The sequence below is a fragment of the Labrus bergylta genome, chromosome 1 (assembly GCF_963930695.1).
Source record: "Labrus bergylta chromosome 1, fLabBer1.1, whole genome shotgun sequence".
NCBI lineage: Eukaryota > Metazoa > Chordata > Actinopteri > Labriformes > Labridae > Labrus > Labrus bergylta.
Window position 1 is genome coordinate 12956148 of NC_089195.1, and position 70811 is coordinate 13026958.

At 43.8% G+C, this 70811-nt stretch overlaps 3 protein-coding genes across 6 annotated transcripts; 1 reads left to right on the forward strand and 2 right to left on the reverse strand.

The window, feature by feature from the left end:
• Positions 1-1161: 1161 nt before the first annotated feature.
• LOC110005350 (sialic acid synthase-like) lies at positions 1162-4979 on the forward strand. The gene is made up of 6 exons (XM_020652790.3): positions 1162-1405; positions 2288-2503; positions 2584-2683; positions 2870-3024; positions 3596-3862; positions 4172-4979. Exons 1-6 carry the CDS (start codon positions 1274-1276, stop codon positions 4379-4381), a joined length of 1080 nt encoding a protein of 359 aa, XP_020508446.2. The 5' UTR covers positions 1162-1273; the 3' UTR covers positions 4382-4979.
• A 302-nt stretch (positions 4980-5281) lies between these two features.
• spink4 (serine peptidase inhibitor, Kazal type 4) lies at positions 5282-7614 on the reverse strand. Its single transcript, XM_020652775.3, has 4 exons — positions 7424-7614; positions 6090-6121; positions 5845-5957; positions 5282-5448 (listed from the first exon to the last, which is right to left on the reverse strand). The coding sequence occupies exons 1-4, from the start codon at positions 7473-7475 to the stop codon at positions 5403-5405; spliced, it is 243 nt and encodes an 80-aa protein (XP_020508431.1). The 5' UTR covers positions 7476-7614; the 3' UTR covers positions 5282-5402.
• An 828-nt stretch (positions 7615-8442) lies between these two features.
• LOC109998063 (phospholipid-transporting ATPase ABCA1-like) lies at positions 8443-54301 on the reverse strand. Of its 4 annotated transcripts, none has more exons than XM_065954431.1 (49): positions 54151-54301; positions 49720-49831; positions 47820-47913; positions 45800-45941; positions 45524-45642; positions 39077-39198; positions 37205-37396; positions 34627-34716; positions 28406-28649; positions 28169-28308; positions 27968-28084; positions 26423-26617; positions 24134-24342; positions 23868-24044; positions 22971-23193; positions 22514-22735; positions 22210-22414; positions 21819-21932; positions 21494-21668; positions 21010-21141; positions 20754-20893; positions 20522-20659; positions 19913-20142; positions 19750-19822; positions 19439-19641; positions 19299-19350; positions 18452-18556; positions 18127-18275; positions 17896-18020; positions 17447-17545; positions 16664-16853; positions 15869-15963; positions 15740-15772; positions 15534-15639; positions 15291-15365; positions 15005-15174; positions 14607-14784; positions 14386-14501; positions 14149-14293; positions 13939-14062; positions 13697-13826; positions 13053-13236; positions 12850-12956; positions 12482-12623; positions 12172-12306; positions 11927-12030; positions 11714-11806; positions 11337-11580; positions 8443-10786 (listed from the first exon to the last, which is right to left on the reverse strand). In XM_065954431.1, exons 2-49 carry the CDS (start codon positions 49783-49785, stop codon positions 10643-10645), a joined length of 6807 nt encoding a protein of 2268 aa, XP_065810503.1. In that variant the 5' UTR covers positions 49786-49831; positions 54151-54301; the 3' UTR covers positions 8443-10642. The 4 variants fall into 4 exon arrangements, with proteins under 4 accessions (XP_065810503.1, XP_020508451.2, XP_065810502.1 ...); XM_020652795.2 differs by having other exon boundaries at positions 18443-18556; XM_065954430.1 differs by having other exon boundaries at positions 18443-18556; positions 54147-54287.
• Between the last annotated feature and the right edge of the window lie 16510 nt (positions 54302-70811).

Consider the following 70811-nt stretch of genomic DNA (forward strand, 5'->3'; position numbering starts at 1 on the left):
GGAATCTGGATTCAAATGTTCATTCAGCTGTCCAAACTGAGGTGTAGGCATCTCTCTGTGAACACAGGATACTAGAATGTATAAAACACGACGTATCGTCTCAGTGTTGTCATGCACTTGTGTCTGAGGTGTAGTTTAGAAGGCTAATGATGGCAGTTGCTTTATTGGAAATGATGTCTCCAAAGAGCTTTCGGACAAAAGAAACAGACTAAGAGGTGGAGAGGAGGCGGGACTTTTCACGTTTTTCACTGTTCACGTAAAGGGATTTCTAACATGCAGAAAACTCCTGAAAAATTCCTGATATTTGCAGGAGGAGCTGCATGTGTAAACGTAAACAGCCACATTTTTGATCAGACTTCACCCGGAGTTTCTCCTCCAGCCTCCTCATATTTATTCTGCAGAAAGTCAGAGTGAGCTGACGTGAGAACGCAGCAGGATATAATCAGGAGAATTCACCTGGAGGAAATCCTCAGGGCAAGTCAGGATGTGGGAGAGTTGAGGTGTGTGTGTGTGTGTGTGTGTGTGTGTGTGTGTGTGTGTGTGTGTGTGTGTGTGTGTGTGTGTGTGTGTGTGTGTGTGTGTGTGTGTGTGTGTGTGTGTATGTGTCAGCTCCCGCCTGCAACATGTAAACAGATGAGGAGCAGCAGCGAGAAGCTGCAGGTACACCAAACGCGCGTAAAACACCTCATATACTGTATTTTATAAAAACACTTGGTTTAAAAACGTAGGGTTTTTTAATAAATCACACCCACATTGAGGCAAATCCCACGCTATTCTGTTCACAGTTAATTATATTTTCATTGTAAAACTCCGTGATTCCGTCCGTGTACATGGGACCTAAAATAACATTATATTTGTATTTAATATTATATTATTATATTATATTATATTTAAAATAAGTATTTTCGAGTCATTAGGCTCAAGTCCAAGTCGAGTTGCAAGTCTTCATGATTTTGTCAAGTCGAGCCCAAAGTCATCAAATCTGTGACTCGACTCCGACTCCAGTCCAAGTCATGTGACTCGAGTCCACACCTCTGGTACTTAACAATTCTGATATAGCCCGGGTGGAAGAGACGTGTGCATCACATTTACTGATATAGCCTATAGACAGTTTAAGGGCCCACTATTGGTCCCTGCCCCCTCTGGAATGAGCCTTAGGCTCCGCTCCTGCTGATCCCCGGTCTGCTTTCGAAGGCGCAACTCTCCACCCGTCCACCTCTCAGCTTCATTGCCACCTTATCTGGTTGTTACCTGTCCGTATTTAGTGATCGAAATGCCGCTAAAGTTTGAGCTGTGCCCCGGTAGGATGATCGGAGGAAACCATCCGTGCTTCATCATCGCTGAAATCGGACAAAACCACCAGGGAGACATTGAGATTGCCAAGAAAATGATAAAAATGGCAAAGGTAATAAAAGTGCACACCTTTCGGCTTATTTTAAATGTGGATTTAAGTGATTTTTCTGCCTCTTTAACGCCAGACAACACGACGGGGGAAATATAAATATGATAGACATATTCAATTTACAGTCTGTGGATATAAAAGTGTAACAAAAATCATAATGTTAATAAAATAATGTAGAAAAAAGTTCTGAATAAACAGAAATCATTGACAGATGATTGACAGAGTGCTTGAGTGATATGAGAGACAATAATTTGAGTCATTAAATCGTTGTTTAATGCTTGAATCTAAAATTAATTATTATTTTTTGCACTATAAAGTGATTATAAAACAAATAAAACCTGAAGGAGAATTGCAGTTATTAAATACGGTTTCCTCCAGTTTGTATTTAAATGCATACCCCTCCTCAGGAACCTGCCTGTAAGAGTAGAGCTTTACTGGGGTGCCTGTGGACTAGTGGTTGGTGTGTGCGCCCCATGTGCAGAGGCTGTCGTCGGACCTGGTCTGTTTGCATCCGACCTCTGGCTCCTTTCAGACTCTGTCCGCTGTCCTGTCACTAAATAGAGGCATCAAAAAGCCCCATAAATAAACAGATTTACTGGGACACCTGTGGCCTAGTGGTTTGTGCGTGTGCCTCATGCAGATGCTGTCATCCTCCACCCAGGTTCAATTCCGACCTGTGGCTTCCTTCCCGCGTGTCGTTCGCTGGTTTCAGACTCTGTCCACTGTCCTGTCTCTAAATAGAGGCACACAAACGCTTTACATTTGTTGCTTTCTATAATGTGAAAGGAATCTACAGGAACTCTAAAATAAATAATCATTAGTTGTCAGTAATACTTTACGAGCCCGCCTCGTTTATTCATCCCTAACTGATATCCACCTTCACAGGACTGTGGAGCCGATTGTGCCAAGTTCCAGAAAAGTGAATTAGAACATAAATTCAACAAGAAAGCCCTGGAGCGCAAATATGAAACCAAAAACTCCTGGGGGAAAACTTACGGTGAACACAAGCGCCACCTGGAGTTCAGCCATGAGCAGTACAGGGAGCTGCAGAGCTACGCGGAGGAGGTGGGGATCTTCTTCACCGCCTCAGGGATGGATGAGGTAAGAACAAGACTCTATGTGAATGTTTCTTGACAGTTTGTGAAAGGTGTTTAGTTTACCTGGGATTATTCCCTCTTTAGATGGCAGTGGAGTTCCTGCATGAGCTCGATGTGCCTTTCTTCAAAGTGGGCTCTGGAGACACCAACAACTTCCCGTATCTGGAGAAAACAGCCAAGAAAGGTGAGGCCCATCATCTGCAGGTGAATGTGTAGGATCGAGCCATGAGGGGTAATTTAACGTTGAGTTAAGTAGTGATAAAAATGTCTCGGTTTCCTGTCAGAGTATGTAAAAAAAGAAAGAAAGGTGTCTTAAATGTTGTTCTTGTAAGTGCGGGCTGTCACAGCTCTGTGGGACATGACGTTTCAGGACGGCCCATGGTGGTGTCCAGCGGGATGCAGTCGATGGAGACGATGCGTCAGGTCTACAAAACGGTGAAGAAACACAACCTGAACTTTGCCATCCTGCAGTGCACCAGCGCCTACCCTCTGGAAGCCGAAGACGTCAACCTCCGAGTGATAATGGTGAGATGACGCCAGCAGCTGATTTTCATATGTTTAATAATGAGCATTTAAAAAATAAAAGAAACAATCAGCTGTGATGACATCAGGTGGGTTCAGTAAATAACATTTGATCATCTGGTTAGAAATGGTTCCTGTCAGTAGGGGGGTATATGTTAGGCAGGAAGTGAACTTTTTGTCCTCACATTGAGGTGTTGGAAGCAGGAATAAAAGAACCAGACTAAAAGTGTGAGTGACTTTGACTGTGATGGTTAGATGACTGGGTGAGAGCCTCCCAACTCTGCTGCTCTTTGGGGCGTTCCCAGTCTGCTGTGGTCAGTACTGAACCTATGAAATGTGGCCCAAGGAGGGGAAGTAGTGAACAGTGACAAGACATGTGGGCAGCCAAGACCAGTCTCTGATGCTAAGCTAAGCTAAGCTAACTCACAGCTGGCTGTGAGATAAACCAAGAAGTTTATCAGTCCCATAAATCTAATCGTCTAAATTCTTCAAGACAGCAAATAAGTAAATCACGCAGAATGTCAGATTAACGCAGAGGATAGAAAAACTCATCCTGGCCACTTGTGTCTTGTAGGAATACCAGAAGGAATTTCCAGACATTCCCATTGGATATTCCGGCCACGAGTCCGGGATCGCTATATCAATCGCGGCTGTAGCTCTGGGGGCGAAGGTCATCGAACGTCACGTGACCTTGGACAAGACATGGAGAGGAAGTGACCACAAAGCTTCTCTGACACCCGATGAGCTGACAGAGCTGGTTCAGGGAATCCGGCTGGTGGAGAGGTCGATGGGGAGCGGCCTGAAGCAGATGTTACCGTGCGAGAAGCCGTGCCATGACAAGGTGGGAAATCGTCTCTCTGCAGGGAAACACAGAAAAACCAGTTTGATGCTTTTTTTCACACGCCGCTCTTCTCTGACTGTTATTTAATGTCTGTTTAGAATATCTTCTTTTTAAACACTGCGGTACATATATAAACAACACAAGAGAAGGTCAACACTTTTTTTCGGTTTTGTGGTTAATTTGTAACAAATGTTTCATGTCATGTACGTCTTTGTAACCTGCAACTGGATGCTTTGAATTTCCCTCGGGATCAATACAGTATCTATCTATCTATCTATCTATCTATCTATCTATCTATCTATCTTCCAGCTGGGTAAATCAGTGGTGGCCAAGGTCCAAATCCCCAAAGGAGCGACGCTGACTCTGGACATGTTGACGGTGAAGGTGGCCGAGCCGATGGGCGTCCGAGCCGAGGACATCTACGAGCTGGTGGGAAAGAAGGTGACGGAGAGTGTGGAGGAGGACCAGAGCGTCACACCGGAAGTCGTTGATAAATACGGCAAGAAGGCCAAGTGCTGAGGGAGGCCAAGAGTTTTTGTATTTGAAGAGGATAATAACGCCGTAATCGAATCTTTTGAGATTTCCTCGTTTGTTCTCCTTTGCCAAAGAATTTAAAATGTTCCAAAAGTCGCCTTAATATAATTTAATTTGACTCCGCTAACGGGCTCTTCGTTAAACTCTGTGTTGCCTCACATCAGGTGGTAGTGTGATCTGGTTTTGAAACATTAAATGAATATTGAGCCTCTCATGACGCAGCAGTGACATCACAGGGCGTGAGGGTCAAACAGTCAGTGTCTCAGAGCGATACACAGACACCTCCAGTCCTTTAAATATGAGTGATCCGGCTGGGTTTGTACTCGTAGAGCGTCTTTGAGAGCAGCCACCATGACACCAGTTAGATTCAACTCTGAGAGGAAATGTGCACACGCTCGTCTGCAGAGATTTTTTAGAAGTCGTGTGTTTGCACATTTCCTCGGTCATCTGCAGACTCCCTAAAGCAGCTTGTCTCCTAATCAGGTTGTTCACACACATTTATCAATCTTATCATTTGGGAATATCACGGGAATCTAATGAAGGGTGAGAAGATGAAACGTCTCAATAAAATATTTCACCTGTTTCCTCTTGTTTGTTTCCTTCTTTGTGCAACTGGTCAGCCAGCTCCCTGCCTCCACCGCCTGATCTTTCTGTTTAATAAACTGTTTTACGATCAACCTACCCGGGCCAGTCTCTGCTTAGGGTTTCAGATTCTCCACGAGAGTAACATTTAACTTAGATTTCAATACAAAAACAAACTTACACATGTACCCTCTTCGTCCACAAGGGGGAGCCAAAAAACGACAAGCAAAAAGTTCCTTGCAGCAGATACAAGTTTGAGCTTTGGTTTTAGATGCAATTGATTCAAAACACAAAACTAGAAGGTCGTCAGCTGATTGAAGTTTATTAATCATTGCCATGACAGAAGAGATCTCATCATTTTAAAGATCAATGTCGGTTATAGATCCTGATTGGTCAGCTTAGCAGAGAAATCCTTGGTCCCTGGTCAGCAGCTCTCGTCTTTGGCGATCAAAATGTCCACCTTGGTCATTCTGGAGGGAGAACCAGATCACATAGTTAGTTAGTGGTGACCTTTTTTATGCTGAGTCATTGTCGGCAAACTCAAACAAAACGCCTGACTGTGTGAGTGAGGTTGAGACACAGAGATTAAACAGAACTTTATGTGGTCATCAGAGCTCTCCGTAATTTTCCAGTCATGACAAGTGACCGCCCTGCAGAGACCAACTGAAGCATGACAGACTGAACTGGAAAAAAAGCTGCCAGTCATTTGAATCAGCTGCTCCTCTAAGCCAATCAGAGTTCAGTATTGTGCTGCACGCTTTGAATTCATCCGCCACCAGAGGGCGCCTGTGACACATTATCGTCCTTTTTTATGTATGACGTGTGGATGGATGCTTTGTGAATTAAGCAGCTGTGTGTGTACTCACTGTCTCTCGGCACACAGGGTACACTCGTTAGCGTACGTGTTTCCATCGCTGCCACACACAGGAGCCAGGTTCAAAGGGCACGCCACGATCTCCCCCATGTCAGAACAGGACGGCTGCAAGGGACGCAAAGGGCCAAACACACCGGATTCAATAAGACAAACCTTTTTTCTCTTTCACCTCAGGAGGACGTGAATTCATACATACTGTCATAATCTTCTTAAAGTTATTCTTCTGTCAAAACCCACCTTTCTCAAAAGCTCAGAGTTCTCCCCAGCAGCTGTAAAGAGAGCAGAGCACTTGTAAAACGTAAAAATGTGAAAATTACTCACTTAATTATTCACTCCCCTCACCTCTCGAAAGAGAGATATCATACAATGAAAATCCGGACTAAGCAGTGTCTTCCTCAGAGCTGTAGCCGCCACCCCGACCCCCCCACACATACACGCCTTCAACACCTGACCTGCTGCAGTATGGTGACTTTGTGCAATAATGTTTATTCATTTATCTTTTGTCTTTATTATTAGTATAAACACACTTTGTACAAGACATTTAATCAGGAGGCAAAAAGATACATATTCTGTAAAATCGACTTCACCATGTTCCTCTAACTCTAATATGTGTCTCTAGTCTGTCTACAAACCCCCCAATGATGAGAAAAGGCCATCCTCTCTTTTGCCTGCTCCACTTTTCAGAAAACATGTGCTCAAACAGGCCGTTTGGCGATTTTCCCTTCATGACATCACAAAGGGCAGTAGCCCCTCCCACAGCTAGGTGTTTGTTCTGCCCTCTGAGTCTGCCTTTTCACCGTAAACAATAGGTCATGGAGTGTGAAAGACAGAGTACACTCAAGCCCTTCCAGAGAGGGGGCGTGGTCAGACACAGCTCATTTACATATTTAAAGGTACAGACACAGAAACAGCCTGTTTTGAGCAGGGCTGAAATAGAGGGGTTTATAGTTCATGATCAAATACAGGATCAGAGTGGATTTAGAACAAGAAACTTCACACACATGTTTTGAGGAGCAATGCGACTTATTTAAACTGGTTGAATAGGAGGAGGATATGTCACCTTTAACACAATGCCTCATTTTATACATAAAGAAAGTCTGTATTTTACAATCCTGTGTCATTTTTCTTTACATTTGTTCTGCACTTTAATCAGCACCTTGGCAAAGGACTAAAGCAGAAAGAGTAAGACACTTTAGAACACTTAATGCTTTTCCATCTTTTCTGTCTTGTAAAGCTGACTCGAGGACCAACACTCATAAATTCAAACGTACCTATAACTGTTCTTTACCTGTGCAAATGGCAATAACATCTATTCTATTCTCTAACTAGTATGTTGAGTCGTATATTTGTCTCTATGTCACTGTTTCAAATTCAAGATCAACGTGTCGTATTTCATAAAAGCTTAAAGGAAGAATTAAAACACAAGGAGGGAAAACATTTAGGGAGTAGCCAATCCCTATGACTGATTCTTTGGTTTTAAATCTAAAGGTTTTAAACATGACAACAGTCTGACGTACAACAACAACAACAACAACAACAACAACAGGTGAGTGTTTAATTCTGCGTGTTACCTGCAGCCACACAGACGAACAGCAGTCCCAGAAAAACAAGTCGTCCGTTCATGTTGTCGGTGGATGTCGGTGGATGAATAACTCGGAGTGACAGAAACGTCTGAGTTTATCTGTTTTTGCAGCCAGTATAATCCAGTGTGTTGTGTGTGTGTGTGTGTACAGAGGGTGTGTGTATGTGTGAGACAGAGGGTGTGTGTGTATGTGTGACTGTGGGAGTGCAGCAGGTGGAAAACAGACACACAATCACATGCTCACTCTAGAACTTATGGTCATCGACACACATTAACAGTGAACACTCCCTTTAGCTCAGTCATCAACCACAAGCGCACACACACACACACACACACACACACACACACACACACACACACACACACACACACACACACACACACACACACACACACACACTACGGCAAGAGAAAAGCAAAACAATAATCAAATCAGGACTCTTGTTTTTTTTTTCAAAATGTATGAATGTCTTTATTTATTAATGCAAAGAATAACTATACACAATGAGTAACAGACTCAAACAGCTGTTCAATACTTAGAAATGTAAACAAATAATAATATTGAGCACGAGAAGAGAAAAGTCACCACCTTTGAACTGTCCCGTTTCTCTCGTTATCTCTCATCCACATGAACGCCTTCAGCGTCTTTTCATCATGTGTCCAACACACGCTGCACTCTGAAGGTGTAGCTTCATTTTGTGTGAATTAAAATCCGAGAGTTGTTTCTCTAAATGTCTAAAGTCTGAAATCTTTTCTTCTAAGTCTTCGACGCAATCGTCTCTGAAGTCTATAAAGTGCTCATGTTACGCCGAGAGGACGTGTGACTCCTCTCCGCAAAGATTAGATACCCAAGATCACAGAAATCACCTCGGAATATATTTAACGTGACACAGAGCACCTGTAATGACTACCTGTCATTATATGAAACCCTGGGTTAGTTTGTTTTTTGGACTATAAAGCATTACAAGCACATCTCCTAATAAACGTGGTCCCTGTTTGGTGTTTGTCCGGCCTCTGGACTAACGCTGGAAACATTTTGTGCGAAGTGTCCGACTTCTCTTCTAGACTCCGAGTTACTGACACGACAGTAAACTTGAGAGTGGCAGCTTTGACTGAAGATTAGAATTTTGGCAACTCCACCAGAAGATATTGGAAAATAAATTAAAATGAGTGCGCACGGATTGGACTTAAAATGTGCTTTTTTGTTTTCGAAAGGAGGATGGTAAAAAAAAAAAAAAGCAGAACTTAAAGCTCCTGTGAGGAGTTTTCAGCTGGTTATCAAACAGACTGAAATTAATACTGATGCATCAATATTTTTCAGTAAAACACTACTTGGGCATGAAAAGGACGAGAGCAGACAGGGGATAAGATGCACCGCTCCGTCCTTAGGGGGGCGCCAAACTCAATACAAACGGAAAGTTTCTCACAGGAGCTTTCAACAGTTTCCTCCTCCACATGATGCTGGTTGATCAAAGATACATGTTCAGCTCCTTTTGGCACAGATAATGTTTGTATTTTTCTGACTCAACATCACAAAACTGCTACTGTACATAATATCCACATTGGAGCTGGCTCAGGTTTTTATAAAACTCTCTCCATGGTGGAGCCCTCGCACAGAAAAAGGAAAAGGTTCTCGCCGCTTAAAAGATCGCCACACGAGGAGGAGGAGATGTGACAGTGTCCTCTCACGTGTGGAAGCGACACAGAAACGTTTTCTTTCTCATTTATCTCGCCCTAAAAAAATCACATTTTCATTTTCATACAGATTTTTTTTTTTTTACAAGAAAACTTTGATTTAGACTCCACGTTTCTGTATGCGACAGTAATGCGACAACAATGAAGCACATTTCAGTTGACTCCGCTCCGTTACAAGCTGATCTTACGGCATGCTCCTGCACACACACACGCACCTGCACACACACACACACACACACACACAGAGGTGCTGATAGTCTAGGTGTGTGCGGCCCAGAGTGGAAAGCATGCGGTATATATTTCCATCTTACAAAAGCCCCCTGCCACAAATACATCTTCAGCTTTCTCGTTACAGTCACACCTGCCAGGTCGTGATTGGTCATCGTGGCTCTGTTCCGGTCGTCCTTCAGTTCCAGGGCGAGTAAAAAACCGGCCAGTGTAGCAGACTGCGCCGTCATGTACAGACATCGAGCAACCACAAGATTTTTTTTTTGTTTGTTTTTGACAATGAAACGACACAATAAAATAAAAAATAAAAAGAAACAGTCGAGTTCATCATCTTCACAAAAAGCTCACTTTTTGTTGTGCTTGGATGCATGATGGTATCGCTCGTATACATTCCTTAGCAGCCCACATACTTCAATGGAGTGCTCAGATTTCTCTCTCCACCATGATACAGTATAGGCACGGTGCTGGACGATGTCGATGACAAGAGGACGACGAGAAAAAAAGACGACGGCCTCGTCATCAGTCTTACTTGTTGTTGACAGAAAACACTCTGTAGAGGTTTCATCTGTTAGAATTAAATAATGCGAAACAAATCGAATTAGTAGAAATGAATATTTGCATGATTTCTGTCTGTGAGTGAAATCAGAGGGACTGTAAAAGTTTCTTTATGCCCGTTACAAAACAACTGCGCTTGGTAACGAAGAAAGAGCAAGAATAAAAAAATAGTCTGTCCTTCTGGCAGTGAATGATCAAAGCTTTTGGTGAGAGTAGCACACACACAGTCTCACTATCGATCGCTGATTACTTTGAGGAGCACAGGTCGAGATGTTTCCTTCAGTCGTCCCCGACGTCGTGTTCGCTGAGCGAGCAGCAGGGCTACAAGAAGAGTTCCAGTCGAGTGCAGGATTTGAATCCCGCTGACCCTTCAAGTGTTCGGAGTCTCTTTCTTAGTGAAGGAGGGAGCACCTGTCTCCACCCCTCACAGGAATATCTTCTCATCTTTAAATATATGTTTTTATATATTTCTTGCATTGATTTGCATTGAGTTTTCATCGCTCCAGTGTCTGCAGTCTCTGCCTTCTTCAGGAGGCTGTGCGCTGAAGTGCAGGTCCACTGAGAAATGATAACAATTAAAAAAGACTACAAAATAGAATTAAAAATAAAAGAACATAGTCTGTCCCCCCCACAAAGGTTAGTGGTCCATGTTTTTCTGGGTGAGGGGGGAGGGGGAGATGGTGGATGGGTAAGGGCGTCTCAGCTCCTCAGCTGATGGTGAGCGGTGGAGTCAGACGCAGCTCTCCCTGGTCTTGTCGTCCGTTAGGAAAGAGTTCAGCTGGGAAATGTCCACGACCACAGCGTCCCTCTTGTTCAGGTGGACGTCTTTCAAATGGTCCTCGTCGCTTTGGTCCTTGGCAAAGTTTACAAACACCTGCAGGAGAGAAAAGAGGAGGAGCCGGGAATCAATCACGCTGAATAGACACGGCTATGTCACAGCTAGAGCCGTCTGTAGAATCAGAATCAGAATCAGGGTTTATTGCCAAGTACATTTACACATACAAGAAATTTGACTTGGTGTATTGGTGCTAAACAATTAACAGGGAAATAACGCAGAACTAGCAACAACTTAAATAATACAGTTTAAGAAGCTATTACAATATATAAAATAGAATTTAAAAATGTTAATTATAAAATATAAAAAATAAAAAACACAAAATGTACAAAAGGTGCAATGTAGGAGCTGTGTAGTGGACTATGAGAAAAAATCTTAATGTATGTAACTACTCACAGAGCGCATGTAAGGAAGATACATTTTTAAAGTGACAGATCGGACTTTTAGTCGTAGTAGTAAGTGTAATAACCACAGGAGGTCATGGTCAGCTCAGCCGCTTTGTTACAAAACTGGCTGGCGTTCAGGCATGGAGGCGTTACGCTAAAGAAGGGGGTGTACCTCTACACATACGTCTTTAAAGCATGCTTACTTGGTCTAGGGTGGTCTGGGAGACGGAGTAGTCCTCTATGCTGAGCGCCTCCTTGTTGGTAGAGAGCAGGGAGAAGATGCGGGCGAGCGAGGTAAGGGAGGATGGCAGCTGGTACTGCAGCATGTTGCGGTGTTTCTCCTTCAGCGTGCTGCCAGGAAGCTCCCGCTCGATGAACCCCATCACCGGCCGGAGGTCTGGGTCCGGGCCCGCCACCCTCAGGATGATGGTGTATCCATCGCCGAACCTGAGGAGAACAGGACGAGAGCGCGTTTCAGTCAGCTGCATCGTTTGTGGGCACGGGTAAGAAAACCGATCCTCTCTCTCTCTCTCTCTCTCTCTGGTGGTGCGTTTGAGCTTCTGGGAAAGCCTGTGCTCACCTGTTTTTGAGATGCTGCACGCTGCCCAAACAGCGGAACCTGCCGTTGACCATGATGGCCATTCTGGTGCAGAGCGCTTCACACTCCTCCATGCTGCAGAAACACACACGTTAGAGGCGAGGCGTGTCGGTGTAAATACCATAAAAGAAGATGATTAACGGCATGTTGATTCATAGTTACACAGTTCAGTGTTATTCAGACGTGTAGTCTAACCTGTGTGAGGTGAGGACTACGGATCGGCCCTCTTTGATGATGCTCAGGATGGCGTTCCACAGAGCGCGGCGTGCTTTAGGGTCCATGCCTGTGGTTGGCTCGTCCTGTGAACAGAGGACAACAGACGCTCAGCTGGGGCTTATATTCACTGTTAAACACATTCCTCTGTCTTCAGGAACATGAACCTGCTGTCGTGTTTCAGTGATTTTTTTTCTTTTTATACGATTAAAAAATGATCCACTGACCAGAAAGACCACCGGAGGTCCTCCAATGAGGGCGATGGCGGTGGACAGTTTCCTCATGTTTCCTCCACTGTAGCTGCCCGCTGATTTGTCCACATATTTCACCAAGCCCAGCTTCCTGATGCCCCACTCTGCCACCTGGTGGACAAGATGGAATATGCACCAGTGTTAAACATCTTTTCTTTTTCAAATGACTGAGTGTGAATGAAAGAGTTTTAACCCGTGTGTGTGTGTGTGTGTGTGTGTGTGTGTGTGTGTGTGTGTGTGTGTGTGTGTGTGTGTGTGTGTGTGTGTGTGTGTGTCTGTTTCTGACCTCGCACACTTCCTTCTCGGGCACTCCCCTCAGGATGGCGTAAAACTCGAGGTGCTCTCTGCCGGTCAGGAGGTCGTTGATGGCGTCGAACTGAGGGCAGTAGCCCATATTCTGATGCACCTCGTCTATCTCTGTGTTCACACTGGAGAGAGAAACACAGAATGAGTCTCGTATCGAATTTCCTCGGCTAATCAGCTGCTCATTCTCTGGAAGGAGTGGGAGGGGATTGCATTGTGCCGCCTTGATTCGATATTAATTTCAAGTGCCTTTGATTACATTGTTCATACTGAGAAAATACTACTGTGCTTACTCCTCGGAGCAGCCAGGCAGCCTGAATCACCGAGAAAAGCCTGTTGAATGTTTCTTACCTCTTGCCAGCTAGGTAGGCCTCTCCGCCGGTGACCACAGAGTCTCCTGTCAGCATCTTGAAGGTGCTGGTTTTCCCCGCGCCGTTCACTCCCAGCAAACCAAAGCACTGCACGGGTGAAAAAAAAAAAAAAAGGCGGTCAACATCGGAGTCTGGTGAGGAATCATGTGTGTGTCAGGTGTTTATGGGCTGTGTCTGTCGTACCTCTCCAGGGGGGATGCCCACACACAGCCGGTCCACTGCTGGCTTCTGTTTCCGCTTGTAAATCTTGGTGAGCTGTCTGAGCTCCAGGATGTCCGACTGTCCCGCTCCGCTCAGGATCCTCTGCCGCTCTCTGGCCACGTCCTCGTCCTCCTCTCCGATCGGCTTCAGGTGACTGGTGGACGACCTGGAGGGACACGAGAGGGAGGAGAGGTCACACTCCAGACAGAGGTACAAGGCGTTGGAGCCAAAAATATGTGTTTGAACGAGACCTTTGTAATAACAAGATTTCTCTTTATAAAAAGTGTAATACCGACACTGAACACTAGGGAGAGTGTTGGTGTATGCTGTGCAGGTCTTACAGTTTTTGACCGTACAAACTAAAACACTGACTTTGTTTTGGATGTTTAGAAGTCACATTTGTGTGGATTATTGGAATCCTAAAACCATGGACTATAAATGAACGGCTGCACGTTTCCAATCTGATGTGACCGTTGGTCATTAGTTTCCTCGACAGGCACACGCGGCCTAAACTCGTCCCTCATTCACCGCTCTGTGACTTCTGTACAATATTGTTAAAATAGTCGAGGCTTCTTCTCCCAGAGAGAGTTTGAATCATCTTAGTCATGAAAACAAGTTTCACACACCTGGCTTTGATGCAGAAGCGGTACTGAATGAGGACGGTGATGCAGAAGAAGACCACGCCCTCTACCGCCATTGCAAACAGGTTTTTCCCCACCATGTCCCAGGCCAGAGGGGAGCGGAACCGGTTTTCACCTAGAGCCAGAAAGGGGGGGGGGCAGACATTTGAATAAAAAATAAATTCTATGTCTCTTGTAAATAAACATTTAAGGATGCATAGCTTGCGTTATGATTCTGCTGTAATTACCAAATCTCTCCAAAGCGTCAGCCATGGCCTGATTCTTCACCATGTCAATCAACCCTCGGCCGAGACAGAAGTGAGGGAAGATGAGGAACACGTTCTTCAGGATGTTGTTGATGCCGCCGATTTCCTTAAAAAGAAAGAAGTACCAGTCAGTATCTGATCCTGAACAAGCAAGCACGTCTGTGTTTACTCTCTGAATAAAAAAGGACTCACATTGCTTCCAAACAGCTCCAGAACAAACGTGGAGACGCTGCCGTTTATTCCAATCAGTATGTTGACGCTGGTCAGGACCACGTAGGCCGTGCTGGGGATCTTAAAGAAGAATGAAGCCGGGTACATCAGAGGCGTGATCGACCATCTGTGGAGAGATACAGAGATGATGTTCGAGGAGAGAAATAATCAAAAGGAGGAGGAGCCAAACGAACTGAGAGAGAGTGTAAAAAAACGTACCCATAGAGCAGCAGCAGCAGAGCAAGAACGGGCAGGTTGGTGGAGGAGACGTAGGCGTCTTGTTGGAAACACATGAAGATGATGATGACCAGAGTCGCAGGCACGATGTAGTTACACTGAAAAAGACGGAGAGAAAGGAGGGTGAAGGTCGAGCTCATCGTGCTGCATATTTCAGGACATGAACGGGCATCATGTGGGTTAGGGGTTAGGTGCTCTCTTACCATATCCCAGACGAAGTTGGCCAGCCAGTAGAGGAAAGGCTGCACTCCGCTGATGAACTGCAGGTGCTTGGCCTTGTTCACTCTCTCCTGGATGAGGAACACCACAAAACTGGCCGGAACGAAGGACATGGCGAAAATCACGCAGATGGACACCAGCACGTCCACCGATGTGGTCATCCTGCGAGAGGGAGAGCAGAGATGAATATGTTTTTTTTTTTCTCCTAGTCCACTACACAGCTCCTACATTACACCTTTTGTACATTTTGTCTTTTTTTATTTAATTCTCCAATACACCAATACACCAAGTTAAATTCCTTGTATGTGTAAATGTACTTGGCAATAAAACCCGATTCTGATTCTACATGTTTTTTTTTTTTTAAATGTACAGTTTTACTCACAGTGCGACTTGTGACAGCTGCTCCTTGGTGAGGTTGAGCGGGTGATTGTAAGCGGTGATGCCAAACTTCGCCGGGTCTTTGCCGCCTTTCAGACTCGCCCGCAGGATGCCGTTGTTCATCACGTTGAGGAAGGAGCCGATGCTGTGCCAGCCCTTGTTGTTGAACCAGATCTGCAGAGAAAAAAAGAGCGATGCGTTTCAGTTCCGGTGACACTACGAGCCACGTGCAGTTGTATAACAGGAGAGTGTGTGTGTGTGTGTGTGTGTGTGTGTGTGTGTGTGCTGACCTTGACGTTATTCTTGGTGTCCAATCCTTCGATAAAACTGGAGAGGCTGTGAAAGAAACGATCTGCTGCAGTTCCCTGGAGGACGGGGAAGAGGGAGAGTGTTTTTTAGCACATGGGCGGAACAGGTCTAACGAGTCTACTTCTATATCATCTGTTTTTATTCAAACATAAATACGTTCTTCTTCTTCTTGTGCATTACTTTAATACTGAGTAAAATACTAAACATGTAAAAGTCTCTCTTACTCTCTCCAGGCGGAAGCGTCTCCTCAGCTGAGTGATCGCGTCGTCGATGTTATCGGTTTGGGAAAGAAGCTGAGAGCTCCTGGCGCCCAGCGAGAAGCCGCCGTATCTGTGAGGAGAAGGAGGGTTTTTAATATCAGTAAAGGAGAGGCACACAGCTCGATATGACTGACGGGTAAACTCAGGATGGATTAGGCCTGACAGCGTACCTGAACTCGTTGACCCAGATCTTATTCTTCAAGCTGCAAGAGAAGAAACAGACGGTTAAATATCTCGTCTTTGAACTTAAAAACACAACGCAGCGTGAACAAGCAGAAGCAGTTGGAAGTTAGCGTTACCTTTTGCCGATGATCTGAGCGTAGGTTTTCACCAGGTAGTCGGAGACGTTTCTGCCGGTCAAATTCTGAAGAGTGTCTTTCTCACTGATCATCATCTGGAAACACAAACAGACCAAACAGTTTGTTAAAATTTGTTTTAGATTGCAATGATTGAAGTTTTTAAAGATTTATTTTTGAGCGAGAGAAAGGGAGAGAGAGAGAGAGGGAGAGAGGGAGTGAGAAAGGAGCCACAGGTCAGGTTCAAACCTGGGCTGCCCACTTGAAGGACTAAAGCCTCTGTACATGGGGAGAGCTGTTTGGTTTTTTGAACCAGGCTGTAAACATGTTAATCTCTGCTGTAAAAACAGGCTTTTTAGAATGGGTGTGTATGTGACTTCCTGTGCTTCTGCAGCCAGCCTCTAGTGGACACTCGAGGAACTGCAGGATGTTGCACTTTTGCATTGTACAGCTCCTGTTTAATTACTGTTTCCTGCGTCAGTAAGGGACATAACTGGTCACAACATGCCAACCTGAGGCCAACCTGAGGATGTCCTTTAGACCCGAGTCGTTCCAGATGTTGACTGGAGAGAAGTCAGTAGCCTCACTTTCAGCAACCGCTGCAGTTAATTTATCGGATTAATGCGATTTAAAATAAAAACCGTGTAATTCCCGTGCCTTATTCTTATCCTCATGAACGCATTACCTTTAACATCTGTATCGGCTTGCTTGTATTTGTGTTCAAAAGGGAAAAAGAGCGTCCACATGTTTTCATACGTTTGCACTGATTGACTTTTCAAATTTCTTGGCGCCACAAACCTGCGGTGGTGGGAGTCCCCCGGCACCAGCGGGACACTCTGGCAGCATCCTCTTGCGTCCGCCACAGCTGCACTCACACAGGGGAGACGGGTCCTCCATGGACCAGTTCCCTGTGTCGAACAAGTCCTTCACACTCGGCGAGACCGGTGGGACCGACCACTCGTCCTTGACCTCGGTACAGTGACCGTCCCTGAAGATTACAGATAGACACGAGTTAAGGAGTGAGTTGCTTTTCGAGCCTTTCTAGATAGATAGATAGATACTTTATCAATCGTGAGGGAAATTCAAAGCATCCAGTAGCAGGTTACAAAGACGTACATGACATGAAACATTTGTTACAAATTAACCACAAAACCGACGCCCCCCCCCCCTCCCATACATATATATTAACCTGAAAAAAATATTTAAGAATACCCTTAGATGAATCAAACTTAAACTGTGCAATTAAAAATAGACTTATACAAGAAATGTACATAACCCGTGTAGGGATAAAAATATATGTGCAATTTAAACAAGCACCTATAAACAGTTGAGAAAAAAAATCTGAAATTAGACCTGAATATAAAACATAAAAAAGTGTTGACCTTCTGTTGTGTTGTTTATATATGTACAGCAATGTTTAAAAAGAAGATTATCAAAAAACAGACATTAAATAACAGTGAGTGCAAACATTAAAGGTGCGACTTAAATGAGGGGTGATGTTCATTAAGAGTGAGGTTAAATAAATTCTAAATAAATTAGGTTCTATAAATTCATTTAGATTTTAAATGAATGCCAACTCACGGTATCGGCTGTCCTCCCATGCAGCGAGTTCCAAATCCTGGTTTATCCGTCAGAGCTCCAAGTAGTTTGTTGATGTGAGGGTCTTCAGGAAGGTCATTACTAGACAGAAAGACAAAACACATACCCTTTAATTAAACACTTATATCATTACATGATTGTACCCTCTGATAATACAGAGCTTTAACAGAATGTCTTACAAGTCCTCTCAGTACGAGTATGAGACACGTTAAGTTAAGACTGAAGCCGTGCATAAAAAGGCGTTATCTTCCATATTGTCAGTTTCACAGAGACTTCCTTTAACAGCTGAGCTTGGTGAAGCAGTGCATGAGGTAATGCGCAGACCTTAGATTATCTTGTGCATCTTTAATGAGTTGTGCACTTTACAGATCAGAATAGAAAATGTTTCCATATTTAGAAAACGAGTAGAAGAGTGAAGAAAGATGTCTGACCTGATGAAGGTGAACTGCTCTCCGTACATGCTGTGATCCAGAGCCAGACTCGGGTACTTTCCAAAAGGAGGAACAATCAGACTGAAGATGAGGGCGATGCACACAAACACAGCGGGAAGAACGATCTGAAAAAAATAACAATTCAAATTCAAAATTGTTGGTGGCTGATGGACGGTAAGAAGACAAGCTGTTCATTTAAAGTTGGATGTGTGGTCAGAGCATCGGGTGTACCTGAGCAAAAAAGCCTTTCCTGGAGCGCCGAGCGTAGAGGAACCGTTTCCAGAGCAGTGCAACAAACTGCTGCCTCTTCAGGCTCCATCCTTTCACCTGGTACGAACCTTTGCCGTCTGTTCCGCTGAGCCAATCGGTCTCACGGGATTCTGCACACAGACACCGAGGAAACACATGAGCAAACACGCAACGCGCCCAGTCTGTGTCCCGGCGTTTAAGCCGTAATTAAAACTATTCGACGACTAATTTCTAAAGCAATCATAAGCAACACATCTGTTGTTATCATTGCACTGCATGCTGGGTAGTGCAGTTCTACCTGGGTCACCTTCAGAGTCGTTAAAATCAAAGTCGTCTTCGGTGAAGGGCTTCAGGCAGGACTGGTGGTCTCCGAAGGCATGATGGCGGCGGGTCCGGGTTGGAACGACTCCGTCTGCAGTGAGAGAATCTGATTTAGTACATTTTAAAAATCTTCTAAAGACCCAAACAAAGAATAATCAACACAGATTTTTCACATTTTTGCAGATCTAAATTTGAAACCTACATTATGTTTTTTTGTTGAGTACTCACATAACCTCAAATATTATCCTTTATCAAAGTCAGAGAAATCTGTAATTTTATATTTGTAACGGGACGTGTCTTGTCAAGGCGGCCGCCATGACAGACGCAACATGTTTATCGTTGCCGTGGAAACACCGAATGATACGTCAAAGACCGCTGCATAAGGAAGCGTGAGCTGCTACTGAGAGCTGTCGTCCTGTTGCTGAATGAGCTACTGTGATAAAAACATCATGTAAATTATTCTCTGATATATTAGCTCGTCTGTAAACATATTCTCTTCCTCAGGTCGGTTTCGCCCGGTTGTCATGACTACGGTCAATGCGGAGTTCGTTTTCACCGGGGGGCGGGGGAGTAGCAGAGAGAACTCCCATGATTCCCCGCTAGCCTCGACGCCATCTTTTGTTACTGTAGTATCGATTGAGAGCCCCCTGGTGGCCAAATCCACATATTGTATCTTGTAGGTAAAAATAATAAAGATATATGTATAATGTAACTTTTTAAGGATCTGCAGGAGCTCTGACTACGTCTGAGTAGTGTTTTAAAGCTTATGTTGAATGTGTGTGCCCGTGCTCTGAATCTTTCTCTCTAGACTGAAAATGCATCATGAGTCTGACCTGAAAGCTCAACAGCATCCACTCCACTGTCTTCAGCCACTTTCAGGAAAATCTGCAGAGGAGAAAGACCCCGATTAAAACATTGACACAAGATCATACAAACATGATAATCTATAAACACATCTCTGGGCTGCTCTCACCTCTTCCAGGGTGGTATCAGATATTCCATAGCTGGATATTCCCAGGTCGGTGAGTCGGTCGTCCAGCTCGTGGAAGAGCTCCACAAAGGCTCCGTCTTTAGCTGACTGGTAAGGTAAGATGTACGTGATCTCATGGCCGAGATCCTCAACCAGGCGGGCCTCGTGGACGTGCTTGAAGATCACGTTGGAGATGAGGGACACATCTGTGGTGAGGAGAATCAGTCGGAAGAGTGAGCGGTTCGGTGAAACAGGAGGGAAGAGAACATTTATTCTCAAGCTTTTCCACTTTGAAAGTTGAACGAGCGTCTTACCAATCGTGGTGGTTTCACTCTCTGGTTCGCTGCCTAGACCGGCGTCTGAGCTGCTCTCTGATACACTGTCCTCCTGAGGCAGAATGAAAGGGGGTAAACAATCTGGACAGAAGACTTCAAAAACATCTTTAAAAATATATTTCCATCGAACATCTTCTCTCACCTTCTCGGCCTTCTTGCAGTAAGAGACGGTGCTGGCAGAGTTCCTGCACGACTGAAGCGTCAGGTCGTAGTCCCTCTTGACCAGGGTCAGGTAGTAGCCCGTGCCCAGCTGGGTCTTCAGGAAGAGCGAGGAGCCGACGCAGCACAGCTTGCCGTGAGAGATGATGGCGATGCGGTCCCCCAGGATGTCGGCTTCATCCATGTGATGGGTGGAGAGGATGATGGTGCGGCCTGACGAGAGGAACAAAAGGGGATGCATTCAGCCCACCAGCCACAGAACGATGTTTAAAAAGCAACTCTCAAGTTTCACATTTGACATGAGACGTCGTCCATTTCTCTCTCTCTCTCTGATCACCTCCAGAGGTTAAATCCAAGATTAAGATTTATTTTGGGCTTTGTGTGCCTTTTTTTAATTGAGAGATAGGACAGTGGATAGAGCTGGAAATCAGGGAGAGACAGTCGGGAATGACATACGGAAAAGGAGCCACAGGCCGGACTTGAACCCGGGCCGGCCCGCCTTGAGGACCACAGCCTCCACACCATGGGGAACGCGCACCAACCACTGCGCCACCAGTGCCCCGATGAGGAGTATATTATCTGTTGTATTTACCTTGTCTGTATTTTAGCAGAAGGTCCCAGATGCCCCTGCGTGCGTAGGGATCGACCCCAGCAGTCGGTTCATCAAGGATCACGACCTTTGAGCCTCCAACAAACGCCAGAGCCACAGACAGCTTCCTCTGCATCCCTCCTGCAAAAGACAAGAAGAAGAAAGAAGGAGTCAGTCAATCTTTCTTCAAAGCCGGAATCATACTTCATGTGAAATTCAAAACAATGAAACTGACCGGACAGCGTGCTCGTGCGGGACTGGCGCTTGTGCGGCAGTCCGACATCATTCACGATTTGCTCCATCTCAGCCTTCACCATCTCCTCGGGCAACCCCTTCAGACGGGCGTAGAACCAGATGTGTTCCTCCACCGTCAGCCTGGAGGACATCAAACCAGAAATCACACGGTTACAGATACACCAGAGGCCGCGAGCGTGCAGAGAATTCTCAATGTTTGACTGTTAAAAATATGAATATCTGAAGTGCAGACGTACATGCTGAAAAGTACGTTGTGCTGGGGACAGACGCCCAGATTCTGCCGGATGGCGCTGAGCTCCGTGCGGATGTCTTTGCCGAGGATGTAGGCTGTTCCAGAGGTCGGTGGAAACAACCCCGTCAGGATCGACCTATCAGAAAGCAGAGAGGGACATATCAGTTGCCGTCCAGACTCAGCTTCAAGATTCAAGATTCAAGGTTCAAAAAACTTTATTGTCTATCACATTGTGACAGAAAATTACCTTTTGTTGAGGCTCAACATGAAAACATACAAACATTCACACTAACACTCACATTAGGTCTTAAATAGCTAAAAGTACCCTAAATAGGTAAAAACAAATATGCACAGCATTTAAAAAACATTGCTTATCATGCCTTGTTTAAAATGCGTATTGCAGTGGGAATAAAAGAGTTTTCTTTTTCGCCAGTGGTACTTTGGTAGCTTTGTAAATCTACTGCAGGTACATGTGTGCGGTCTCTTACATGGTGGTGGTCTTTCCCGCTCCGTTGTGGCCGAGGAAGGAGGTGATCTGTCCGTTGTAAAACCTCAGGGACAGTCCGTCTACGGCCAGCTTGTTTCCATGACTGTAGACTTTCACCAGATTCTCGATGTAAACGCCTGGCTCGATGTGGCCTGGCTCCTCCTCGATGCACACAGCTGCGGGTGACATAAAGACGAGGACACGTCAATAACAGTCCAGGTGTTTCTTAGGGAAAACGTGCAGACACTACAAGAGGCGAGGTGCATTTAATCGGGGTTGGCTTATATTTGAAGTTTTATGGTGGCCGTTATGATCATGATTGGTACCTTCAGCGTTTCCCTTCTTAGATATAGGGGTGGAGAGGTTGTGGTTCTCCTTCTCTCCGCACCAGTACGTCCTCGTGAAAGGGAAGTACCACGGCCTGGGAATCCCGTACTGACCTGTAATCAGGTGTATTTTCACAGTTATGACAAACTAAAGATTTCTGTATTTCACCGTACGTCCTTGATTTTCAGCGAGAGATTCAGATGTTTATTTGTTTATTTGTACATTTTATTTCATTCAAACAAACAATAAAGTTAAGACAAACAAACAAACAAACATAAAATCTCAAATTTTGAATGAATAATATCTGCCCCTCTTTCACAAAGCATTAATTAAAACAAACCAAAACTACCTAATGTGATTTATGACTTGATGCCATTATCAAAGACTCACCAGGGAACACTGCCTCGATGTACCATGTCATTACTCCGTACAGAAAAGCGTCAAACAGCATGAGGCAGATAGAGGTGGTCAGGTTGTAGCTGTCTTCCTCCAGAGGGCTGGCCAGCAGGTTGGACCATTGGATCCCAACGCCCTGCTCCTCAAACAAGGCGAAGTACTCACAGCCGAAACCAAAAGCCACAGGAGACAGCAGGCTCTGGAAGAAGAACGAGAGAGACGATTAGAGGGGTAATAATAATTTTAAAAAACTGATGTGTGAGCATGCAAAGGATTAAAAGAAAGCCCTTCCACCCACCACTATAACTTTGGCTGCGAAGCCGACGTAGTCCTGCCATGCCACACACAGCACATAGGGAAGGTAGAGGGTGAAGTATATGATGCCCCCGCAGGCGGCTGCCAGGTTGGCGCGAGAGAACATGGTGCTGATGAGGAAACACTGCATGATGGTGACGACACCAAAGGATCCCAGGAAAAGAAAGACCACGCCTGGGTCACTGTAAGGCAGCAGATTTCCCATCTGTGGAGGGAGGCAGGGAGGAAATTAAATACTTTCTTGGTTACAACATCATGACTTCATTTGTTTTCCATGATTCCCGGACAATGAAGTGTTGAAGTCAAGAAAAAAAAGAACAGGTTGACTATTGAGTCAAATGGTGACTATAACCATCAAGATTAGTAAGCTTGCTGACATTCCTGCATGTTGACAATGTTTAAAGTCATATTTGTGTGTGCGTGTCCGTGGCAACACTGACCTTTAATAACACCACCAACAAGGCGGCGCTGATCAGCAGCGGGATCAAGCTGCTGATGAACCAGCTGAGCCACAGGGTGCCGTTGTTCAGTCCCATGATCCTCATGGTCTCCTTCAGACGAGCCTCCTTCTCGTACACCACGCCCTTGATGATGATGGCCACGGAGTACATCCACGCCAGGGTCATGAAGAGAGGCATGGAGCGGCTCATCACTCGCAGGAAACTGAAGCCAAAGAGAGGAAAAGACTTATAGGGTCAAAAACCTCTGAAAATGTTCCCAAAGTGTAACAGGTGAGCTGTGTTTGTGAACACAAATTTCCACATATCCCCACCCTGCCTTTAGCAGACATTTCTCTGCCAGCACCTTGTGATGTTACTGCAGGAAGTCAAGGTGAGTTCATTAATGAATGCAGCAGGAAATATTCAGGAGAATTCACCTCCACGTGCAGGCAGGACTGATGACGTTCATTTTCTGCAATCACTGAGCGGCCAGTGAGACATTCAGGCTGGTACAGAAGATGCTTTGTGGGGCGCTGGTGGCGCAGTGGTTAGTGCACGCGCCCCATGTATGGAGGCTATAGTCCTCTAAGCGGGCGGCCCAGTTTCAAATCCCACCTGTGGCTCCTTTCCTGCATGTCATTCCCCACTCTCTCGCTCTCCCTGATTTCCAACTCTATCCATTGTCCTATCTCTCCATTAAAGGCACAAGCAGCCCAAACATAAATCTTTAAAAAGAAGCTGCTTTGTACTCTTTCTAGAAATCTCTTTCACACTCTTTCTTTTAAAATGTTAATACATCCCATAACATGTTGCAATGATATAAAGGCACCACAGTGTCCTGTCTTGACTCCTTACATGAGAAATGTTCAGGCGTGCACATGAGGAAAGGTCACTTACATGTCGTCGACGTAGCAGGGGTAAGGCATCTGCTGAATGTAGATCCCCGTCCTCTCTTTACTGCCGGTGATGGCTCTGATGATCCCGTGCTCGACGACGTCCTGCAGGTAAGCAAATCCGCCCCAGATGTACCGAAGGTCCTCGAAGGGGTCTGCCCTGGGACCGGGGTCCCAATACCTGGAAAAAAAAAGATAAAAAATCAGAGCGCTCAAAGAAATCTGCATTTGATCTGTAATGGAGTCAAAGAGTTGGATGCGGAGTCGTACCCGTCCTTGATCTTGTTTGTCCTCTCCACATTATCGATGTCCATGCGGATCTTGTAGTTGACGTTGGGAGGTAAGTCGGTGCTGTTGTTGTGCGCGATGTCAGGAAACACAATCCCTGCCCAGAACTTCTGGTTGTCCAGTAGACCCATGGACTTGTTGACCAGACGCTCCTCGTTGGCGACTGGCTCCAGCTTGTCCAGGTTCACACACTGATGGGAGAAGACAGCGAGGTTATTTAACCGATTAATTCACATTATTTTATAGACTCTGTTAATCCCCCGAGAGGCAAGGACTCTCAGGTTCACACTTTGTTTATGAGTGACTGTGACGACTCGTCTTCTATATGCAAGGAGAGCAGCTTTGTGTCTGGTAGTCCTTTCAGATCGGCACAAAAACTACTGAAAAGTTCCTGACATGTCGGGTGCTGCAGGTAACTAAATATTTTATTTTATTGCGAGCAATCCAGGCCTAATTTTTTACCTTTTCTATCTTAAAATAAGATGTTCGTCTGGATTTTGCAGCTTCATGTGTCTTAAGTTTAGTGCACAGAGATATTAAAGACGAGAGCTGTTGCTCAGGTTTTGAGTTTTTTTGCAGCGTCAGCACAAATCCAGCTCACACAATCACGTGCTCGGTGTTCTTCAGAAGCTGAACAACAACGATGAACTCTGCGACCTTTAACACAAAATCATGTGCTTCGGGTTGACGGGCACCGAGTAACCCGGCCAGAGTTGCAGATTAGCCGCTCACAGGCTGTACAGAGCTGACATAAGCAGACTTATACCTCATCCCCCTCGCACCTTGTGAGACGCCGGTGAGAGCGTAATGAAAACACGGCGTAAGAGCTCCTAATGCTGCAGGTGTGTCGAGGCTTTATGGCAGAGAGGACTGTCAGTTATCAGACATTTTATGATGTTACACGGTCAGTGGGGCAGCGGGATGTTTCATTAAAGAAATCTTTGATGTTTTGAGGACATTTGAAAGTTTATAAATCTTCCTTTTGTAATGACTGATCCGTGTATTTTCTCCTCGGTGCAAAGAGGGACAACGAGCTGGGGAGGGTAAAAACATTGGTTACAGCGACAAGATCAACTTTCATAATCAGCTCATTCGCCGTAACATATCCGTGCCACATCTTGAATCTTGTGTTTACAATTACCCGCATTTATCAAGAAATTCCCTGGACCAAAAATAAGTTACACAACGACCTCCCATTCATCAGGGCATGGACATCAATTAGCGCTTGGCAGGGAGTTTAGCCGTGGCTGTTTATCCTCAGGGGCTCAGCTCTGGCACACTGACCCACAGCGCCCAGACGGAGAGAGCATTAACTCGATTTCACCGGGGGAAGAAGGGGGAAAAGAACATTTGATTGTAAAAGCTTTTTATAGCCTCTCCAAAGTTAATTAAAGAAACAAAGAAGATGGACGAGGGTGTTGTAACTGATGACCTCTTCGGGGAATTAGCATTTAAACTATTTTTACAGCTTTGTTTAACGTGAAGAATGAGATGAAGGGATGACACTGGAAAATAGCAAACAAGACGTTGACAGACTCGACTTATGACCATAACGACTTGAAGTGTTTGGGAAATGTCCCTGACAACATGACGAAGCACAGTTTAATAATTTCAAACGTCTACATGTCATGTGAAATGACTCATAAACACAATCACCTGGCTTTGAAATTTAAGTACTGCTTTTTTTACAGGCTTGCATCAACTTTTTGAGGAACATTTTTTCAGCACATTATCAGGGACGGGACATTTTCGGGGTGTTAGTCGCATGTGCAAACCAAGCAGCAACCCTTTGGGTGTTGAAAAATGAAGTTGCAAAATCCTGCAGTACCTCGAGTGTCCACTAGAGGCTGGCTTCAGGAAAACAGGAAGTCACATACACACCCATTCTAAAAAGCCTGTTTTTACAGCAGAGATTAACATGTTTACAGTCTGGTTCAAAAAACAAACAGGTCTGATTAGCTCGATCGACACACTGTACGGGGGGTGAATGTTTTGATGACTCATCAGTTTTGATTTGATGAAGGATAAGAGTTATTCACAATAAGGCATGAAGCTGACCTGATTGACAGGCGGGCGCGGTGTAACGGTTTGTCAGGAGGTTTAAAACCCACCTCAGCTCCAACTCTCAGCCTGTCGTTAGGTTGACTGAAAGTTAGACTGAGACAGCATTTCCAGCATGGAGACCGCCATCGATGGGACTCCACATCCTTTTTTTTTTTTTAATCTACAGATGTGTGTTCACTTGTGCATCTTCTTTTTCATCACACTCACCTCCATGAAGCGTGAGATGGTCTGTATGGCCTGGTCCGTCTCGTTGAAGACTTCCCTCCAGGTGTAGGCCGATCCTGCGGGTCTTTGGTCCTCCGACAACTTGGACAGAAAGTTGGACACGTCCGACACGCGCCACTCGGTCCCACTGAGCTGCGCGTTAAAGAAGGCGGCGCTGGCGTTGTTCTGGAGCAGAGTCTGCAACAAAGGATCAGATATTCAGAATGAATGCATCTTCAATATTTAAGCCGAGGCTCAGAATGTCGCTGTCCTGAGAGTTCACCGTCTTCTTTGACCTTCTTCCTGCAGCACTGATAATTGTGTCAAACAGTTAAATGGTTAAATAATCACAGTGTGACCTTCATTCTGCTGAGCTGTTTGGCTTTGAGTTTCTTGTGACCTATTTTACCGTCACTCGATTTTCTGTTTTCCTCTGACTGATGACAGGCGGAGCAGACAGCCCTCTTATCAAATAATGATCTGAGCTGAGTTTTATATAAGCCCTGTTGTTGTTTTAAATCTCTGACAGAAACAGAATCAGTCTTTTGAAACGCTTAAAGTGAATTAAAAATGAATTTATCCCGAGATCAGGGACTCTGGTGAATCTTTTTTTTTAAATTTAACAATACCACCTTTCACCACTAGGTGGAGACGGTGCTTGTGCAATCTGCAAAGAAATGTGGAGCTGTGGTAAAAGAAAAAACATCCACATGAAATGGAGACAGCCATGTTATGAAGCACACGCAGTTTGATGGGAACGTCGATCTTTCTTAAATGTGCTCTCATAAATCTGAACCAAACATTACGTCCTGTTGTATGAAAGGAAACCACTTTGTTTGTTTGATGAGATCAGAGTGAGAAGAAATACATTTTGTTATCGTGCTAATAATTCCTGTTGCTTGTTGTCTTGTTTTAGTCAATAAAGTTTTTCTGGTGACCTCACTGTGAATTTATCTGTCCTTGCAAGATAAAGCTTCTCTTTATCTTGCACTTGAAAGCCGTCATGTCTTTCTTAGCCTCTGTACTCTTTCTCCACGGCTGGATTACAAAAAGATTGCATGCTTTGTTAACTGTAAATGAAACCCACTGTGTTCACAGATAATGGTTTGTGTTCCTGACCTCATGCAGTGACGTCCACCACAGAATCACGTCCGTCTTTAATGCACGGCCTCCTTTTTGGAGTGTGTTCAAAATTGGCACAAAGTTTTCTAGAAACTACCAAATGTCTCAGTTTTCAACATTCGATTTGTTGTTTTTTCTTAACAAATAAAGGCCCTTAATGTTTTTGGAAACATGGTTGTAAATCTGCCCCGCTGTGAGAAAGCAGATGAATAAGATTCTGTGACATTTGTGGACGCTTCATGTAGTCCTGAGCTGCTTTGGTGCGGGTGGCCTCAGAGGTTTTTTTCCTCCCTCCGCAGTTACATCGGACACTTAATTACACTGATGCCAGATAAGTGCCTTTAAACCTCGGCGTGTAAACAGGAAGAGCTCCAAGAACAAAGCTCTGACATGCGCACGGGTGTGTCGTAAACCGTCCCCACTCACCCTGACCAGGTCCATTTCCTCGCTGTTCTCCATGAAGCTCCAGACTTTGGGCCTCATCTCCTCCCACATGCCTCCGAGATCCCTGAGCACGCCGAGCTCCTGGAACGTCTTATTAACCTGCGGGAACACATGGACTCGTTTAGTAAGGCTGTAGCCATGATAGTGGTGGTGGTGGTGGGGCGAGGGGGGGGGTATCTGTACCTCGTGGATAATTCTCTGGGTTGCCGGAGTATCGGGGGTGTACAGGATCTTCCCCATGAGCAGAGGCTTCAGAGCTCTCCAGATCATCCTGGAGATGGGGCTGGACTCCAGGCTCCTCATCATGTTGTTACAATACGGAGCTGCAAAAGTGAACACACAGACATCCTCAATCTGCCGCGCTCCATCGGTAAATAAAGGTAAAGGTCGCTTCAGGGTTGTCGGCGTTGAGAAACTTACTGGACGAGTTGTCGTAAGCGGAGACGGGATCGCTGTCGCTGTCGTTGCCATGGTTTCCGAACAACGCCTTGTAGTTGTTGTCCTCGTACCAGTTGAGGGACTTGATCTTGAGGCCGCCCCCCTCTGGGTGCCCGCAGACAATACGGGACACGGCCTGGTACATCTGGTTGGGGGAGCCGGTGGCGTTTGCGGTCAGATAAAGGATCTCCTTACGCATTTCCTTCCAGCTGTTCATACCGGCAAGCTGCAGACACAAATACAAATGTTAGCATGCACAATTTCTAACTGTCTTAAAAACGGGGCGATGCAAAGGCACATCTTCACAAACCAAGAGATGTTAAACCAGCTGTGTATACGTCACAAAAAAACACACAAAACCCGACATAAAGGGGTTAAAAAAATCAGCTCAACAGAGGTTGTCATGGTTGGCAAAAATGATTTCCCTCAATACCTTAAATACCACGTCTTTTAAAACCGATTAGTAGTATCAAAAAGTACCAAAGCTTTAAAGAAACTGCAGATCTTCAGTTGCAGAGAAAGAGCGAGCAGGTGCGCAAATACTCCAATACTGACATTTCTGAAGGTGCAAACGTTATGTTGATGTTTCTCACAGACAGACAGAGAGCAGAGGAGGAGAGAGCGTCTAAATTGCACAAATTCACTGGCAACATTTCGGTACCAAAACGTTGCCAAATTCTGGTATTGACACCTCGACAGAGGTAGAGACCCTGCAGACCCACAGAGACCCTGCACACTTTCTTCTGCAGGGTCTACATTTACCATTAAGCTTTAAGGTTTTTAACACTATATTTCTTTTCAACAAGAATTAAACCGTCATATCTGTCTTCATGTCCGTGCATCACATCGATCCCTCTCTCTCTGTCCCAGAAAGCCTGAACAGACGGCACAGACATGTATCATCTTTCACAACAAACTCAACTTTAATCAAGACCGTATATGTGCACGTCTGTGGTGGTTGTAGGTCGGGGGTCATTAAAGGTTATCATCTGCACTCTGAGTGGTTTTTATATGGGGAAGTTAAGTGTGGCACATTTGGGTGGAGACACGCAGCACTTAGCTGTCTGCCTGACAGAGATAAATTTAACTGCTGTTCCCAACGCTATCTTCGTCGGAGCTGTGTGAGGCTCGGGGGGCGGCGCTGTCCCGTCGCCCTGTCATCACAGGTTGAGACTCAGCTGCTATTAAAAGTCTAATCATAGTCCAGCGCTGTTGGCAACGTCAAAAATAAAAAGTTAAATCCTCAAATGTGAGCCAGCGAGAAATTAAACTAAAACATTTAACCTCCCTTTGAAGTGTTTTTGGTATTATGAGATGTGATCAGCTTAAAAAACAACAAACATTCATTCTTTATATCGTTCCAGTGGAGCCTAAAAAGTCCTGATGTTTGTTTCTTTTCACCCAGAGAAAGATCATGTCGAGTTGTTACATCAGGCTGAAGGCAGCCCGGGAGTTCATTCTGGTTCATGCAGAGGTAACTTCAGGTCAAGAGACAAGTCGCCACAAGTTCCCTGTTCGAGTCTCAGAGCTGGTCAACTGCACATTCAATTATGTCATCGACTCATGACAGGAGAAGCAAACGACAGGAGGGGTGTTGTGTTTTTTTTTTCCCCTGTTGCAAGTTACACAGAGAAGAAGAAGAAGAAGAGGGACACTTTTGTTTCCCAAGAACGAACCACAGGAGGTTCTTCTGGCTTAGGTTAAGCTCAAGCTGTGCATGTGTTTGTGTGTGTGTCTGTGTGTCTGTGCTTGGTGAGATACGTCGATGTGCAAACACTGGTCTAAGCATCTGTGTTTCACTGCACCATCATCTGCAATAATTATTTCTGTATATAACTGTGCACACACTTTTTATGAGCGTAAAATGTGACGAGGTCGAATGTAGTTTACAGAAACTGAAGGACGGTGAAGGAAGGAATGAAAATCTTAAGCGAAAGAAAGAGAGAACAAAGGAAAGAGAGATGAGGAAGCAGAGGAGCAGGAGTTAGCAATAAGCGCAGTGAAAGGTGCAAGAACAAAGAGAGGTTACTATCGGTCATCTCCTAACAGGCAAACCTCCGCAGGCTGAACAAGCGGAGCGCTATTATCCTCACTGACACACATGCACACACAAACACACACACACACACACACAAACACGGGCGGGACGAGGGAACAAACAGGCAGAAGATCCTGACATGGCATGCTCGGCTGTTTCAGAACAAATAAAACTGCTCTGTGTTGTTTCAAGTCAGCTGTCTGCAGTGTGTGTGTGTGTGTGTGTGTGTGTGTGTGTGTGTGTGTGTGTGTGTGTGTGTGTGTGTGTGTGTGCGTGTGTGTGTGTGTGTGTTTCTCTTTCCGTCAGCAGGACATTCAACACTGTTTTCCAACAAAGAGAAAGTGAGACTGAGGGAACTGTTGCGTCTCAGATCACAGATCAGCTGAGACAGCTGCAGCTGAGAAAAACCTGTCGCTCGCTTTCATGCACAAAGCTGGCTGCACAAATGTGTGTCTGTGTCAGACTGCAGCTTGCATGTCTGTGTTCTCCTGGGTAGGGATTTTTTTTTTTTTTGCATCAAAAGGTTCTCAGGAAGTGTGTGTGTGTGCCTTTAAAGATGTGCATTTGTGTGTTGATGCCTGGGGCTACAGAAGCTGCAAAAACAGAAACCTCAAACCCCTCAATGATTTCCTGCTGTTCTCATGTCGGATGTTCACACACACACACACACACACACACACACACACACACACACACACACACACACACACACACACACACACACACACACACACACGAAAATGTGTCTTCCTGCTAAGAGTGTGTGTTAGTCTGCCCAGGTTGGGAATCATAAGCCTGTGCTGAAAACGCTTTTGTGTGACCGAGTTGGTGTGTCATTTTCCTGCGGGAATGATGCCTGTGTTAATTTGGGTGACAAGATGAGACAGACACACACACACACACACACACACACACACACACACACACACACAACACACACACAACACACACACAACACACACACACACACACACACACACACACACACACACACACACACACACACACACACACACACACACACACACGCACACACACACACACACCCACACACATTCACAGACAGACAGACGGGCCGGCAGCAGAGCAGGATTGTCCCACAGTAACCTCGCAGCGCAGCCTGTGTGAGGTTACTAAAGTTCACATTTTCACTTCAGCTCACAGCTATGTAGACCGGAGCAGCGGAGCAGCGGAGCAGCTCATTGGCAAATCAAAGATGAATTGTTAACATCAAAATTAAACAATTTATCTTCATCAGAACCAGCTCGTAGGCTGAATCTTTAAAGACTTTAGAGGAACAAGTTTGTCCTCCTGAGGTTGTTACAGTTGAATCCTGCAACCATAGCAACCCACTGAAAATGATGATGATGAAACACAGCTCACTAGGAAGAAGGGAAGAAGACAGTGACAGGCATCTTTGAGTAGACATGCATAAAACTAATTCAAGTATAAATTAAAAACAGAGGGGCTCTGTGGCACATCGTATAAACTGCAGAATAACTCCTGAATATTTCCAGGACATTTCAGGACCGACGGCCCCTGCAATCTTCTTGAGTTGATCTTTCCCACATGCACTTCACAGCCGGAGACTCAGACAGGATGTTATCTATAAACAGAACTATGTGGAAATGAAAGATGAAGCAACAGAGTCTGAAGCTATGATGGCATTGCTGCCTCTAACTCGCCATATTCAGGGCGTCAATAAGAGAGCGGAGAAGAACATACAGGAAAGATTCCAGGATAGGCAGGAGTGAGAATCCATCCGTTCACACGCCCTGAAAATATCCAGATGTTTTCAGGAGTTTGGTGCTCGTGTGAACAGGCATAAAGACGACAGTGACTGTGTACCGGAGCAGAGAGGTTACTAGAGTTTAATAACACACTCCCAATCGCTCTGCTAAGCAACCACTTAAGCTTCTTACTGGGAACAATACAAAGGAGACAAATGGCACTAATGTTTCCGAGCAGTGTGTCGATTAGCCAAGACTTAAACTGAAACTCACTGGCCTTGTTTTTTTTCTCATAATGATGGCTGTAGTTTGAGTTTTCCCCATACGGCCGGCCTCCTGATCTCAGAGGGAAGAGTGCAGCTCGTCATGATTCAACATTTAACATCTACATTTAATGAAGAGCACAGCCGGCTGTTGAACGCTATCGACGAGCTTCGATTGAGAAACGATCGTTTCCACAACGTCCATCCTTCTGATGTTGAAGATTTGAAGTTTTGTGACGACTAAACATGTTTGTGACATTCCTATTTTGGGACACACGTTTGCGCAGAAGTCAGACACATTATCGCTGCGGTTCTCTTTCGTCCTCCAGCAGTGATAAGCCGCGGATTGAAATACAGGCTGCAGATGATTACTGGTCAGGGAGTGGAGGTTACATGAGTGCATTCTTCAACTTTGCCAGCTTCAAACCCGAATAATCTGCTTCTAACTGAGCAATGCCCGCTGAAGTGAAGGGATTCCAGCGGGCATCAGAATAAACAGAGACTGAATTAGAAGCTCTGTTAGGGAATATACCACACGTGCTCCCAACGTTTCCTGTCTCTCTTCAGCAGTCCAATCAATTAGTAATCGATACAAATATGGACAATTTAAATCAATTAGAAAACATATCTATATATTGTAATACTGTTTTTTTTAACCAGCAGAGGGCACCATCTGCTTATGACTTCTCTTGTTCGACTTCAGTAGCTGAAGAAGAACGACGTACACATGACAGAACAGGTGAAGGTTGAGAAAGCAGGGGTTTTTTTTTTCAAATCGAGAGTGAAGACTAAAGACGAGCAGGAAACGTACAAGACAAAACCAGAGACCGATTGACGACTCACATCATGCAGCACGTACAGCGTTGCTACGCTACAAAGTTCAAAACACCAAAAACAATATGAGACTCAGGGATTCAGGACTCAGCAGATTTATATCCCCGCACCCCACACTTTACCTCAGTGTCCTGATCGGTTTGATATTGCCTCCTCAAGAGTTTAAAAGTTTAAAAAATGAACAAACATACGTTGGTGAAACCCGGGAGGAAGCTGTGAAAGATGGATTTTAATTAACAGCGTCCTACTATTGTCTTAAGTTAATGTAATACGTTAATGTATTTTATTTTGTTCGGTAATAGTCGAGTTCTCACACAGCGGGCAATGAAAAGGGATTTAAAGGATTAGGAAAGGTTGACAAATTACTGGTTACGGATAGAAGAAAAGAAAAGCCTGTTACAGCTGCTTCAACAGCACACACACACACACACACACACACACACACACACACACACACAGCTGGGTTTTTAATGTTTTGCAAACTCAGCAGGGCAGGAGCCTGAGAGAGAGAGAGAGAGGGCGAGAGAGAGATGGGGGTTGTGCTGTTTTTGTTTTCTGCTGCTTCTCTGCTTTCATCGGAGCAGATCGGACTGCACTACGTTAGCTTATTCCAGGTGTGTGAGCGCCCGTGAGCGTAAATGTGTGTGCACGTGATCCTGACGGCGAGGACAGTGCACCTGGTCGTCAGCTCAGCTCAGTGAGGCTTGTTGTGCCGTCATCCACGGGAACATCGCACACAGCCGGTTTGCTCAAACACAGAAGCTGAAGAATATATATATTCTTTTTTTTGCGGAGCTGTCATGACCCAGACTGTTACGATTAATCTGAAGTGGAATTAGCTTTAAAAAAAATGTGGAAATGAAAGCCCACTGTGGTGGACAATAAAAAGATGGAAATCCTTAACGAGCATGAAAAACGATCCGTTTCAACACATGACCAGCGTCTGACAGTCTCAATCTGATCACACATCCAGGCTAACAAGCTCTCCAAAATCTGTCCGGCTAAACGAAGCAGCGTGTTTGTTTGGACTCTCTAGGGTTCCCGACTTTCCCTCTTCAGTGACCTTACTGCTGTGTACATCCAGATCACCTGTTTTCCTCTTGCAACTTTTCAACCTTCTTGATAATGATATGTGTAAACATGTTCATATCATAAAAGTCCCGTGGGTTCAATTCTAAGTAAGAATCGATATCATCCACAAACATTACGAGTGAAGACTGAACTTTGGAAACAAATACTTCAGTATTTGTAACTCGCGTGGGTGGCTATCTGTGTGTGTGTGTGTGTGTGTGTGTGTGTGTGTGTGTGTGTTTGGGGGGGAGGGGGGGGTGTACTGACCTCCACAGCGAGCCCTCCCAGGTTCTGCAGAAGGTTGTCGGTGGCAGCTGAGACTTCCTGGACGACTTTGGGGTCGGCCCTGACATCCTTCTGTTGGAGAGAAAGAGAGAAAGGAATATTTAGATGATGCTGAGACTCTGCGCAGACGATTCCTGATCTTTGTGTAACAATAAATAAGACGTGCCAATCCAAACTAACTGGACCTGCAGAAGAGAAAAGATCTTTTTCCCACCAACTGTCGGAACACGATGCAATTTATTTAACCAAAAACAGAGATAAGCGTTTCCACCAAGCGGTCTGGTATATTGCCGTTTCCACCGCCAAAAGTCATGAATGGTACCAACATAAGCGAACCGTGCTGCCCTACTCCTTTTGCTACCCTTCTGTCGGGTGCCAAGCGTACAGATCTGACCCTAAAGGGTGAAGCGAGACACTCTGCAGTCCGTTGATTGGTTTGAAGAATCTTCCCATGCAACAGCGGTAATAAAGGACAAACATGAAACGCCACTTGCTTAAATATCCTGTAGATTTCGAGAGTGATTTCAAGTTTGTTTTTGTGACTTGTGTCACAAGCATGCTCCGCCCCATGGACGACCTCAGAGGTGCAGACCTCTGCAGGATGTCCTCCATTGCTGTCCTTCTTTTTTAGATTTATTTTTATTTTGGAGATAGGACAGTGGATAGAGTCAGAAACCGGAGGATGGGGAGAGAGTGTGGAACCGGAAAGAAGCCACAGGTCGGATTCAAACCCATTCTGCCCAATTGGAGGACTACAGCCTCCGTTCATGGGGCGTGCGCACTGACCCATAGGCTACCTGCACCTAAATATTTGCCCTTCTTAACTGTGCAGCCTTCTTCTTCTTCTACTTTGTTGAAAACATCAACCGAGCTTCTAAGTATTTCTCTGCTCTCGTTTGTATTGATAGAGGACCATGAAAAGCAAAACAGACTCCTCAGAGAGGTGAGAGGGGAAGGGGAAGGGGAACAAAAGCTTCAGCGAAGGAGAGGTGTGAGAGGAAGCATAAGAAAAACATCGGAGTCAAAGGTGAGGAACGAGGGGGGCCGAGAAAAAACAACAGGTCAGCCTCACTTTGACCTGTGTTCCTGTCGCTCAAACTGCCGTGTGTAAGTGTGTGTGTGTGTGTAAGTGTGTGTGTGTGTGAGTGTTCCCATCCATCACACTATGCTGTCAGCTGCTGGGTCGTCTACCCCTCTGGGTGAAGCATGTGCCGCTAAAGACAGAGCAGCCTTCTAAGAAAAGGGGGACTGACCCCGGCGCTTTCTGGTTCTCCGCTCGGACTTGTTTTTTTTCCTCCTGATTTAACGACTTTTGAGCCTCTCACACACAAACACCCACACACAGAGGGTGCAATCAAAGTTCCTGAACCTTTTCGTTTTTGCAAAATGTTGTTGCATTTGAGAGGAATTTCCATTCTTGTATCACAGTTTTGGAGAAAAAAGAAGCTAAAAAGTGTATTTTTGTGTGAATCAGGTGCACGGCATGTTTGTCAAAATGTTCTGTACTTTGGTACTTTTGATTACCAGAATCGAGAAGTACCAAAGCTTTAAAATACTACTCATCTTCGGTCTTACTTTTAACCAAAACTGCTGCAAATAAAAGAGAGAGCACTGCCTAAGTTGCACAAACAAGTAGGCAATGGTTTTGTGAAGGAAAATGCCTACATGTTCTGGTTATTAAAACAAGACAATAACAAATATTTAGTGTTAAGGACTTCTGTTTTTGTTGCTGTCGAATTGAAACGAGCACAGATCTTGTGTGATTTTTACTAGAATCGTATTCACGTTTAAAATCTGGTAATGTGTGTGACAGCCCAAGTGCACAGAAAAATACTTTTATCAAGAGACAAGCACTTTTAATCTTTTTAAAAGCACTTCCTTTTGTCTGTTTAAGATCAGCTCTACTGCACGGCACAGCGTGTTTGTTTCACCTCTCGCTATCCTTCACCAACATGACTCACATTTAGGTCACGGGTTTTTATGGGAAGGGGGCATGCTGTACGGGAAGATACAAGCAGAGGAGAAATGACGCTCGGCAGGGAGGGGAGGCGAGAGGAGGAGGAGGAGGAGGGAGGGGAGGGAGAGGAGGAAAAACAGGCAAAGAAAACAAGAGAAAGTTTCAGAGTAAGCAGAAAAGAAGAGCAGGGATTTATTTTGTAGCTGAGGTCTGGGATTTCAGAGCAGACCTACACAAACAGTTATTCCTCCTGTCATCTATAATTAGTGTCACAGTCTCCGCCTCCCAATCAGCAGTCACAGTAGAATGACTTTAAAAGGCAATTAGGATAAGTGGCTGAAGAGTAGCGGTGGCTGTTCTCTATGTGGATGTGTGTTTGTACTCTTTACTTCTTTATCTGTGTGAAAGGGCGCACTCACATCAGGGTCAGTTGGCTTTTTTTGAGTCATGTAAGTCAGATACGGCCAGAACAGGACTTCTTGGTAATGGAGGCTGGGATCAATTACACTTCATGTCCATGTTGTGTAACCGTGCTTGTGCTTGTGCATGAGCAACTGAACCGTGAGAGGTGGATAAACGTTTTGTCTAAACAAATCAACTCACCCGAATGGGTTTGAGAAAGTCTAAGTTGGACAGGAAGTGGCTCTGTGCCTTGTTCAGCCAATCGCTGGAGGATTTGCAGATGATTTCTTGAGTCAGGCGGGTCACGTTGCTGTCGGCGATGTGGACAAACTCCTCCAGCGGGGTGGCGTTGCAGAGGTCTCTGAGGTGGAAGCCGAAACCTTTGGTCAGGACCTGGGCGGAGAGAAAAAGAGCGCAGCAGGTTAAGAGAGAGGAAAGAAATATGGAAACATGAGTGTGCTACATGTAAGGAAAGGACGGAGAACGAGAAGAAACGTCGAATGGGTCGAACCTTAAATATGACAACACAACAGTCACAATGCATGCTCACATTTACTAATGCCAATAAATATTAGCGGAGGATTGAGTCAATATTTTCTACTTCCCCATTGAAGTGCTTGCATCACTTTGCCGGCACTAATACTTTCCTTCAACATGGTGACTAATCAGTGTTCATGCTCGATCCCCGAGTTCTCGTGCTGCTTGTTTCTGACTCTCGTAAGAACGCTGTGAATCCGTCTCAAACAACACTGAAAGATGGCTGAACGGAAACAATGTGCTGAATGTCGACTCTCGTGCTCGCCAAGGACAGGAGCAGCAAAGCTACTCAACAGGAATGTAAACCTACTCAACTTTAAGGCTGTTTTTAAAATTCCTTTTACACATGAACTCCTCAGGATAGTCTGCACCTGAAATATTCCTGATATGCTTTTTTTTTACACATTTCCCTCACAGGTGAGCGTGAAGTAGTTTTGGGTTTGGAGTAAGCTGGCTAGCCCTTGGAGAGCCCATCCCAGTTTGGTATGTACTGCCAATGGTTCAGTAGCTGTGATGAAATGAGAATAGTCTGAGCCAAGTTGTCTCATCTCTCCTCCAGACATTTCCTCCCTTCCGATAAAGGCCCCCCCCAAAAAAAAAAGCAATGTTGCTTTACCATTTTTCGAGATAAAATCATCTTTATCACTTCAAAAATGGTTCCCACACACACACACACACACATTAATCTTTTCATTGGAAAAACATCAGAGCTTACAGCAGTTAGTTCAGTGCATATAAATCATCTCAGAGAAGTGACAACATGACTTTTTGGTGAGAGAACACTGATGACAGAATGATGTCATCAAATACAACGCAGGCCGCAGACGTAATGAGCTCCTGTTCTTAAATAATGCTCCAAACACACACACAGAGTCCTCGTCTCCGATCAATACACGTCTGGGAGAAACAACGTGAATGTCTTTGCCCCTGTCTCTCCACGTGAGGGGAAAGGGGGGGGTAAGAGGCGCAGCTATGTGATGCCAGCCGCCCAATCAGAAAGCAGGGATAATGAGGTGGGCTGGGCTGGGAGATGTTGTTTGGGTGGGCAGCTGAAACAGTAAATGTATGCGTGTGTGATATTGGGTAGAGTGTTTGTTTGGGTGTGTGTGTGAGTGTGTGTGTGTGTGTGTGTGCGTGCGTGCATGCGCGTGTGTGCTATAAAATACATCATAATGCCAGCTGGGCAGAAATTAATCTTTGGAGGAGAGAATCTGACAGATATAACACCAGATAAGAAACATTTTTATCGCACAGACAGAAAGGAGGGGGTTTGATGCCTACAAGCTTCTACAGTCCCCCCCCCCTCCCCCCTCTATTAAGGGCTTAGCTGCAGCCCGACAGATACTGTCAAGCCAAGGTCATCACATTAATGCATGTGGTCATGTGAGTGTGATTATCTCATATATGAAAGGGAGTTCAGAAAAACACTGTGCACAATATCGCTCATTCTGTTAGAGTCCGGGGTTTTATGCAACAATCAGTGTTTTTGTGTTGGAAATGTCGGCGGGGGACGAGAGATGATGATTCTGATTTTACCTTCTCCAGATTGACGTCGGCCTCCACGATCTGCTTCAGCGCGTGATGAGGGAGAGAGGCGTTGTGGTGCAGGAAGTGGGAAAGGGTCTCATTGTCCCGCAGAAAGTCCTTCAGCTTGAAACCTAGAAGAAGAAGAAAGAATGAGACACTAAACCTCCTTTGAAATGAAATATCCTTATTTTGGTCTTTATAGCAGGACATCTCGCAGTCTTCACAGTGTGATAAACATTGACCTTCAAACGACCTTCTTATCCTACGATGATGTTAAATCAGTTATGGGATGCACCCAAAGAGACTGTCCATAAAGATCCTCAATATGCTGACGAGAAAAGAAATCAAATCCTCCACCCTGCCCTGAGTTAACCTCTTACAGATCTTTAACAACATTTACCACAATATGTTCATAAAGTTATTATTATGGGGATCAAACTGAGATCATGCAACACATCGCTGGATTTAATCATAACAGATTTTTTGTATTTATCAGAATGGCGACGACCACACTGACACAGACACACGCATTGTCCTCGCAGTGCTCTGAGAACTTTTTGTACTTCTGCTGCGTTCCAAAGAAGTCAAACCATTTCTGAATCTGGCCTGAGTCAGCTGTGTGGTTGCGCACACACACACACACACACACACACACACACACACACACACACACACACACACACACACACACACACACACACACACACACACACACACACACACACACACACACACACACACTTCTCTCTCCTCCTCAGTTTCATACGCAGCCGGGGTTACTACAGGTCGTTCCACTTTGGTCCAGAATTTGCCAACCTGTCCTCTCTCTCTCTCTCTCTCTCTCTCTCTCGCTCATTTCCTTCCTACATTTCTTCACCTTTCACCTACTTTTCTGAACCCAGCGCCCCTTTTGCCAACTCTCTCTCCCTCCACTCACCATTTTCACATGAACTCGCTGTAACTACAGAATAAAATACAGTCTCAATCTGTTGTGTAACGGCATCCTTTTGAATTAGCGAGACTTAAATGATTACTTGCCCCACTGCCCTGGTTTAGACGTCTGAACTGGTTCAGTCCTGCAGGTATTACACGGTGTTTTCACACATGCACAAAACTCCTGAAAATGACCCCCAAAACTTGACAGTGATGACATTTATAAAATCGAAAAAATTACTTTCTGTTGTCTCTTTTGGTGTTTTCACACATGGCCAAAATGTCCTGACATTTACAGGATGAGATTCTTGTGTGAAAGCAAACATTCAAATTTTAACCCCCCCCACCCATAATTTTCCTGATTTACTTATTTTGAAAAACCTTGTCACACACACACACACACACACACACACAAACAGGAAACACTTTGCCTCGACTGAACTGAAGCGAACATCCCTCGGGAGGAAGTGAAAGAGAACAGTGTGTTTCTGTGTGTCGGGGGGGGGGGTGGTGGTGTTTCTCTCCCTCACCAGCTGAGCAAAAGAGTGTGTGTGTGCTATTTAAGTTTGAGGTGTGTGTTTGTTGTGAGTGTGTGTTTTATAAAACACATCCTCACTCTCGCTGCTCTCCATGGGCCTCTGTGTGTGTGTGTGTGTGTGTGTGTGTGTGTGTGTGTGTGTGTGTGTGTGTGTGTGTGTGTGTGTGTGTGTGTGTGTGTGCGCACCTGAGCTCCATGTGTGTGACCTAAACGCTCAGGGGCGAACGACCAGGGAGCGCTAATAAGGTCTAATCAGTGTCCCAGTTGGAAGTCACAGCTCCCATGGTGCATTGCATCCCTTGAGGACGGGCAGACCGGAGCGGATTGAGCAGCTTTTATTAAATTGAAGGTCTCGCTGTAATTCCTGTTTGTTGGTCCTTCATTTCAGTGTTGCATATTATCTGTGTTTGTTTTTACTTCATGATTATCAGGACAGAGAGAGAGGGAGAGAGAGAGAGAGGGAGAGAGAGAGACTTTGAAAAGAAGAAGAGCACTGTGTTTGTGTTTGTTTTTCTGTCTTTAAAGCAGCTAAGAAACGAGGGCGAGCCCTGCATCAACACCCACATGTCCCTGCATGCTGCTGCTGCTGCCCATCCTCTTTTAGATGAGACAATCCAGAAAACAAGATGGCCGCTGGTGTCTCCACTGGTCAAACTGGTCCATAAACAGGCTATCATCTCTGTTAAATAACACAATCTAAAACCACTGAACTAACAGGTACAAAAAGGAACATCTCTGCAGTCCGGTCAACATAAACAACATCAGAGAGTGCTCTGTGCCGCCTTGTTTATCCGTATTAGCCGGTGTTTTAATTTGAATAAATGTGCACAGACAAATCAAAGACAAGACCCCGAAGGCAGCTGCAAAAAATATCTTAAAGCTGGAATTCAAAACCCAAAATGGCCGAGTAAAGGAAGACAGTGAAGTAGATGTTTGCATATAGAGAGCATAAAAAAGAGTGACTGAATCTGAGCCTTCTTGTGTGTTAGTGACATTTCTATATTCTGCACAGATTCTTTTTGCAAACCTAATAAAGTGTTGGACATCCTAAATTAGGACCTTCACCTCTGTGGGGGTCTTTCTCACCTCTCATAGAAGTTATTTTAAGAGTAGGAGCTGGTTTCAGCACTCTGGTTAGAGACATGAGGTTAAGAGCAGCGGCTAAGGCAGACATTTTCACAGCCCTTCAAAGTAAAAGAAGAGGAAGCCATAAATATTCAGGGTCTCCATTTTAAAGACATCAGACCCGGACACAAGCCTCTGTATCAAATGGAGCCATTCAGATCAAGGAGGGGGAAACGGCTTTATATGTTCTCCTCTATCGTGACTTTCAGCCTCACTGTCTGTGTGCAGACAGACGGGGGACACACACACACACACACACACACTTGAGGAGCAGACCATTTATCTCTCGTAGTGTTGTATGACTCAGCGCTTCACCAATCTGTCGCCTCATCTTGCGCTAACTCATGAAGCAAGAACACATCAGATCTGACTACACGTTGTGTTTTATCCAGTCCTCCTATGGGGGAAAGGATCATCTCCCTCCCTCACTACCCCCCCACCCCCCACCCTGTCAGTGTAAATATCATACTCCGACCCCGTCAGACACATGAGGGGCTCCACCCTCAGCGCTCTGATCTGTTATTCCTAAAGCATCAGCAGCTCTCTGTTTGCTTCCTGCTGCATCCATCATGCCCGTTCCCCACCCCTCACCCCTCACCCCACATCCCCTCACGTGGACCTAAAGCACATATATAGACCGGAGCATGGGATCAGGCACCATCATGCATTTAAAAAAATCAATTGTGATGAAGTCAACGGATGCACTAAAGCCTCGTTAAAAAAAACAAAAAACGCTGCAGACTTCAGGCGCCGTTGAATCATGAGGTCGTCGATGTGGAGAGCCTCACATACCACACTTTCAAACTTTTTACAGTTGAAGTGAGTATCGCTTCTTTTCCTCTCGCGACGTGTAATATCTCTCTCTCTCGTCTCAGAGGTTGAGCTACGCCTTGTGGGTCCGTTGCATAACGTTCTGTACCTCTGGGCTAACGGAGCAGAAGGCATAGCGACATAAACAACAACTTTGATTGTTCTGTGTGGTTGCATAATTCCTCAGGATAGACTTCATTTGTTCTTACGTTCAGCCCTGCATGTGTGAACTTTAGCTGAGACCCAGTGAGGTGATGGAAGCAGCGAGGAGGCCGGATCATTAGTGTGTTTGAGAGAGAAGAAGGGACAAACACGATGACACCCGTCGTAATTACAAGGCTGTTATTTCTTACAGCACATAAATGAGGTCAACAGTTTCCTCACATGTGTTTACTGTTCCCCCGCTCCTCTTTAAGTTAAAATCCACTTCTACAGTGTTGTTGAACATATATTTGGGTAACCTGAGTGTCTACTGACCCAGAAAATGTGAAATAAACACATCCAGTCCTTTGTTTGTGGTCTGCATAAGTCTTACAACACAGAAAAAAATGCTTCGTTTCAAATTTTCTTTCCTTGTGATGTCACAGTGGGATTCTGGTAAAAAAAATCCCCTCCCCTCCCCTGGTATCTCCACCCATGGACTCCACCCCCAGCGTAGAACAAAACTTTTGAGCAGATCCTCCATTTCTATTATCGCTACAGAAAATTGATGTCTACGGGGAAAACTCAGGGGGGGCTCTTAGCATTTAAAGAGACACACACACCAAAACAGAGCGTTCTAAGAGAGCTGGTTTATACAGGGTCACAAACCTCCTCTGGTGCTTGATTCATCTTATATTTTGACCAAAGCACAGCACAGATGTTTCATTTAGACCACAGGGGACTGTTTGAAATGTTTGAAAAGGGGGAGAATATGTCCTCTTTAATCACAGTAAAGATCGTAACGCAGCTTTCTTTTTTTTCAGGTCGTTGTGATCGAGTCAGTCGACAAAGATGTTATTCTGAAAGATGACCTTTCCCTGTTCCAAAACAGCCGATGTCAGGATGGTGAAACTCTCCCTCTCCCTCTTTCCATTTCCAAATGTTAAATAAACAAATCCCAGTGTTGACATGTAAGATAACCACTGAACATGTTGCGCAGAGAGAGAGAGAGAGAGTTCCTCACAGACAGGAAGCGGCCGCATTCCTGTGAGAAGGACGCCGCGTCTTCTAGCAGATCTGTGCAGCGATTGTATGACGACTGTGCCGGGGTTGGTGCATCATTTAGTTTTGTTCTGTAGCACCAGCACTGGCACACAGTCACAGGAAAGTACAACACCCACTGGCTGCTGGGAGCTGGAGTCCCACCACAGCTGGTGGGCAGAGATAACAGCTGCTAAAGCCAACGCCAGCTTCTCTTTCTTCACTGCTAAGCTGACCTTTACAAGCCACTTTGAACTTTTCAACAAGACACTAATCAGTTTCTTCTTCTGAACTCATTGATCGCTAATGATTCAAGAGATTACAACCACAAGACCATTTCCTAAAAGTTGTGACGTTGTGTAAATTGTATATAAAAACAGAATGTGAAGATTTGAGAAAAACACTGTGAAGCCCGGAGATTCTCCTGACCTGGCTGGGGGGGGGGGGGGACTCCTGAGGTAAGACGTGAGGTAAAGAAAACTCAAAATGCGTTGACATGACGTTTTTGTCAGTTTCATCATTCGTCTATGTGCCGTTTTTAATTCAATATCAATCCATCATTATTAGTGTAGCGCCAATTCATAGCAAGTGTTATCTCGAGACGCTTTACAAAAAGAGAATATAGGATAATATGCAGGAAGGATTTTTCCTTTGTATTTCTCGCGTTGCTGTTGTTCACACTTCCTCCCCGCTGAGGTGGCGGTCAGAGCAGGCCGTGCATTAGGAGGACGGCGGTGGTTGTGAGGGCAGCACAGTCTGATGGTAATATCTGGTTTCAGTGTTTTGCATATCATCAAATTCTGTTTGTATTCACATGTTTCACCCCGCCAAACTCTTTAGAAGTTAGGCTCGGTCTTGCAATAAGCATTCTCCATTTCAAGAGAGAAACGTCTGGGAATATCGCAACATAAAAGAGAACGTCCATCTTGTGGGTTAGAGATTTTTTTTTTTCTCACAGTCCACTGCACAGCTCCTATATTGCACCTTTTGTACATTTTGTGTTTTTTATTTTAAGTTTTTATATTTTACATTTTTTAATTATATTTTATATATTGTAATAGCTTCTTATACTGTATTATTTAAGTTGTTGCTAGTTCTGCTTTATTTCCTTGTTAATTGTTTAGCACCAATACACCAAGTCAAATTCCTTGTATGTGTAAATGTACTTGGCAATAAACCCCGATTCTGATTTTGATTCTGATTGTGAGGAAACCTTTTTTAGGCAGCTGAACAACCGATACGCAGGAGAGACTCTCACCTACGTAATAACATGATTGGGAGTTTGTTGTCATGAACATAAACATGCAGTGAGCTGTGAATCATTAGGAGATAATGTGAGAGTAAACTGTAGGTGTGAGTCACTGACACAGTTATATCATCTGCATGCACAGCTGTGTAGGAGTGTTCCTTAATTCTGATCGGATGAGGAACATATCAGACAATGATCGGACTGGGAGATCGTTCAGAATGATTTGAAGGGCTGTGTTCAGATATTTCAGTTTAAGAAAATGTTATCAGACTGTATGAAATAAGCAGTTAGTGTGTTTTGTGTGTGTTTTCCTTCATATTTATGTGGAAGTGAAGATTGAATAGTCAGATTTGTTTTATGTTGGCCTGGTATTCATTGCCAAGAGATTGTAATTGGACAGACCATCCAAATATTTCTTGTTTTTTTTTTAAATAAGGGGCAGGCAAAATAAGATGTATTCTTCTCCCTGCTCCTTTCCGTACATGGATGGGATAAATTGTGAATCCTTTTTTATTCTGTTGTGTTTTTTGACATATACGGAAGAAATAAAAAAAAATGAAAATGAAATGAAATGAAGTCATCATACAGCAGGACATAAGCAGAAGAGGTTTGTCCTTACGAGCTGTGTTCTTCTGCAGCTTCCTCAGAGCCCTCAGCAGTCCTTTGTAGCCCTCATAGCTCTTATCGTTCTGAGAGAACAGCAGGATCTTCTTGGCGTCGATGAACAGTCGGGAGATTCTGATGTTTCAAGAGAGACGAGAAAAACACGACATAAGACGCACTGGTTCACATCCGCTTGTCTGAGAAGATCTCGTGTATTTTTTTTTTTTTAAGGATTCATGGTTAGGTTTTTTTGCACACGTTTGAGTATTCAGGAGGGGGCCAGGATACTCACATAGAATCATTAAAGTTTCCCACCACCCCGGGAGTCTCGCCGGGCGTGGGGTTACGGAAGCAGGGGTTGTTGGCGTTGCAGATGATGCCTTGAACCCAGGGGAGGGTTCCCGCTGACGGCATGGCCTTGTTGGGGAAATGGCCTAGAGAGAGAGAGAGAGAGAGAGAGAAGAAGAAACGTGAACATTACCAAACACAGAAAAGGATTTCCAGGGAGGGTGAGCTGTGAAAAAAACTATGGTACACCAACCATCACATCCACATTTCCTTGGGAGCCAGCTTTAATGAGCATGCTATCTTTACGACTATTTGAGTCTTATCAGACGGCTTCACTGCTACTGCTGCCGTTTACTGATGGTAACTCGCTCATATACTGAAGCGATAAGTGTCTCTGGTATTTATGATTCTGCTCCAGAAAGACAAACTAGTTCAGTACTCCACAAAACAATTACATGAAAACTCATAAAGAGTCCATGAGAACACTTGATCCATCTTCTTTACGGCATCCATCCATCTATTATCTATACTGCTTTTACTGTTCAGGGTCGCGGGGGGCTGGAGCTGTCGTTACAGCCTGGACTGGTCACTAGCCAATCACAGGGCTGACATATAGAGACAGACAACCAGCCACACTCACATTCACACCTACAAGCAATTTAGAGTCACCAGTTAACCTAACGAGCTGTGTTCTCCTGTCAGACGGGGATTCAATCCAGGAACCTCCTCACTGTTGATTTCAGACTCTATTCACTGTCCTATCTCTCCAATAAAGGCACAAAAAAAATATTAATATTAAGGCAAAAAAAATTTGATGGACTTTCTCGCGATAGTCATGACCAACAGAGCGTCCTCTTTCATGTCATGTCTTTCCCCCTCCCCCTGTCAGACTGGAGAAACAACTCGGGAAATATGTTTTTCAGGAGTTTTTTTTTAGGGGGGCTAATGTGAAAATCTCTGACTTCAGTACGACTGAGATCCTGCTGGGCTCATTAAAAATCTCTTTAAAGGCTTTATATGCGATTTTCACACTTAAATGTAATAGAAATCAAGTATATCCTCTGAAAATAACTCTGTGAATCATGGCTGTCTACAAAGGGTGTAACACCTGAGTCCCACTGTCTGTGATGCTTTCTGAGTTTTCCGAGTCATATCTTCACTTTGTTTACATCGCCGGGACGGCCGGCCGACTCCTCCCCTCATGTATAAAAGTTGTTTAATTGAGGGACTAGAGAAAAGAAGAATAACATACTGTACTCACTGCTTAACTGCGTTTGTAGATCACAGTCATTTCGGGTAAATTTACATGCAGTGTGAAGATACAAACATAATAAAGATTGCTAGCATTAGCATGCTAACACAACAATGCAGCGCAAGTTGTTTTGGTTTCATGCTGGTGCTCAAGGGCGACATCTGCTGGAACAAAAAAATCACATATAAAGCCTTTAAAGGAGCCCACTCACATGTGACTTGAACAGGAAGTCATGTCTAAAGAATTAAAGCGTCACACATTAGATGTCAACATCTGGAGTTGAGATAAATACTGAACGTCCCGCAGGAGAAGGAAAAGCTGTAAATGCTGGTCGGGTGTTTTTTGATGTCGAGCAGTTGATAATCTTGTTGAGCTGAAACGCGGTCGTAGTTGTGAAACTAACTGAGCTTGAGTTGAGCAACAACTCTCTTTTTTCCAGGAGCTGAAGGTCCTGTCACGAGTCCACGCAGAGCAAACAAATGTTAACAAACGGATCTGATCCGTCTGTAACAAAAACATGTTGATCTTTCCTGGAAGTGGGACACACTATCAAAAATAAACGAACAGAAAAAGCCTTCAAAAAGTGGAAAAAAGATAATCTCATAATCATGATGAGAGTTTAAAACATACTGGTGTTGAGGTGGAGGTAGAGATACCCGACAGATAATACATGAAAATCAAAAGTCACTCCTTGACTCTTTTGTATTTTTAAGTTAATTTCAGCTCTCGGCTGCGATGCAAAATATGCAAATGTGATTTCTTTGAAGCTTACATTCATGCTGCTCGTAGGGAGGATAATGGATTCGGACCGAGATCAGGATGAAGAAGATGAAGAGAGGCCAGATGATCTCAATCAGCAGCTGGATCTGAGAAGACAAAGACAACAAGGCGTGATGAGAAACATTCATCTAGCTAAATAAAATTCACTCTTTGGGGGGTAAAAAAAAAAATCTTTAATCTCGCCGTGTTTAATTTTTGCTTTGAAGTTTTTGTGCACAGTCAGTTCAGCTAAGGTAATCCCTTCTGCTTTATTAGAAGAAAAAAACACCCCGAGTTTTGTGTGAGAGGAGGGGGGGGGGGGGGGGGTCAGCTGTCGTCCCTAGTCAACTGTAATCCCACCATGAGACCGGGTAAAGAGTATGTGGGTTAATAAGGGGAGACAGCACGAGACAGGGAGAGGTCTGCAGGGTTTAGAGGACTATGACTTGTCCATCTGTTCCCGGCCTTAAACAGCCCAGCAGACGTGCAGCGCGGGGATAAAGAATAAAGTCACTGTCTTAGAGAACGCACTGGATCTCTTTGTTGGGAGTCACTGGACTGAGTGTCAAGCAGCCGTCACTCTGAGGAAGAGGTTTCTGCTTGATGGTCAGACGGCTTCATTGTATGCAGATGAGTGTCCTCAGTATGCTGTAGCCAGACGGCATCCTGATTTACATAAATCTGAGAGCGTGTGGGCAACAAGGCGGTAACTGGACGTGAGGATGTGTCATCCTCACGTCTTTGACTGAGTCACAGGAGTCTGTAAAACGTGAAGCTTTCCCGTCCATGTGGCTCGGAGGACGATGACATCACTTCCATGGCTGCAGTCATCATATTCAATGAGGACATCTACGGACTCTTTGACACGAGGATGTCAAGATGTGTTTGATACTTTTGAAATACCAAGGAAACAATCTGTGTCATTTTTATGATCCATAGAATCAAAAAGTACCAAAACTTTTAGATCATTTTTTTAAACTGAAAGCTGCAGCGAAGGAAAACGACAGAGCACGGTCTAAACTGTATGAATAAGTTGGCATCATATTTGAACAATTTAAGGACTTTTCAGTAGAGAGAGGACAGTAGACAGAGTCAGAAATAAGAGGGAGAGAGTGAGCCACAGGTTAGGTTTAAGAGTGCACGCTATCGAGGACTTCGGCCTCTGACCACATGGGGCATGCGCTCTACCCACTAGGCTCCACCAACTAGGCTCCACCAACTACAAAGGAGTTTGTTTGCATTTTCCTGCTATTCAAATCAAGAAATCGCTCAGTATTTGGTCCCTATAGGACATCAATATCATGCGATTTTTTTTACTGGTATCATAAAAAAAGTTTTAAATTCTCACATTGTGACAACCTTGTTTGTAATATCCTAAAAACCAACATACAGGAAAAGCGGTTCAGAGTAAATTTGCTTATGAGAAAGTATGCCGGGGGAAATATTGACAACAGATAAATAAAAATGTTTGCCTTTAAGTTTTTTTATTCTCTCTGGTGGTGTAGAAAGTCGGATAATGTTTGAGTCTCATGACAAAGAGATTTAAATACAAATGTTTATTTTTGTGTTAAAGCTCCTGTGAGGAGTTTTTAGCTGGTGACAAAACAGACTGAAATTGTATGACCTAGGGGTGAGTGCGCGCCCCATGTACGGAGGCTAGTCCTCCAGATGGGTGGGCTCGCCCATTCTGACTCTATCCACCGTTCTGTCTCTAAGTAAAGGTGTAAAAAAAAGCCCCCCCCCCAAAAAAGTGAGGCCTGTAAACGCTGCCCAAGGTCTGTGTCAGAACAAAAAGAAGCAACAAAAACTGCCTTCATTACTTTTTCCCAAAGAAAACAAATTCAAGTACAAAGCAGGATGAGATTAGAAGTCATTCTATTGTTCTCATAACTCAGTTTAAAACGTCTACTTACTGTCTGTCTCCGTCTGTAGGTGAAGTTCTTCCAAAGCAGTAAACCCAGCTGAGTGGAGACGGCCATGTTGACGTCGTCTTCCCAACCTCACTGAGTACGCTCCAGCTCCCCACTGTGAAGACACAAAACAAGATGGTCAAGCCTACGACATGAAATACACACTTTCCCGGCTATGTAAGAGATTCAACCCCATCAGCAGTGAGATGTGGTTAATGCAAAAAAAACACAAAAAAAACAGTGACGCACAAAGCTGATGTGAAAACAGAACAGAGACTCATTACATCAGCAAACTATAACCAAATGCATGCAACAGCTGAGAAACAAAACCACAATGTCCAAACACAAGAGCAGCAGAGAGTGTTATCAGACAGAGTTACCAGGTCCACAGTTATGATCACACCTTTTAGATCAAAAGTGTCCCTCTCTGAATCAAAGAACCAGCCGAAAGCAATTCAGCAACAACCAGCGCAACAGGTCGACCGATGACTGAGGAAAGCTGCTAAACGCTGCAAATTCTGGTCCACCTGATATAGACTCATCTGTCCAAAGTTCACACTGATCTCCGACTGGAAGGATGAGTGGGTGGTGGGCAGTTTTTTTAGGGAAGCTGGACACCTTTCATCAGCCTTTTCTCACCTAGACGACACCTCAGCGCTCCACCCCCAACACTTCATGTAAATCAATCAATCTTAGCTAAAGACCCCACCCACTGATTAATCACAATTAAAGGGTTAAATAACATTAATCAGAGGGACATCAAACACAGAAAAAATCTTTAACTCAATCAGCCACTCTGCTTTGTCAGATTTACTGGATAGCAGGTGATTCATCCCGTATGTCAACATGTGTGGGGTGCACACATTTCGGCGTATTTGTTTGCCCTGTTTGCAGATTCAAAAGTCCTCCGATTGGTGATCTGACTTTGTTTTATGTAACCAGTAGGATCACAGCACCACATCCTCCCATTACGCCAAAGAAGACAACAAAATGCCATTGAGCGGGTGCTTCTTGAAAAAATGATCACTTTGTTATCTGGGTAGTTAATAAAACCACTGTTTTCAAAAACCCGTCCAGTGACTCAACACTGAGACTCTTAACTCCTATATTAAGGTCAACACGGGTTACAGCACACAAGGATTATAAGGTCACGACTTGAATGTTTACAGAGACGGGATCGGCGTAGTCCGCAGTGTGTCTGCTTTTCCAAGTGTATGTACATGTGGAGTTCCCGCTGTTTCTCTACACATCGTGCTTCCACAACGCCGTCAAGCAACGGGGAATTCACAGATTGGGACACAAATATTCAGCTGTTGCGGAATCAATACAAAGATTGTAAAATAACACTCGGAAAATGGCTACATATGGCAGGCGAGGCATTACAGGGGCGCAAGTATCCCGCCTTCAACTGGCAATCTGAAAATGGCAGAAACTATTGATGTCCCAGGATGGAGCCCTGTGGAACACTACTTGTTAGTAGTCGAAACTCTGACTATCTCCTGTCTTGCACAATGTAAAGGCCCAGACACACCAAGGAGATCGTCAGCTGTTTGCATGTTTCATTTATCTATTTATTAGTTATTTCCTCTCAGGCATGCGCAGAACGGTTGGCCGTCGGCTGTAGTCTTTGCGGTGTGTTCAAGTGCAACTTTTTGGCCAAGACAAAAGTGACGCCACCAGTTCTGCTTGGTGTGTCAGGACCTTAATCTATCGGAGATGTAATTTATGGAACTATTTACAAGCAGTGGAGTCAGAATAAATATTACAGAGTGTGAATGAGGAGGCCATGAGCGACCGTATCAAACTCATTAAGAACAGCAGCACAAAAATTCATTGAATTAATTTATGGGCGCAAAGGAACATCCGTGTCTAAAGTTCCTTTAACATGTACCACTGTTACTAATGTTGGAGGCTCGACTGGGTTTGATGGTTAACTTTAGTTGGCCTGAATTTAAGGCTGTCCTGCTTATTTTTTTTAAGTGACCTTTGTGCAGAATAAAGCTGATTGTTTGTCAAAGAGAGTGGGATGATAGCACAGTTATGTCAAGGACACAGTCTACGCCTAAAAAAACCCCACCGTGCTGCCATATTTAAACAAGCCTTCAGTTTTATGCCACATTTTCTCATTTAATCATGACACTATATTCTCATGTAACCCCCAGCAGGCTTGAATTACACGGAGGCTGAGACTCTTTTATTACACGGCAGCCTTAATTTATGTGTTCTGGTGTTACATAATAGCTGTAAGGGATGTTCAAAAAGACATTAAAGTTGTTTTTGTCTCAACAGATGTGCGGCTAACAGTCAACATTTGACCTTTTGTTCTATTAACCCAACATAAAAACCTGAATGTTCCCCCCTTGCGTGGACTTGGCAGCATCACACAGCCTAAATCCACTGGTATGCATGAAATGTTGCAATACAAAAACCAACAGGAACTTTGTGATGAACAAACAACGGTGACCGATGAACCTCATCGGCTGTACTGGCACATCTGTTATGACTCACCTATTTTAATGACAGCATACAGGGCACATATTAAACTGTAATACCTGACTGACACATGTATTTAAATATAACACAACCGTCTCCGTGACTGGATGAAAGATGCACAGGACGACGTGGAAATGATGCACAGATTAACACAGCATAGGCGACTACTTCACTGCACTGATCCAATGAAAAGACTGAGCTACCATAACACCTCCTACATTCACATATGGCTGTTTACAATGTTGCTGAAGACGTGGGTGATCAGATTGTATAAAAAGAAAGCTTTTTTACACATTGAATGATTTTAATCCGGATGGTGTCGTTTTAAAAAAAATATCAATTAATTGCTAAATGAAGCTGTGGCTCTTCAGTTGCCCCCCTTCGTCGTCTGATGAATGACATCATGTTTACATGGTTATTACCCACTGAAAAAAAAACAAAAAACTTGATGTCATGCAATGTGCGCGCGCTTGATTCTACTCGTGTTTAATTGCAGTTTTACAGTGAGATGATTTTTACTCGTTTTCTGTCGAGTTTCCTCCTCTGTGCGGCTGATCGGAGTTTAGGTAAACACGGTGATGAAAACACATCTTCTGTTCTGCAGAGATGAGAGAGACGCTCTCTCTCTCTCTCTGCTGAGCCCAAATGGTGCAGAGCCACAGCGCCTCTAGTGGCAAACACATGTACGGCCTCTTTTTTTAATACTTGTTTACCATCATTTCTCGCTCACGTGTTATATAGCACATTCATACAGGGTTTGTTTTTTCCCCCTGCACATCTGTGTCTTCATTGATTTCGGAGCACACACGACAGGTTATTCAAAATAAATCAAATAAAAAATAAAAACGATTTGGGGGTAAAAAAAGAGACATTTTCATTTTGTCAATCTGGGAAAAAAACGTTTTGAGCGTCGATGCTTTACAAGAAAAAAAAAGAGGATAATGGAAAACAGAAACAAAGAGAGGAAACAATTTCCTCGACGTTGCTCCAACACTACAGACACACACTCAATGAAAACATTAAAACCACTTTATGACTTCTCTGAATGTCGAAAAAAGAGCATTTCGAAATTAAAGACATCCCGTCAATGGTCAGAATCATAAAGGGGTTAATTAAGGCGACATATTTACAACATCACGACATATTTATAAAGAAGCTCTTCATCTCTGTGATTGACTTCTTTACTTGAGTTTCATTGTTCTCTCGAGTCGAGGTTACAGTCGATGCTGAGACACAACACAATCAAGCCATCAGAAATGAGACTACATGTAAGGAACATGCCCTTTCAGAATAAAGCTGCAACAAATGTGACTCACAAATAGGCTAAATCACTTAAAGGGCAAATAAACTCAAAGATAGAAAAAGTGGTGTAGGTAAGCTGAAAAGCCACAATTAAGAATGAAAATAGAGGTTGTATTTAATTTCTCAATGTCTTAATAAACGCTCAAATTAAAAGCGAAGTTAAGAAGCTGCAACTTAAAACCTTTTGTTTTATGAACCCCAACCGGAAGTTCCGTGTTTGACTGTGGTTAACTTGACACTGGTCCTATAGTCGCAGACGGTGGAAGAGAGGATACTTCAGACGTAATAAAAAGGCAAAAACCAACAAGGGCAAAACTTGTCATTTCACTTTAACAACGGCGTTGCCTTCAAGATAAACTATCATGTCGCCATATCCACATTTATGTCAAATTTAGCGACGATAAGAAGACAAAAAATTAAAAAAAATAAAAGTAGCGAATTCGGGAGAAGATTTAATTGTTGCATGCTTTTAAACACTTAAACCCAACATGAAAACAACAAAAAATGGCATACCATGAAAAAATAGTGGTGTGAAAATGTATTATCTTTAACACGATGACATACATCTCTTTGTTGAGCCAACAAAGAAAGTCAAAATCAACCCCCACAGAAGAAAACCCTTAAAAAAAACTCACCGACCTTTATCCTGAACGCTGTGAATATCCACTCTCTGTTTCTGTCATCAAATGAGAATCCTTGTCCAAAAGAAGTTAAAAACTTGTGAGTTAAATTCTCTCCTCCGCGGTGCTCCTCTGTTCTGGGTCTCAGTGTCTAACGAAAACAGTTTTTTTTTTCCTCCAGCAGGCTTTTATAGCGCAGCTCGATGCGCAGCCGAGCAGAGGAGAGCAGCAGCAGAGGTAACTAGCGGTCACCGTTTGATGCTGCAGCCATATAAGGAAAGCACGTGCGGAGTCAAAACATCTCTTAAAGGGCCAGTGACACCTCAACGCCGAAGAAGTGCATGAGTTTCTCTACGGCTCCTTTAAGGCAATGGAATGCATTGGTACTAATTGAAATCTCAATTAGGATCCTTTTCATGATGTATAAGCACTAGGATATTACTTTTAATTGTATTTACAAATTTCAAAGATATAAAAAATATATACAGACAAACAAAGCAACATAACAATAACAATAAGAGCACACTTTCTGTGATGTCTTGATTTTTTTTAAGTCCATGTTTGAAAAGGGCTGAGGTGCTGCTTGTCAATGGCCAAGGCAGGCAACATCTTGGGGTGCAAAAGTTTGCAATGACAGTCAGAAACCCTCCGAAGGGGGCCCTATCTGACAGCACTCACTCTTGTGCTGCTAATGGTGCGTTACATTTACCTCTGCAATCAGACTGGAAACTCCACATTTTGAGATCAAATGAATCAAATCAAACTGTTAGGGCGCTGGTGACCTGGTGGTTAGTGCACATGCCCCATGTACAGAGGCTGCAGTCTTCCAGGCAGGCGGCCCTGATTCGAATCCGACCTGTGGCTGCTTTCCCTCATGTCACTCCCCTCTCTCTCTCTCTCCCTGGTTTCTGACTCTATCCACTGTCCCTTTTCTACAATCAGGCCATCAAAAGTCCAATAGAACGTGGATGCCTGAGAAACGATAAAAAAGAAAAGTTTACATCGGAACATGATGGAGTAAAAAATTAGGAATGAGCAGAAAATAATTATTAAAAAAGTGGATGCAGATCATGGGATGGGAAAAAGAATCATAGAAGAATATAGATTTTTACAATAGATGACAAAGTAAGAAATGCATGTTCATTTGTAAAGCAGCTCTGAGATGTATGCAAGCGACTACTGTTTTGTAAATGAACGTGTGCGCTTGTACGGGTTTGAATGGTTATGCAGAGCTTTGCTTCTAAATCTGCAGCAAAATATGAAGGCACCGATGTTTATCACACAGAACATGCTTTAAGTATAAATTTAAGACATTGAATAAAATAGGACGTATACATGCAGATCTCTGAAATACCTCTTGATTGTCAGACTGAAAGTCATAAACTCTCTCAGTCCTGTAACCAGAGTCTCCATGCAAACTTTCCTATAATGTAATTCAACCTTGCTGACATAATTCTCTTCATCCTCAAAGCAATGGATATGCAGATTAGAAAATGGAAGGCTGGATATCAATTTGCCTTTGCTTCATTTGCACTTGATGCTTCCAACCATTGAAGCCTCGTCTCAGCAAACACAGCAGGCCGCGTTCAGCGATGCTTTCAGGGACACACAGTTTTTACATGCAGATGCACTGAGTTGGAAAGGAAAGTCAGCTGATGATTCTAAGCTGGATTTGATGTCTCTATTTCAAAACCGCTGTTTAAATCTGTCTTTACAAAAGTAAAACTGAAACTGAACTTCAGCGCCAACGCTTATAGCGCTGTTTTTTTTTTTATCCTGCATCGCTTCATGTGTTTGCACGGTGACGCTTGTCAGTCCTGCAGGTATTGTGCAGGTTTTCACCCATGTGTTACATTTACCTCTGCGATCAGACCGTCAACTCCACATTTTGAGATCAAATTAATCAAATCAAACTGTTATGGCACTGGTGACCTGGTGGTTAGTGCACATGCCCCATGTACAGAGGCTGCAGTCCTCCAGGCAGGTGGCCCGGGTTCGAGTCCGTCCTATGGCTGCTTTCCCTCATGTCACTCCAAGTTCAACACTTTCTGTTCCAGGATGTTCTTAAATAAATAAATCAATAAAGGGTTATCTTATCTTAGTCAAGTTTCACACGCCTTGTTTCCAATGGGCTGATTGATTGACAACTAAGTTCTTGTATTATCTTCTGACTGCAATATTAAATACAAGTACATACAAATACAAGTATAAATACAAAATCAGTTTGTGTGCCGTGTTTTGAAGGATGAATATTTACTGCAACCCCTCCAAGAATGAAGAAGGACAAAGCACGGCCATGGGGTTAAATTCCCTCCATGGTTCTTGTTGCCTGCTCATTTCTGTGTCCCAAAAACATTTCCAGCCCACTCAATGTGCCCAAACAATAACAGAGTGTCTCGAGCCCGGCCACTGAATAAGCGGGCCGCTCCACTGACCAACAACACTCTGTTCATGCAGCAGCGACGGTAAACAACTGACATGTCAATAGACCCCAACCTCGGGCTGGGTTATGCTCCCACACCAGATTTAATAGAAGTACACGGTAATCTGAGGACGGAGAGATGACCTCGTTAACAAGAGTTTAAAGTAAAGGAGCTCAGCTGGAAAGCAGCTGCAAGTGGTGCTTGTTGGGACACATACAGTAAATGATTACTGTAAGGAGAAAAGCATTCACACAAAAAAGAAATGAAACACAGCTTCTCCATTAACAATGGTTATTTAGGTCAGCTCTGGTTGATGTGTCAGGGAGCTGCAGGAGGCTGACGTGCAGTACAGGCTAACTAATGTCCAAAGAGCATGACGACCATCTGGCAGCGATTATCCCGCCTCCTGTACCTCCACTGTCTTCACTCTGCTCTCTTCTCTTTAGGATCTAAGTCCTTTAAGTGATGGTAGACAGCCAAAAGTTATTTGTCTTTTCTTTTTGTTTCCACTAAAAGCTGCCTCTGCTCTGTTGTAGCTGTGTGTTTGAACTTCTCCCCCAGAAAAGAATCATAGTTTTATTTTCAAACTGTCCAAATCAAAGGTGGCCAGACTTTCCTCAAATCATCAGATAAGAAACCCGATAGGTCCACTCATCTCCCATGCAGCGCTTGATTTTTTTTTTTTTTTTTTTTTTAAAGATTTATTTTTGGGCTTGTGCTTTGTGCCTTTTTTAATTGAGAGATAGGACAGTGGATAGAGTCAGAAATCAGGGAGAGAGAGAGTGGGGAATGACATGCGGGAAAGGAGCCACAGGCCGGATTTGAACCCGGGCCGCTGCTTTGAAGACTACAGTCTCCATACATGGGGCGCACGTACTAACAACTGCGCCACCAGCACCACGAGCACTTGATTCTTTGATATCGCAACGAGTGATGTCATCAGTTTCAGCTGATTTGACGTTTAAGAGTGCATCAAAATGATTAACTCAACGACACAGGGTAGTGTGAGGGGGGAAAAAAAGGTAAACGAGGTCGTTTCCTGCAGTGAGTGTTTGTGTCCGAGGGGGGTCATGTGAGGTCTCCACGGAGGATGGGGTCTCATTAAATCAGGATCCATGATCAGAGTGAATAGATTAATACACTTACAGCGTTTGTTGTTGTTCTTTTGCTCTATTAAAATGACACGTTATTGTCAGTGCTGTATTGTGTGATTTTCTGATTGTACTTGACTTTAAAAAAGACTTAAAGTGACCGATGTGACCTTGTGTTAGAAGCACAGGAGGTCTTGTCCCGGCAGCAGAATCTCGGCTCGGCCTGCTCCGACCTCCACCTCAGCGGGGAGGAAGTGTGGACAACAGGAACGAGAGCAACACAAAGAAGAAATTCTTCCTGCATATTATCCCATATCCCATTTTTCTTTTGCAACATAACAATGAGTAAGGTCTTTAACCTGCTCTTTAGTAAAGCACCTCATGATAGGAATTGGAGCTATACCAATAATGATTGATTGATTGACCTTAAATGCAAATACAGACTCCACTTATCTTGCACAACTACAAGGTGTTCACCTTCGTCCAGTACAAATAAAATCTGGAGACAGAGGATGAAGGCAACTCTGGTTTATTTTCTTCAGCTCCTACAGGACGATCAGAGGAGAACATGTGAACATCATTCATGTGGAAAATAGACAAGGATGTCTTTTTTAAAGTTCAGCAGTTCACATCTCATTCAGTTGGATTATCTGTAGTAAACTGTCAGGTGCGATTACGCTCAGCGGCTGGAGAACAATGGTTTGTTTTGGCTGGCACAGCGTGAGGCGGTCCACACACTCGGGGCCTGATGGGATCACCGCTCTATAACCCACTTAAGGATCTTAAGACACTACTGAGTGGTTGTCTCGGAGTTGAGGATGCAAGATTACGAGACTGAAGACTTCAAAATGGTTGAGTTTTTCTTTCGAGAAATAAATATCGGTGCACAAAGTAGAATCATTTTTAACCAAGAGGGAAGAGAAGCCGCACTTAAAGACATGAAGACACACAAAAAAAAAATCCAGTAAACACGGATTGTGTCAGCCTGGAGGAAGATTTGTTGACTCATTCATAAGCAGTGGGTGGGGAGCCATACCTACAGCTGCACATTCATATTATTCTGAATCAGTCTATTATAAGACGTGCAAGGATGATCAACGTTATGATCACATGTAGTTGTTGAACATAAAAGTATGTGAATGATAGATCACAGGTAGGATGTGTGCTAATTATCAACACATCATTCAGCAGCATCCTGATCTTCAGTTAAACGTCACAAGTATTGCAAGTGTGCATTTTAAAACATAATTCAGTGGACTCGTTCTCTCAGGAAGGATCCAAATAAAGAACCGGCGCACACAAATCACTTAATACAAATCTATTTAGGTGCAAAGGAAAACAGCAGAGTCAAACAGCACAGGTAGAGATTTGAAGAAACGAAATAAACTCCCACTCACAGCGAGTCATCACTCATTGGTTAAGCAGGGAGTTAAGCAGAACTGTGAGATGATATGGTGTCGTATGGTGTGGTATGGTACTGCATAGTATGGTATGGTATGGTATGGTATGGTATGGTATGGTAGGGTAACGAACGGTATTGTACAGTATGGTACTGAACAAACTCCCAGAAAACTGCCGGTCTGCTGAAACTCTCAGCTCTTTTAAATCGAGGTTGAAGACTCACCCATTTACAGCTGCCTTTAATTATTAAACAACTTTAATTTTAAACTTTAACTCTGCACTGTAACTTTGAACTCTTTTTATATTTTTTACTTTATTTATTTCAATTGATTTCATTGGAATTATTTCAGTGATTTTTAAATGCTCTATTTTAATGTTTCTTTTTTCCTCTGTCATGATGATTTTGATGTGTGAAGCACTTTGAATTGCCTTGTTGTTGAAATGTGCTATAGAAATAAACTTGCCTTGCCTTGAACGGCACGGTAGGTAATGGTATGGTACGTACGGTATGGTAAAGTATGGTAGGGTATGGTATGGTACGGGTTTGGTACAGTATAGTACAGTATAGTACAGTATAGTATGGTACTGTACACCATGGCACGGTAGGTAATGGTATGAGTGGTTTCTCCAGACCTAGCCGTTCACATATGCTCCTCACAGCGGGGCACTATCCCTGTTAGAGGGGAGGGGGCTCGGGGGATTTCCCGAGGTAAGACGTGACGTAAATAAACAATGCGGAAAGTAGCAGCCGCAGCAACAGAGTCCGCTACACGACGCTATAATGACTATATTTGCCTTTATAGCAATGCTATGTGTAGTCCACAAAAGAGTGGAGAATAACATACTGACAGAAAACATAATGCAGCTGTTTAATTACGTGCACAGACATCGTAGTGGTTGCGGGCAGACACTTTAGCCGGTCACTGTATATAAACGTCATTCTCTTCCCATTGGCTCGAGGAGAGCTCGAGTTGAAACCTCTGGAGTATATGCGGCTGCGTTCAGACATCAGCTCACTCGGATTTTCTGCGGATAAAATACTAGGGGTCTGGCCGGAGAAATGCCGGGTAAAGTCTGCGCGAAAAATGCGGCTGTTTGCGTTCACAAATAGCCTAAAGAATCTCCGGGTAGCCAAATCTCTGGAGTTTTTCAGGATGTGTGAAAAGGGTTTATGAGTGGTTTGATATGGTTTGAGTGGTTTGGTATGGTATGAGTGGTTTGGTACTGTATGAGTGGTTTGGTATGGTATGAGTGGTTTGGTACTGTATGAGTGGTTTGGTATGGTTTGAGTGGTTTGGTACTGTATGAGTGGTTTGGTATGGTATGAGTGGTTTGGTATGGTATGAGTGGTTTGGTACTGTATGAGTGGTTTGGTATGGTATGAGTGGTTTGGTACTGTATGAGTGGTTTGGTATGGTTTGAGTGGTTTGGTATGGTATGAGTGGTTTGGTATGGTATGAGTGGTTTGGTACTGTATGAGTGGTTTGGTATGGTTTGAGTGGTTTGGTATGGTATGAGTGGTTTGGTATGGTATGAGTGGTTTGGTATGGTATGAGTGGTTTGGTATGGTATGAGTGGTTTGGTACTGTATGAGTGGTTTGGTATGGTTTGAGTGGTTTGGTACTGTATGAGTGGTTTGGTATGGTATGAGTGGTTTGGTACTGTATGAGTGGTTTGGTATGGTTTGAGTGGTTTGGTATGGTTTGAGTGGTTTGGTACTGTATGAGTGGTTTGGTATGGTATGAGTGGTTTGGTACTGTATGAGTGGTTTGGTATGGTTTGAGTGGTTTGGTATGGTTTGAGTGGTTTGGTATGGTTTGAGTGGTTTTGTATGGTATGAGTGGTTTGGTACAGTTTGAGTGGTTTGGTATGGTTTGAGTGGTTTTGTATGGTATGAGTGGTTTGGTACAGTTTGAGTGGTTTGGTATGGTTTGAGTGGTGTGGTACTGTATGAGTGGTTTGGTATGGTATGAGTGGTTTGGTATGGTTTGAGTGGTTTGGTATGGTATGAGTGGTTTGGTATGGTTTGAGTGATTTTGTATGGTATGAGTGGTTTGGTATGGTTTGAGTGGTTTGGTATGGTTTGAGTGGTTTGAGTGGTTTGGTATGGTTTGAGTGGTTTGGTATGGTATGAGTGGTTTGGTATGGTTTGAGTGGTTTGGTACTGTATGAGTGGTTTGGTATGGTTTGAGTGGTTTGGTATGGTATGAGTGGTTTGGTATGGTTTGAGTGGTTTGGTACTGTATGAGTAGTTTGGTATGGTATGAGTGGTTTGGTACGGTATGAGTGATTTGGTATGGTATGAGTGGTTTTGGTATGGTATGAGTGGTTTGGTACGGTATGAGTGATTTGGTATGGTATGAGTGGTTTTGGTATGGTATGAGTGGTTTGGTACGGTATGAGTGATTTGGTATGGTATGAGTGGTTTGGTACGGTATGAGTGATTTGGTATGGTATGAGTGGTTTGGTATGGTATGAGTGGTTTTGGTATGGTATGAGTGATTTGGTATGGTATGAGTGGTTTTGGTATGGTATGAGTGGTTTGGTATGGTTTGAGTGGTGTGGTACTGTATGAGTGGTTTGGTATGGTATGAGTGGTTTGGTATGGTTTGAATGGTGTGGTACTGTATGAGTGGTTTGGTATGGTATGAGTGGTTTGGTACGGTTTGAGGGGTTTGGTATTGTGCGCAATCATATACGTTTGTTTCATAATGTATCATAATTCACCTAAACCGCCCTCTGCTTATTACGTGGTCTTCATGCTCGATCACTTCATTATTTTCATATCTGTTTTTCATACAGCTCTGGATTCATTTTATCTCCTGCTATATCTTTGTCACTCATCAACCTGTGATCACTGCACCCACTTGTCTCCATGTACATAGCTCTGTTTACATTTGTCTCCCGCTGTTAGTTGGATCACTGTCGTTTCCATTCGACTTTTTTAACCTCACCACAAGCCACATAATGCAATCAGTGTTTAACAACAGCATACAGGCTGCTGGAGGATGCATCTGAGCTAATTCAAGGCCCCCTTGAAAACCACTGAGTGAATCAGTGAGAAAACGATGCACAGTGGGACTTCTGTTTGGGGGGAAAGGGAGCAGAACAAGTCATCATTTTGACAAAGAAAAGGTTCCTTATTTGTTTAGGGAAAGCCAAATGTTGCACATACAAGTAACCTGTTGATTTAAGTGTCTTTGTCAGCTGCACAAATATCTCTTGATTCCCTCAAAGTTTGTGAGCATGTACTGTTCCTTGATTTAGATGCTTGAGGGAGCTGAAACAGGAAAGGTGAATAGGCGTTCTCATTTTCACTTTAACCCACAGTAAGCCTGGACAAAGCTGCAGCGCACATTGTACAATGTGTGCTTAGTTAGAATAAATTAAGCTGCAGTTTCTCCCGTGTAATTTCCGTTTTCTAGCCCATAATAACTTCTACCTGCTGCACCTCTCTGGTTATGCTACTTTCAAAAAATCAAAACACACAGGCTTGCCTGCTGCAGACAAGCAGGATGAGAGCGAGAAGAAGAGGAGGTGGAGGAGGAGGAAGATTTGTCCGATAGTAACCCCTGCACACAGAATGAAGGAGGAGGGGAGGTTTGTCCGATAGTAACCCCGGCTCACAGTGCGTGTGTGTGTGAGTGATGGAGGGGGATGGTTAACTTTATGGGATGCCTTTATTTATCTCCGCAGTAAACTGTGTCAAACCTGTCTGGAGTACAGAAAAGAGAAATGACAAGATGTACCCCCCAAAAAATGCAGCTCCTCTACGGAAGCCTTCAGACTAAATCATCCGCGGAAAGATTGTCTCGAGACGCAGGATTCAATTGTTTATGTTTGTTTCCTAAATGTTTCATTAATGTTGCAGCAAACACGTCGAAATGCTTCAACACACTGCGTGAAACGTTTACGGCAAATGCCATGATAGGACTATTAATACACGATAAGAATTCCGTGTTGGATAAACACTCGCTTGTTTCTCTCATCCTGCATGCAACGTCGGCGATAATGAGGCTTTCAGGTACCGTCGGAAAATTCTTAGGCGAAATCAAAGACCAATCTACAATTCATTTAGCACAGCAGAAGCTTTTGTGCAAAGCGATGTACATGATGCAGAGAGGACAATACCAAGAAACAGTAAATAAATCAACCATGTGTTCAGGATAAAGACTGGGTTATCTGCAGTCAGAAGAATTCAATTCAAACTGCTTTTTAAATCCCTTTAGAGGAAATGAGTTTGGAGCAGTTTTGAGCTTTGAGAATATACATAGAGCCAGAAGCCTAGAGGTTAGTTTGCGGTCCCCATGTATGGGAGCTGTTGTCCTCAAAGAGTGCGGCCCAGGTTCAAATCCAACCTGTGGCTCCTTTCCCACTTCAATTCCCTCTCTCTCTCCCTCTTTCCCCCTGATTTCTGACTCTATCGACTCAGATTCTTTATCGTCCCACAAGGGGAAATTAGTTTTGCAGCAGGAGCGCACAGAAGACAAGAAACAACGCCAGTGTAAAACATAAACAAAAAAGACTTAAAAAAATCAGACAACACAACAAAATATAAAACCAAATAAAACATTATAATAAAACCAGTCAAGAGCTCAGACCAAGATGGGAATTCCTACCAAGTTATTAAAGTGCAAATGTGCAGTTCAAGTGCAGAAAGAGCAACAAAGGGCTAATTGTTGTTTAACATATTAATTGCTTGTAGTTTTCCTCACAGGAGCTCTCAAACGATGACCTGAGGGTAAAAGGTCAAACTCACAGTAAAGGGGTTGATCTGAGTTCACAAGTATAGCCTTAGCTTTCCTCAGGCCCACAAGTCTTGTTCTTGTTGGTCAAGTTCAGGCTTCCATACCATGCAGCGATACAAAAATGTAAAACCGATTCGATAAAACTTTTATAAATGAGAGTCATTGAGTCATCATCTCAGAAAAAACAGTAAAAGATTTAATTTTTCTTAAAAAGAACAGTCTGTTGAACCTTAACGTCCACATGAGTTTCAAAACACAACCCATTGTCCAGAACAACACCCAGATACACAGGGTCGTACCCATCGGCAACCTCCAGTGTTGAAAAAAAGAAGCTGATTCAGAAGTACAAAATCCTGCAGTTCCTGGAGTGTCCACTAGAGGCTGGCTGCAGAAGCACAGGAAGTCACATACACACCCATTTAAAAAAAGCCTGTTTTTACAGCACAGATTAACATGTTTACAGCCTGGTTCAAAAAACGGTGAAACGTTTTTTTAGGAGGTTTAAAACCCGCCTCAGCTCCAGCTCTCAGCCTGTCGTTAGGTTGACTGAAAGTTAGACTGAGTCAGCATTTCCAGCATGGAGACTGCCATCCATGGGACTCCAGCGCCCCCTGCAGGAACAGACAGGTGACGTCACTCAGGCTTCGTGCATTAATATTTACAGTCTATGGTCAGGATCTTGCTCTTCCTGTTTAACTTTGTTTTATTGTCGGCTATGATAGTTTGTATCCTGTACTGTTTTGTATTTTTATTGTTGTGCTTGTTGGGTACAGTTTTCCGTGCATCTCTTGTTGAGCTATATGTTTTTTAAAAGCCCATCTAGGTCCTGGCATAGTAAATTATCTCAGCCTTTAAAGGCTTTGTGGCTCCTTACTTGTCCCTAAATTGGTAAACATGAAATGTACGAGCTTTTCACGAGTCCGTGAACGCCTCGCTGTTTGACCGCTAGTTACCTCGTACCGCAGCCGTGAGAGAAGTGGGTGAAAGGGGAATGATGTCACAGGCTGGTTGAAGCCAGCTGAGGAGAACAGCGAAGGCACACGAGCTGCTGAAAATGGTTACTGTGCAGAAAAACGTCAGCATGGAAGCCAAATGTTGATTTTTAATTAACGAACGATTGTTTAATGATGCAAAAGAAATACCCAGTACTCGTGTTTTTTAAGGAAGGTAACGGGTGCTTTCTAACAGATTATTTTGAACGGAGAGTACTTTTCCTAACCTATCATGTCGCTGTAGAAAACACCGAGATGTTTACTGTGAGGGAATAAAAGGATTTACAGACGCAGATAATTGATTTCTAGGCTTGGTCAGAAAATGAAAAGAGTTATCCGAGCACGTTGAAATGGATGGAGTGAAGATTTTTCTCTAAGATGAAAAGATATCCTTCTTGGAAAAAAGATTATATCACTCTTTTGATGGCTCCACTTCTGTTTGCTTGAAGTAGAAAAAAACATTTGGAACATTTATTTGCTTGTATGACCCTATTTATGTTGTGTTTACCATTTAGTCACATTGATGATCAGGTCAGTGTGGGGACATTTATTATACTAACAGTTTGTGTGTTAAGCATCCTTTTGTTTAACATGCCTTATTTTATTTCAGGTCACATGTCCTCTGTGGGGGGAAGAGAATCATTGAAGTATGAGTTTTAGGATGACTGACTTTGAATTTTTGAGTTTTCTTGTTTAATGCTGGAAACAAAAAAAATGCCTGATGTGCTCAAAGTACCTGCACAGTGATTACCTGGAGGCTGCCAGAACAGCACAGCAGCAGACATTTAATGGTGGAAAAAGAACTGGTGTGGAGTAACCAAAAGTGACTCCACATCAGTCTGTCAGCAAAGTCTCAGTTTAAGTATTAATTGTGGTTGAAATACAACCAGCAACGCATGACGTCCAACCTAAAGGAGAGCAGATCGATCAAGATTTTCTCCAAAACTAATGTTTGGAAATGTTCACAATAACATTGCGCCATAGTTGTTAGTTCGGGCGGATGGGCTCAGTTGGTAGAGTCGGTTGTCAACCAGAAGGTGGAGGGTTTGATCCCCAGCTCCTGCAGCAACATGTCCGATGTGTCCTTGGGCAAGACACTTAACCCAGAGTTGCTTCGTCGGTGGTGTATGAAGGGGATTAGTCACTTCTGATGGTCACTTCACACAGCAGCCTCTATCAGTGTGTGAATGTGTAGGTGTGACCTGCGGTGTAACAGCACTTTGAGTAGTCAGAAGACGAGAAAAGTGCTACACAAGATGAAGTCCATTCACCATTTACTTGACATATCAAAAAAATGATCCTCTGCAAGGGTCTTCAAGAAGAACAGGATTTGCAAGATATTCCTGACCCACATGGCATTTGTGACTTCTGAATCGGTTACGTTGTTCCCAATGTCCTGTTTGTGTTTGATGTCTAAATGAGACTTTTTTTTGATTAACCGTCTGAGTACCAAAACAGTCCCGTGGTTCACACACCCTGCATGACCAGTTCATGTGGAACTCTCATCTCTGAGCATTCACTATGTGTTGGAGATGGGCCGCCAAGCCGGGGTCATACTTTGACTGGACATGCGTTTTGATTTGATTTATGATTTTGAATAAAGTTTGTCCTGAGTCGTGACTGTATCAGAAACTGAAGTGCAGAAACACTCAGATCAGTGTTGACTCAGAGCAGATAGAAGCACCGCACACCGCCATGGGGTTTTTGTGCAGTAAGCGGTATCGGGGCAAGAGATCGATACTGTAAATACTACACCTCGTTCTAAGCCATTGATTCAGGCATCAGTGGGATCCATATCACACACAGGATCAGGTTTTCTCTTCTGGCTTTAAAATAAAACTTTAGATCTATACCGTCGTATTTTTAACTAAAAGCTGCAGCGAGCGAGGAGGGAGGGAGAGAGAGAGAGAGAGAGAGAGAGAGAGAGAACGGCATGCAGGCATGCATTTCTCTACTTAACACCTGGGGCCCGTTTCAGAAAGAAGGTTGAAGAAACTCTCAGTCTAGCCCTGAGTTGATTTACACTCAGTCTAGAGTTACCCCTCTTTCCTTGGGTTTGAGTGACCTCCCCTTCTGAAACGGAAAACCCAGAGTTTCCCTCATATCAGGGTTAACTGACTCAGTGTTTGCACAAAACCAGCTTATTGAAACGGGCCCCTGTACACTGTTTCTGTGTGTTTTGTCTGTGATGTGATGGCCCAGTGTGTGTCGGCCTACAGGGTTGTTCAGTTACATAGGCATCCAACATGACTGAATAACAAATGTGTAGGCCATCACCCGTCTTCATTCTTTTGGGTTCTGCTCCACCTCTTCAGTCTGCTGTTTGAGGTTTGAGCAGGTTATCAGTAAAATGTTGTTTATGCTTTTTGTTGACAGCTGATCATTTTTCCACCATGACTCTGTCACTGTGGACATTGCAGAATCTGTAGTCTACACTCTTAAGGGCGACCTCATTACACTATAAGTAAAACTTGCCTTCCTAATTTAAGGCCACGTCCCTTTCCTGGCCTGGTGTAGCTGCAGGTTTTGATAAACAAAGGCAACTCTCAGTTAGAGGCCTCTTTGCATTTGCTGTTGATTAGTTTGCAGATGGACAATATGGAATAAAAAAGCAGCAAGACTTAAAAAAATATAGATGAACTTCAACATGCTAGAGTGTGTACCAGCCATGCAGCAGGTTGGCATACTGTCTTACAAAATTAAAACTAAAATTCTTGATTTGTAACCTAACTTTGTGCACCTGTTAAATATTCTGTCTGGTGTCATTTGATAATTTGATAGTCTTTGCCATGTTTGATGTGATACTTGTGGGGCGAGATCCTAAAGGGCCAGAAAAGGTCAAAATCATACAACGTTTCCACAAATACAGAAAGCAGGTCCCATATAGTGGCAGCCTTTGAAGAATTAACATATAGGATGGTAGGCCGATTAGACTCATTCAATGCTAAATGGGGAAAATATATTAATGTTGTCACAGGATCTTAACTTCTCTGCTAAACAGCAGTCATCACTTCTCTCTTTTGACTGGAAATTATTAGCAGCGTGCTGCTGATTCACTGAGTCTAACAGGCTTGACACATCTTGGTTTGGTGATGTAGGCTGACAGCCCCCTGTAGATCTTATGGAAACACAATTTTCTGTAAAAGGTGGACAACTTAACACTTCCATGCAGCCTAATCTGAAATAATCATGTTGTGGTTGTGGAATTTTGTTATTTTTATTTTTTTACGTTTTTATTTATTTACATATATTTTATTCGTCCTGCTTTGTTCCTGCATTTAATCTAACTGAATTATAATTTTTGTTTGTCAGGTCTGTTTTTTTTTTTTGTTTGTTTTTTTTGTCTTGCATTGATAGTGTTACCCTAGTTGGGTATGGTTCTATATCATTTGTTGTCTGGTATTGTACTGTTGTAAAAAAATTTAAAACAATAAAAATGTTGGTCATGAAAAAAAGAAAGCAGGTCTCAATCGAGGCTTTTGTGCATTTAGAGTTGTAATAGTTTGCAGATCGATATCCTCATTTTTAAATATTCTGTCTGGTTTAAACTCACTGTTGTTGTGCTTGGTTTGGTCTAACTGCTGACCCAGGATGTCCGAGACACTTCCTGCACATGAATCAAGCGTTCTTTATTTCTCAGCTCTCTTTGGAGATGATATCTGTGTACCAGATCCTGTTACCCATGCAGGTCTCTGTGTGTAAAACAATCTTGTTCTGCATATCTTCAGGGAAAACACTCAATATTTTCCAAGGACACGTCACCTGTTTCAGTTGATTCATTTAAATGAGTGCACTAGTTCTGTTCCCATCACAGTTATGATGCAACATGTTGCCCTCTTTACATTTCAACAACCTGCAGTTATCAATGTAAATATATTATTACCATGTGCCCAGCCTTCAGACTACTCCAGGTCAGGGGTCATATTAGAGCAGCAGATCGCTGCTACCTCTTAATACACTTCAAAGTCATATCGACGTGTCAGACACGCTGATTAGCCTCAGCTTCATTTCTGTGGACACAGAGCAGCACATTGACTCTGACTTCATTACACAAACACTCACATGTTACTTTCTCCTGCAGTTTGTCTGGCAGCAGGTATGACTCACAAGTGTGTGTGCTTAAGCTTTTAACTTTACTTTGCTGGTTGTGGTTCATGACTGACTCCGAGGTGTTGACTGCGGGCCGTGCTGACTTAAGCAAACATCCTCTTTCCTAAAAAAAAGAAGAATCTGGGTCATAGAGCAGGGAGTCATGTGGTGTGGGTTAATGCTAAATTACAGGTCACAGTGATCATAGCAATCAGTCAGGAATGGAGTTAAAGCTTTTCTTAAAGGGACAGTAGTAACGTCTGGACAGACTTTTATAAGAAAAGTCTGAACTCAAGGCGAGCCTTTAAACGAGTTTCATGCTATAGGGACCAAAATGTACTACCAGGAATGTTTCTACATACCAATCCATTTGTTTGTGAAAGGATGCAGTAAACTCATTATCAGTATGCCCCAGATAGGAACCTCAGCTCTCCCCAGTGTTTCAGACATGGTCTGTACCCGGGCCATCCGCACCATTTTATTATCCAACCTTTTTTTCTTTTTAACGAGAATACGATCACAATCTAAGGGTGCATTCACACCTGAGACGTTTGAAACAAACTCTGGTGTGCTTTGTTCAAAGTCTGTTTGGTTTCGGGTGTCGTTAATGCTCAAACGAACTCTGGTGCGGACCAATCAACCAAACTCTGGTTTGCTTAAAATCTCGGTCTCGATTCTCTCCCAAGTGCACCAGAGTTCGGTCGCCGTAGCTGAGAATGCAATCCAGATCAAACAAGGGAAGTGAACCCAAAAAGCAGTGCATTGTGGGCTGAGTTTGACCATCTGTACATGATGTCAATACTGCCAATCTGCACCGCACTATGGTGTGCCATCCCTCCACTGTCCTGTTGTTTACTTCCGGCTCATAGTTCAGCATTAGAGCCAGATGCGAGGAGACACTGAGCAGAGCTACAGCTCCAACTAGTGGCGGTTGGTGGCGGTACACAACATTTGACGGGTGTTGATGTGTTTGACATTCTTGCAGTCTGAAAGCAAGCTGAACCAAATGAAAAATGCAACGATGTTCCAACTTTGACCCTGAATCACACTGAGTCCACCGGTCTTCATACGTGGAAGAGATCTAAGATTGTATACGGATCATCAAAACATTGTCCCATGCACTTTATTTTTGAGAATCAGTCCATATCGAGTGCATAAATAAACTAAAGTAAATCCCATAATGTGATGAAAAACTACAGATGAACTAAACTACCCATTGTCGATCCTCTTTTAGTTCTCCTTGATGGAATAATCCATCACATTTAGTGTTCTGCTCTGTGTTTGTGTGACGACGGCACCAAAGACCAGAGAGAGAAGTGCAACAGAGAGAAGGAAGTTTATTGTTGGTGAAAGCTGTTTGTTCTATGCAATGTGTTGCAGAAGTTCCCCGTGCTGTCAGTGGGCGATTTGTGAACTGATAACTGACCTGACTGCTCTGTGTGTGTGTGTGTGTGTGTGTGTGTGAGAGAGAGTGCATCTGAGGTTTCATGTGTTTATATCAACTCACGTCTCTGTAAACATGTTTATTTATATCTTTTAAAAATAATCTGTTTTAAAATCTCTCTTCAGAAGCTGCGACCTCCAGTGTTGAAAAACAAAGCCGATGCTGCATCAAAGCTGATGCTGATGCAGCCACTAGAGGCTGGCTGCAGAAGCACAGGAAGTCACACACACACCCATTCTAAAAAGCCTGTTTTTACTGAAGAGATTAACATGTTTACAGCCTGGTTCAAAACCCAAACAGGTCTGATTAGCTCATGTCTCGATCAACACACACTGTACGGGGGGTGAACGTTTTGATGACTCATCAGTTTTGATTTGATGAAGGATAAGAGTTGTTCACAATAAGGCGTGTAGCTGACATGATTGACAGGTGGGCACGGTGTAACGGTTTATCAGGAGGCTTAAAACCCGCCTCAGCTCCAGCTCTCAGCCT

What these genes read in the sequence shown, in the direction of transcription:
- LOC109998063 (XM_020652795.2), bottom strand. Translation starts at nt 49,785, where the DNA reads ATGGCCGTCTCCACTCAGCTGGGTTTACTGCTTTGGAAGAACTTCACC. An exon ending in ATCTGGGTCAACGAGTTCAG is followed by an intron (nt 15,640 to 15,739) that starts GTACGCTGTCAG and finishes TTCTCCTCACAG; the next exon opens with ATACGGCGGCTTCTCGCTGG. An exon ending in CCCAGACCACCCTAGACCAA is followed by an intron (nt 10,787 to 11,336) that starts GTAAGCATGCTT and finishes TCTCTCCTGCAG; the next exon opens with GTGTTTGTAAACTTTGCCAA.
- LOC110005350 (XM_020652790.3), top strand. Translation starts at nt 1,274, where the DNA reads ATGCCGCTAAAGTTTGAGCTGTGCCCCGGTAGGATGATCGGAGGAAAC. An exon ending in AAATGATAAAAATGGCAAAG is followed by an intron (nt 1,406 to 2,287) that starts GTAATAAAAGTG and finishes CCACCTTCACAG; the next exon opens with GACTGTGGAGCCGATTGTGC. An exon ending in AGAAGCCGTGCCATGACAAG is followed by an intron (nt 3,863 to 4,171) that starts GTGGGAAATCGT and finishes TCTATCTTCCAG; the next exon opens with CTGGGTAAATCAGTGGTGGC.
- spink4 (XM_020652775.3), bottom strand. Translation starts at nt 7,475, where the DNA reads ATGAACGGACGACTTGTTTTTCTGGGACTGCTGTTCGTCTGTGTGGCT. An exon ending in GTTCGTCTGTGTGGCTGCAG is followed by an intron (nt 6,122 to 7,423) that starts GTAACACGCAGA and finishes CTCTCTTTACAG; the next exon opens with CTGCTGGGGAGAACTCTGAG. An exon ending in ACCCTGTGTGCCGAGAGACA is followed by an intron (nt 5,449 to 5,844) that starts GTGAGTACACAC and finishes TTCTCCCTCCAG; the next exon opens with AATGACCAAGGTGGACATTT.